At 35.7% G+C, this 65,485-nt stretch overlaps 2 protein-coding genes and 1 long non-coding RNA gene across 5 annotated transcripts; 1 reads left to right on the top strand and 2 right to left on the bottom strand.

Moving 5' to 3' along the window:
- The first annotated feature begins 29,126 nt into the window (after positions 1-29,126).
- On the top strand, positions 29,127-30,033 carry LOC131151598 (uncharacterized mitochondrial protein AtMg00810-like). The gene has a single exon (XM_058102855.1). It carries the CDS (start codon positions 29,127-29,129, stop codon positions 29,622-29,624), a length of 498 nt encoding a protein of 165 aa, XP_057958838.1. The 3' UTR covers positions 29,625-30,033.
- Positions 30,034-30,398: 365 nt separating this feature from the next.
- Positions 30,399-41,528, bottom strand: LOC131151597 (putative E3 ubiquitin-protein ligase LIN-2). Of its 2 annotated transcripts, XM_058102854.1 has the most exons (17): positions 40,382-41,528; positions 39,182-39,269; positions 38,412-38,666; positions 38,160-38,239; positions 36,909-38,057; positions 36,209-36,350; positions 35,117-35,362; positions 34,715-35,009; positions 34,066-34,187; positions 33,589-33,708; positions 32,264-32,395; positions 32,034-32,156; positions 31,557-31,667; positions 31,338-31,484; positions 31,145-31,270; positions 30,745-30,861; positions 30,399-30,668 (listed from the first exon to the last, which is right to left on the bottom strand). In XM_058102854.1, exons 1-17 carry the CDS (start codon positions 41,149-41,151, stop codon positions 30,651-30,653), a joined length of 4,041 nt encoding a protein of 1,346 aa, XP_057958837.1. In that variant the 5' UTR covers positions 41,152-41,528; the 3' UTR covers positions 30,399-30,650. The 2 variants fall into 2 exon arrangements, with proteins under 2 accessions (XP_057958837.1, XP_057958836.1); XM_058102853.1 differs by having other exon boundaries at positions 30,399-30,861.
- Positions 41,529-51,711: 10,183 nt separating this feature from the next.
- On the bottom strand, positions 51,712-62,525 carry LOC131150312 (uncharacterized). Of its 2 annotated transcripts, none has more exons than XR_009135519.1 (2): positions 62,315-62,525; positions 51,712-52,104 (listed from the first exon to the last, which is right to left on the bottom strand). It is a non-coding gene; the product is annotated as an uncharacterized LOC131150312 (long non-coding RNA). The 2 variants fall into 2 exon arrangements; XR_009135518.1 differs by lacking the exon at positions 51,712-52,104 and adding an exon at positions 56,294-56,713.
- Between the last annotated feature and the right edge of the window lie 2,960 nt (positions 62,526-65,485).

Here is a 65,485-nt window from a genome sequence, read left to right as displayed (position 1 = left end):
GGAGTGCCTTCACCTGCGAGAGAGGACCTGCAACCCGAAAGAGAGTCGTCGCCAGCCGAGAGAGATCCTTCAGCCGCAGTGTACAAGAGAGGGAGACGATAGGAGGAGGGTGGTTCGGCGTTGGGGATCTCTAGCCTCCAGCAGAGGTTCACGCACGGGTCGGGGGAAGGTAAGCACAGATCTAGGTCTTAGGAGGGTTTCTTTCAAGGAAATCAGGGAAGAAGATAGGAAGAAGCTTAGGGTTCTTCGCAGGTGCGAAAAGGGATTTTCTTGTATTGTTCTTGAATTGATTTTCAGAGGAGATCGGTAAGCCAAGAGAAGTAAATCTTTGTATTTGTATTTATTTCCACCATCTTTAATATAGCATCTTCGAAGGTGAGTTCCTACAGTGGATGTAGGCCAATTTTTTGGCCGAACCACGTAAATGTGTTCTTGTGGTTTGTGATCGTGCATGTTTATGTTTTGCTGAATTTATTGTAGTTTTGCTGAATATTGTTTGGTAAATAAATATTTCTCTTGATCAGGCTTGGCACACATGCACACGTTGAAATAAATAGGTTTTAGTTTATGCGTGGTTGTGGTTGCTGCTTAAATAAAATCATATTCTTATTATGGTTTGTTTATAATTGATTCAAATCTGAAAATTAGAATAAGCAATTAGGTTGTTCATACAACAAGTGGTATCAGAGCCTAGCTATGTGATGGGGACCGCTAAGTTTGAAATAGAAAAATTCACCAGAAAAAATGACTTTGGTTTATGGAGGATTAAGATGCGTGACATCTTGGTATAGTAGGGGCTTTAGGAGGCTCTTCTTGGAGAAAAGAAGGGAGCTTCCACATCACATTAGGGGAAACCAAGTTTATCCTCCACCGAAAAAGTGAAGCACGAAATCCTCCAAAAGGCACATAGTGCCATTATCTTGTCCCAAGGAGACAAAGTGCTTAGGGAAGTTGCCAATAAGGATACGGCAGCTGGAGTTTGGTCAAAACTAGAAAGTTTGTACATGACAAAATCCCTAGCAAATAGACTCCATAAGAAGACTAGACTTTGTACCTTTAGAATGACCGCTGGAACATCTATTGATGAACATTTAGATGAATTTAATAAAATTCTTTGGGATCTTGCTAATATTGATATCAATATAGATGAAGAAGACCAAACAATTCTTTTATTGAGTTCTCTTGATTCCACATATGAAAATCTTAAAGAAACTATGATGCATGGGAGAGAGAGAGGCTGACTTTAGAAGATGTACAAGCAGTTTTGCACTCTAGGGAATTGTACACTGAGTTTGAGTCTAAATTAGGGTTAGGGGAAGGGTTAAATGTGAGAGGTAGGTCTGAAAAAAAGGGACAAGAAAGGAAAAGGCAAGCAGTCTAGATCAAAGTCTAAGAGCAAAACAAGTGCTTTGCTCGTCACAAGGAAGGGTATTTTAAGAGGGACTGCACTGAAAGGAAAAAGGTTATCAATGCCACCATCTCTGAATCAAAGGGTAAGGCAGCTGTAGTTTTAGATGGGTATGATAGTGCAGAAGTGTTAAACGTCTCTGAGAAAGATTCGAGAAAAGAATGGATATTAGATTTAGGATGTTACTTCCACATGTGTCCATTGAAAATCTGGTTTGAGTCTTTTACATGCTTAGAAGGAGGTCATGTTGTCCTAAGAAACAATAAGTCATGTAAAATACAGGGTATTGGGACAGTGAGGTTTTTAATGCATGATGGGATTGAAAGAGTGCTAAAAGATGTAAGGTACATACCTGAGTTGAAGAGAAACTTGATTTCTCTTGTAGCTTAGATAAGACAGGGTACACATTTAAGTCTGAAGGAGGTAGTCTAAGAGTATGTAAGGGTTCACTGATAGTGATGAAATGGGTGCTAAAGAATGGGTTGTACACCTTGGTAGGAAAGACAGTGATTGGTGAGGCTTCACCTATCAATCACAGGGTAGAAAATCAGGTTTCCTTGTGGCATAAGAGGCTAGGATATGTTAGCCAACGCCCCTAAAGGAGTTAGATAAACAGGGGCTGCTTGGGGTTAGGAAACTTGAGGAATTGTCTTTCTATGAGGAGTGTGTCTTGGGTAAGTCTAGTAGGGTTAGTTTTAAGAAGTCCACTTATACCGCAAAACAAACTCTTGATTACATACATTCAGACTTGTAGGGGCTTATTACGGTTAGTTCTCATGGTAGTTCTAGGTATTTTCTGTCAATTATAGATGAATTTTCTAGGAAAATATGGGTTTATATTCTAAAACATAAATTTGATACTTTTAAAAAGTTTAAAGAATAGAAAACCTTAGTTGAAACTCAAGTTGGCTCAAAAGTTAAAACATTGAGAACAAACAATGGATTAGAATACTTATCAAATAAATTTTCTGAATTTTATAAAGCTGAGGGCATTGCTAGACATGGGATTGTTAAGGATACTCCCCAACAAAATGGACTAGTTGAAATGATGAATAGGACTATTTTGGAAAGGGTAAGATGCGTGTTAGCCACTTTAGGTCTGCCCAAGATCTTTTGGGCAGAGGCGGTGACCACTGCTGTATACCTTATTAATAGGTGTCCTTCCTCATCTCTAAATTTTAAAACCCCTCAAGAAATCTAGTCAGGTAAGCCTGCTAATTATCAAGGTTTAAAAGTTTTTAGGTGCGTATCCTATGCCCACATTAGAACTAATAAAATTAGAGCCTAGGGCTATTAAAAGCATTTTTGTGGGATACCCATAGGGGGTTAAAGGCTATAAGCTTTGGGTTACAAAACCTGGAAAACAAAAATATATTATTAACAGGGATGTAGTTTTTAATGAAACTAAAATGGGGGGAAAACTAGAAAATTCAAATGAAAGTGTTAGGCACTCTAATACTAGTGACCTACAACTTGAGGTGGAGCAACCCTCCACTTCTCATAACCATTTAGAAACAGATGCTGCAGATTTTGAGGAGCAAAACTCAGAAATAGAAATCTCTAAATTAAGTAAAACCTACCTTCTAGCACGGGATAGGGTGAGGAGGGTTATAAGACCTCCTCAAAGGTATGGGGAAGCTGATATGACAGCTTTTGCTCTTTCTGTTGCTGAAACATAAATTGAGGTGGAGCCTAGGACTTTTAGAGAGGCCATGGATAGAAAAGAGGCTGAAAAATGGATTCTTACAATGTAAGAAAAAATGGAGTCTCTAAACAAGAATAAGACATGGGTGATGGTACCTAGATCGGAAAAACAGAAACTCATAGGATCCAAGTGGATCTTTAAGAGGAAAGAGGGAATCCCTGGAGTTGAACCACCTAGGTATAAAGCTAGGTTAGTGGCTAGGGGATTTACACAAAGGGAAGGGGTAGATTATAATGAAATATTTTCCTCTGTTGTGAGGCATAGTTCAATTAGAATTCTATTATCTTTTGTTGCTATACATGACTTGTATTTGGAACAACTTGATGTTAAAACTACTTTCTTGCATGGTACTTTAGAAGAAACAGTTTATATGCAACCTCCTAAGGGTTTTGATACAGAAATGAATAAAAATTATATATGTTTATTAAATAAATCTTTATATGAGCTGAAACAATCACCTAGACAATGGTATAAACAATTTGATTCTTACATGATTCAAAATGATTTCTGTAGAAGCAATTATGAAGGTTGTGTTTATTATAAATCATGTGATAAATGTCATGTATATTTGCTATTATATGTTGATGACATGTTGGTTGCTTGTGGAGACTTGGATATGTTAAATCAAGTTAAGTGCATGCTTAAATCTGAATTTAAAATGAAAGACTTAGGACCTGTTAAAAGAATACTTGGTATGGAAATAATTAGAGAAAGGAATAAAAAGCTTCTCTACCTGTCTCAAAAGTCTTATATTTCAAGGGTGTTAAAAAGATTTGGAATGAGTTATGTTCAATCTACTTCTGTTCCTGTTGCACAGCATGTTAAATTGTCTAGAAAACAATATCCTGAAACTGAAAATGAGTCATTGTTTATGAAATAGAATACCTTATGCTAGTATGGTTGACACAGTGTAATGTATGTTATGGTATGTTCTATACCTGATCTATTTTATGCTGTAAGTCAAGTGAGTAAATTTATGAGCAAACCTAGAAAACTACATTTGAATGTTTTGAAACAAAATTTTCAATACTTGTTTGGAACAAAACAGCAAGGATTAATATTTGGAAAAATGGATATGCATTATGAAATAGGGTTAAAAGGATATGTAGATTCTGATTACGCTAGAAATCTAGATACCAGGAAGTCTTTGTCTGGTATGGTCTTTTCTTTTTTTGGTAGTGTTATTAGTTGGAAATCACACATGCAGTCGGTGGTAGCCTTGTCTACCACGTAAGTTGAATATATTGCCATGACTGAAGCCTTTAAGGAGGCTATATGGATAAAATGATTGTGTCTAGAGTTAGGAATGTGTAGTGGAATAGTTATAATTTATTGTGACAATCAAAGTACTATTCATTTGGTTAGGAATCATGTTTATCATGATAGGTCCAATCTTATAGATGTTAGACTGCACTTTGTGAGGGATATTATTTCTAGTGGTGAAATAGAAGTAAGGAAAATTCCAACAGAGGATAATCCTTTTGATATGATGACTATAGTAGTACCTAAATCCAAGTTTGAACATTGTTCAAACTTGGTTAACCTTGGAAGTTGATAGTGTTTGTTTTGCAGGAACCACTATAGGAGATACTAAGGAGGTGCAAGGGTCACAAACTTGCCAAGGTGGAGAATTGTTTGAGTGTCAAGCTTGAAGAAAAAAGAATCCAGGCCGTCCATTTCGAGAGAGATCCAGCGGCTGTTTTTTACACTTTTGTTATTGGGGGTATTGATGTAATTTACTTGTAATTAATTGTAAATGAAAAAAAAAAAAAACAGCAGGGGCAGGGGAGTTTTAATTTGTGTTTTGGCAACTTCAGAACAGATTCACTGCAGTCGAGACTTCCTTCCATTTTAGAACCAAGAGGAGTGCCTTCACCTGCGAGAGAGGACTTGCAACCCGAGAGAGAGCCATCGCCAGTCAAGAGAGATCCTTCAGCCGCAGTGCACGAGAGAGGGAGATGGCAGGAGGAGGGTGGTTCGGCGTTAGGGATCTCTAGCCTCCAGCAGAGGTTCATGCATGGGTAAGGGGAAGGTAAGCACAGATCTAGGTCTTAGGAGGGTTTCTTTCAGGGAAATCAGGAAGGAAGATAGGAAAAAGCCTAGGGTTCTTCGCAGGTGCGAAGAGGGGTTTTCTTGGGTTGTTCTTGAATTGATTTTCAGAGGAGATCAGTAAGCCAAGAGATGTAAATCTGTGTACTTGTATTTATTTCCATCATCTTTAATATAGCGTCTCCAAAGGTGAGTTCCTACCGTGGATGTATGCCAATTTTTGGGCCGAACCACGTAAATGTGTTCTCGTGGCTTGTGATTGTGCATGTTTATGTTTTGTTGAATTTATTGTGGCTTTGCTGAATATTGTTTGGTAAATAAATATTTTTCTTGATCAGGTTTGGCACACACGCACATGTTGAAATAAACAGGTTTTAGTTTAGGTGTTGTAAATACCCAAAATTTAAAATGATTAAAATAATTAGAAAAAAATAGATAAAATAATAAATAAAGTTAATTAATTAATTAAAATTATTAATCAATTAATTAATTAAATATTATTAAATTGATGTATTAAATAAATAAATAAAAAGAAATAGTATTAAAGAATTAAAAAATAATAATTGAAAGTTAACTTCCTAAAGCTTTTGCTTCAGGAAGAGTCTGGTTTGTTTTTTTTTACAGAGTAAGGTTCACACCCCCCCTGGAATCCCTCCTGCACCGCGGTGCGTCCGTCTCCGTGTCTCTCTCTCTCTCTCTCTCTCTCTCTCTCTCTCTCTCTCTCTCTCTCTCTCTCTCTCAATTTATTGGTGAGTTTGCGGCAGATTGGGAAACGGAAGGTGTCGTTTGATTCCTAGTTCCGCTGCCGACAATTCTATTGGAGCATATTTTTCATGGGAATGGCTTAGGTACTATTCCTGGGGAAAGGTAACTTTTCTCCATATTTTCAATTTCTCTTTAAATATGTTGTTAAATCGACGATCAGACACCACCACGTAGTCCTAATTGCGATTGTTGTCATTTTAATATAGGTAAATTTTCAATTGGCGGTACTGATTCTTTCTTTAATTAGTCGAACTTTATCATACGCCTGTTGTACCATATTCGGACCCAAAACTCGCCTCTCGCCTACATCATCCCAAAAAAGAGGAGAACGACACCTCCTACCATACAGTGCCTTGTAAGGTGCCATGACGATGCCGGCCCGATAGCTGTTATTGTAAGCAAACTCAACCAAATATATAAACTAGGTCTAGCTGCCCCCAAAATCTAGCACACACGCACGAAGCATATCCTCTAACATCTAGATCATCCTTTTAGTCTGACCATCCATTTGAGGATGAAAAGTAGTGTTGAATGCTAACTGTGTGCCCATAGCCTCCTGAAAGCTTTTCCAAAATCATGAGGTAAATCGAGGATCTTGGTCTAAGACTATGGATACCGGTACACCATGAATGCGAACTATTTCCTGAACATATATTTCTGCCAGTCTTTCCATGGAATAACTAACTTTAATAAGGATGAAGTGAGCGGTCTTCGTCAGATGATTAATAATCACCTAAATAGCATTCAACCTCTGTCGCACTGGTGGTAGACCAGTAACAAAATCTATAGAGATGTGATCCCATTTCCACTCTTGAATAAAAAGTGGCTGCAACTGCCCCATGGGTCTCTGGTGCTCAGCCTTTATCTGTTGGCATGTCAAGCATTGCTTTACAAATTCATTGATATCCTTCTTCATGTCACTCCACCAAAAGGATTTCCATAAATCCCGATACATTTTAGTACTACTATGATGTACGGTGTATAGAGATCGGTGAGCCTCCTCCAATATAGTTCTTCTGATCTCGGCATCTGCAAGAACACATAGTCTAGTACGGAACCGTAGGGCTCCATCATATGATATGCTGAAATCCTCCTCTTGTCCATCTTGTACTTTCTCTATCAACTCCGCTAACTTTGGGTCAAAATTTTGGCCAGCTTTAATCCTTTCTTGCAATGTAGGCTGAATCACCAAGTTAGCAATGAATGACTGATATCATCCTCTATCAGCTCCACGTCTAATCTCTCCAAATCCATCAGAATAGGGTGCTGGATCTCCATTGCTGATAATATTGTTCCCACTGACTTTCGGTTCAACGCATTAACATCACGTTTGATTTCCCTGGATGGTTGTCAATAGTGCAATCATAATCTTTAATAAGTTTCAGTCATCTTCTTTACCTCATATTTAGCTCTTTCTGAGTGAAAAAATATTTTAAACTTTTGTGGTCTGTAAAAATTTCATATTTCCCCTCATACATATAATGCCTCCAAATCTTGAGAGTGTACGCCACTGTAGCTAACTCCAAATCATGCACATGATAGTTTTTCTCATATTCCTTAAGCTGCCTAGAAGCATATGCGATAACACTGCCGTGTTGCATCAATACGCACCCAAGTCCCCTCAGGGATGCATCACTATATATCACGAACCCATCCTCTCCTAATGGAATAGCTAGTACTGGGGCAGTGACCAACCTCTGTTTCAATTCCTGAAAACTCTGTTCACAGTCATCGGTCCATTCAAACCTCAAATTTTTCCTTATGAGTCGCATCAGCGGACCCGATAATTTGGAGAAATCAAAAATAAAGTGTCGGTAGTAGCCTACCAAACCCAGAAAATTCCTAACCTCCTAGATATTCTTTGGTCTCTCCCAACTCACCACTGCCTCTATCTTACTCGGGTCAACTGATATGCCGTCCACGGAGATCACATGACTGAGAAACATAACTTGCCTTAACCAAAATTCACATTTCTTGAATTTTGCTCACAACTTTCTTTCTCTCAATGTCTACAACACCAACCTCAAATGATGCTTGTGGTCCTCAAAACTCTTCGAGTAGACCAGTATATTGTGTATAAAAACTACAATGAACTGATCTAAAAACTGATGAAACACCTCATTCATTAAATTTTCTTAGGCCCCACTCCAAAGCGAGAGTGAGATTTGGAAAATTTGGCAAATTGGTTAAATTTTCGGGTATAACTTAAATTTAGAAACTATGGCCCTAGAAAATATTTAAATAGTATTTTATTTATGAATAATTTAAATGGAACTAGGGTTTTTGAATCAGGGTCCGGGTGAGCGTCGCAGGCATCTGTGTGGGATTCCTGTCGATGTAGTTTGAGAATTCAAGTAAGGGAAAAAATATATATTAAACCAGAATTTTTATGAATTTAATGTAAAATAAATTATGTTATATATACGTGTATATGTTTCGGTTTGGTTTAAAATACCAATCCTTTAAATTATGCTTTCTGAGCCTAGGATTGTTTTATTAGATACTTATATGCGAAATTGAACTGATGAAAGTGGAAAATATTTTTCAGAATAATTATGTAAGAAATTAAAGGTATTTTCTAGTTTATGAATGTTAAATATGAGTTGGCCTATTTTATATGAATTTTACTGTTAAATTGTGTGGCATGACATTTTGTGCATATATATATGTTAAATGTGTCAGATGCAGATTAAATAAGTAAAATACTATGAATAAAATATGATATGGATTACGTTGCCTGAGTATGTTAAATGCAACCATGTAAAGGTAAGACAGTTGAAAGACAGTCATGTTAACAGATTCTAGCGCATTTCTATGTAGACTAACTGTAGCAGATTTTATCGCATTTTTATGTGGACTAACTGATGATGGCTAAAGACTAGCTGTAGTACGAAGGAATGAAATGAAAATATTATGCAATGAAATGACAATGGAATGACAATGCAATGAAATGAATGATACAAATGGGAAATAGTCATTTAAAGTGAAATGCAATGCAATGTTAAGCTATGAATATGAATATATGTGTATGATTGAATAATGATAGAAAGAATGATGTATTATGATATTAGAAGTATGTATGTACGTAGAACATGTTACGATTGGGTGAGGCGTACCTTTCGCCTAAGGGCTTGCTGAGTAAGGCAAGTGTACTAGCAGCTACAGATGTGGTAGTAGCCACATAACGTACTAGGGCAGAGGGAACCTTCTTGTATGGGCGGGTAGATTTCCCTATCCTTAGGGCCTTTGCCAGTAAACTATTGTTGAACTGTGGGAGTACGAGATTAATCTAACACTTGAGGGCTTATTAAGTAAGGTGAGTGCTCTGGTATGTTTTAATTATGACCTTAGGGTTACCTAAGTATCAGAGCAGAGGGATGCTACTTGTATAGGCAATTAATCACTCCTATCCTTGGGTAGTCTCGTGGGTAAATCTCTGTATGTGATTGTTTAGGTTTAGAAAATGGTTTTAAAATGTTATGATAATGATTTGCAAATGTATTTAAAATGATATCTATATACCTCATGTTAGCTACACGCTGTTTTAATATGTATATTTCTTCCCTTACTGAGATGTGTCTCACCCGAATACGAATTTATCTTTTTCAGAACCTCCACGAGATCGAGCTTAGAGAGCTCGAACTGTTATAGCACTTTTGAGAAAAAAAGGTATAATTTTTTATAATATTTTGGGATGTAAATATTTTATGTTTTAAGTCTTCTGAGAAGCAGATGGTTGTGAAATATACTAGTGTTTGTGAATACTGGAAGTGTAGGTTATGTTTTGGAGATATGTATATATGGAAATGCAGATGATGGATGATTTATTATGGATTATAGTTAGAATTAGTAAATTCTGGTATTATATTATATGGAGATTATGTTTATGTTTTTCGCTGCGTATATCATACATTATGATTTATCAGGTATAACGCACCGAACCCGGGTTTAAGGGTTTGGGGCGTTACAAGTGTGGTTGTGGTTGCTGCTTAATAAAATTAGATTCTTATTGTGGTTTATTTATAATTGATTAAAATCTGAAAATTAGAATAATCAATCAGGTTATTCACACAACAATATTCCAGTCGAACTAAATCAAATGTTTTAAATGCCAAATTCATACTTGAAGGTGTGTTCAATTTATCTCGAATTCTAATTCACTAAGGCCCTACTTGGAATTTCGAAAATATTAATTAAGGAAAAGAAAATATCAAGAAATCCATATTTCTCATGGTTGGTTACCAAAGAAAGCGAGAAATAAAATAAAAAATATATCAAAACTATAAACAAATTTTTTATCTTTTATATAATTAATATTTAATTTTTCTTAATTGTTAATCAAATTAAAATAAACTTTCATTTTTTATAACAATTAGGGTCTGTTTGGAACTCGAAAAAATATTAAGGAATTCACAACTTTATGTTTGGTTACCAAGGAAAATGAAAAAGAAAATAAGAGTTGCGCTAAATCTATGAACAATATTTTGATTATATACATTGTACCGCCCCGTGTTACTTTCTATAATTAATTCACAGTGGAAGTAGATAAACCTCAAATATCTTTATAACTAGAGTACTAAATTACTTTATTACAAACATATCTCAAATATTAAAATTAACATGCTTAAAATTCTAAAACATAAAAACATAACCAATTGAAAATACATTAATTTTTATCTAATTAATTCTTTCTATTCCCGCTCACACGCTTTCTATTCTCGTCGATGTTCAATACGTAAAAAATATTATTATTAGTGTGTGACCAACATGAGCTTTCATAGTATTATAATCTCGTAAAATACATGTAATACTTGTAATTTCAAAAAATGCATTTAAAATAAAAGTAAATTTAAAAATTACTCCATAAAACTTTTACCATCAACTATAGTAGTAAAATTGAACTTATCATTTTTAAAATTGTAATTCTAATATTTAATCATACATATACACTTTCCTTTATATTTTTCCTTTAAATCCTCATTTAGGCCCACTAATAATGGTTCTGTTCACATAAGTATATGATTTTCCTTCAAATCAACATTTAGGCATAAAATAATCTTATTCACATAATTATATATATACATATATTGTAGAAAATTCCCTTATGTCTATTAACTGTAAGTCATGTTTGCCCCCATGATAGGATTGTGCTAAAGATTACCCAAGTGGATTAGAACATTTTTTTTTTAACCTAAAAATAAATGCAAGAATATTAAAATAAAATTGGTATAATTAAATATACATAAAAATAAACTTGGATAAAATTTAACAAAATATAACATAATCAAATTTACTTATTCTTACTTAACATTATGAGACGGTCACAACGAATATCTCTGAAAATGAGATCAGAAAGAGTAGGTGAGTGAAAATTTTAAGTATAATAAAAATTTTCCATCCACCATTAATTCTTTTACTCACTAATCATTCTCTTTCTTTGAAATTTTTTTGTAAAAAATGAAAGTTGAAAACTTCATATTTATAGGAAATTTTGGGAAGAAAATTGAATTTATAAAAGTGTGGAGAGGGGTGAAATTATAATTTTTTTTGAAAATAAATGAATGAGCATGGGATAGGGGGTATGGGATGGGGATACATGTGGGGGAAATACACGAGAGTGTTTGCCGACACTCCCATTTAATTAATTACTTTATTTATTTATTTATTTATTTTATTTTTTAAATTTTTTGAAATCATTACATCCTCTGCGTCTATTCTGTTTATCCTATGTAATTTCATTTTAATCAAGCTGACCTCTAGAGAGCAACTAAGCCGCAATGGGCTCTGAGTACTCATTGAGATAAAGTCTTTATTAGGTATCAAACATTGAATCAAGGAACTTAACAAAAAAATACTTTTATGTTGATGCTAACTTAATGACTATTTTTATTTATTTATTTATTTATTATTATTATTATTATTATTATTATTATTATTATTATTATTATTATTATTATTATTATGCTCTATTCGTATATACATTTTTGGGTTTATCACATTCTCCCATCATTGTAAAAATTTTGTTCTCGAAATTTGTTAAACATAAAAATTTCAATTAAAATGAGTACCTTGTATAATGTTGTGTTTTTATCCTATTCTGCTATCGTCGAAAAGATGTGGGTATTTCTGACGTATTTATGCTTCTAGTTTCCATGAGGCTTCCTTAATAGTATGGTTGTACCAGAAAACTTTTACCAATGGAATCTTCTTTGTACGCAACTCATGATCCTTGCTGTCTAAAATTTGGATTGGTACTTATTCATATGATAGAGTATCGTTGACTTCCAACGACTCATAACTTAACACATGAGAAGGATCCGAAATGTATTTCTTTAGCATGGAAGTGTGAAACACATCATGAATCTTTGATAGCGTAGGAGGCAGGGCTATTTTGTGAACGACTATACCAATAATCTCCAATATCTTGAATGGTTCAATATACTTGAGACTTAACTTACCCTTATTTCCAAACCTCATAATTCCTTTCATAAGAGCAATTTTTAGAAATATATTGTCCCACACTTCGAACTCCAACTCTCGTCAATGAGTGTCCACATAGCTCTTTTGTCGACTCTAAGCGGTTTTTATTTTGTCCTGAATGAACTCAATATTCTCAGAGGTCCTTTGTATAATCTCGGAACCTAAAAGTTGTCGTTCACCAACCTCATCCCAATATAATGGGAATCGGCACTTTCGACCATATAATGTTTCATACGGTGCCATCTCTATGCTGGACTGATAGTTATTGTTATAAGCGAACTCGACCAACGACAGATACTGAATCCAATTTCCTTTGAAATCTAGTACACACGCCTACAACATATCTTCCAATATATGAATGGTTCTCTCCGATTGTCTATCCGTTTAAGGATCATGAAATGTCGTGCTGAATGTAAGTTGGTGTAGAGACCCAAAAAATAGTAATTAATGAAATAATAAAGAAAAGAGGAATATTGGTTTGACACAAGCCAATCAAAAAATCGTCGACGATTTTGAGTTACCGCGGCCAAATAAGGGTAAAACAGAAAAAAAAGGTTTGGTTAAAACTGTCTACGGTTTTGCTGCGGGTGAGAAACCTATAAAAGGGGATCAAGCTCATTTTGTTTTAGAAAAAATAAAACTCTTCTCTCTCTATCTCTCTCCTCTCTCGCTCTCTTTCTTTCTGCTCTCTTTCTCTCTCTATCTCTCTCTCTCTCTCTCTCTCTCTCTCTCTCTCTCTCTCTCTCTCTCTGATTTCGGCCTTGTTTCAGCCCAAATTGAAGGAGGAACGTCGTTTCGGGAACTTGGCGACATTCTCTGCAGTTTAATTGGGGTGGATTAGGTGGTAGAAGATTTCAAGCACCGCTCCAAAACAAGAGTAAGGATGATGTTTTTAAAAGTTTAATCAGTTTTTTGGAATTGGTGAGTCTATGAATGTTAAAATGACTGTTATTCTAGGGCTGAGTTGATTAAATTATGACATATGGATATAGTGTAGAGACTCGAACCCTTAAATAAGGGAAATAAATAAGGATAAAAAGGGAATTTTAGTAGGGTTCGTTGACGAAGCCTAAAATAGGGTTCGTCGATTCAGGTGATGAACGACGATAAATCATAGAGAGAAGGGGTGGGGGCAAAGTTTTAGAGAGAGATTAGGTTTCTAATGAAGAATAAATTTTAAAACCTTTTTATAGGCTGTTGACTCGGCCAACTTTGTCGACAAAATGGAGTCTTCGTCCACAAGTTGTAGAAGGACGTTTGTCGACAAAATAAGGGGTTCGTCGATGATTCTTAAGCTTGAAATTTCTTGTCATTTGGGATTTCTTCGTTGATGACGCCTGAACTTCGTCGACGAGACACAAAAGGCCACTCGTCGACGAAAACAGGGGATTCGTCAATGAGTCCTACTACTTTGCCCTTTTAAAATTTTCCTTCCTTCGTTTCTTATTTATTTCCTTTATTTTCTGGGTTCGAGTTTCTACACACCAGATCACCAAGGTTACACCATCGAGCAGTTCACTCGAATGAATCCCCTGTCATTTTCAAGAGGAACCAACCTATTCGTGGTAGAGAACTGATTCTAGGAGATTGAGGAGAAGTTGTCAGATCTCCCTTGCATTAAGGAGTAGAGAGTATCATTCCCTACTTTTAAGTTGAAAGGGGAGGCTAAACGCTGGTGGAGGTCAGTGAAGTTGCTGGAGGAGTAGAGGTCGGTGCCTATAGCTTTGACTTGGAGCCGCTTTAAGGAGATATTCTTCGAGCGATATTTCCCCACTACTACTAAAAATGCTAAAGCAGCCAACTTTCTGAATTTGACTCGGGGGCACCTGAAGGTCCAGTAGTACGCAGCCAGATTCATCGAGTTGTCTCGTCTTGGCCCATACATAGTGTTAGATGAGGAGAAGAAGGCGAAGAGATTTGAGGAATGCCCATGAAAGAGTATTTATGAGCAGGTGGTGGCATTTCAGGTCCATACTTTTTTAGAGTTAGTGGATAAAGCCACGGTGATGGAGACTAGCCTGTAGAGAGGTGTCGGAGTACAGAGCCAGAGGAAGAGGCCTATGCCTACTAATTTCCAAGCAAGCACTAGTCAGGGTCAGTGGAGGAGATATGATGGGAGCCAGCGACAGGTAATGGGACGCTGAGCCCCTTCGGGCGATCTAGCACCCCCTAATTGTACTAGGTGTGGTTGGAGGCATATGGGGGAATGTCGGGTTAGAGAGAATGTCTATTATCGGTGTAGTAGAATTAGACACATTGCACGGGCATGTCATGGGCCGTTGAACAATGCACCCATTCCTAATTGTTACCGGGGAAACAACCAAGCACCTTAAGGCAAGCAGCAGAGGAACACCGCCCCGACATGGGTTTATGCATTAACACCAGGGGATATAGAGGCAGCCAACGATTTAGTGACAGATATTATTTTTATATCTTCAAATAAAACTATTGTTTTGTTTGATTCAGGTGCCACCCACTCTTTTATATATTTGGAATACATCAAGTTATGTGGGATAGAAACTCAAATGTTAGACACCAAACTATTAGTAGCCACACCGACACGATCAATAGTGATATGTAGAAGGGTGCTCAAAGACTGTCTAGTGGATATTTAGGGAAAAATGCTACCAGCCAATCTTATAGTATTTGACATGCATGGATTTGATAAGATTTTGGGAATGGACTGGCTAGCCGCCAACTATGCCAGCATCGACTGTTATAAGAAAGAAGTGGTATTCAAATCTCCTAGGGAGCAGGAGTACAGATTTGTGGGGTCGTGTGTGAGCTCCTCACCACAGTTATTGTAGGCTATACAAGCGAGGAGGGTATTACTGGATGGGTGCCAGGGATACTTAACTTGTATAAAGGAAGTGCCGGGAGGGGAATTGAAACTAGCAGATATTCCAGTAGTAAGGGGATTTTCAGATGTCTTTCTAGAGGAGTTACCTAGATTACCTGCTGATCGGGAAATTAAATTTGTCGTTGATGTACTTCCAGGGACGACTCCAATATCTAAAGTTCTATATAGAATGGCTCCAGTAGAGTTGAGAGAGTTAAAAGAACAGTTGCAAAAACTACTAGATAAGGGGTTTGTCAGACCTAGTGTATCGCCTTGGGAAGCACCAATTCCAAGACAAATGATGTTCCAAAGATAGCGTTTCGAACTTGGTATGACCATTATGAATTTTTTGTCATGCCATTTGGATTGATGAATGATCCTACTGCATTCATGGATCTAATGAATAAGGTTTTCCATGAATACTTGGTCCAGTTTGTAGTGGTTTTCATAGAAGATATTCTAGTCTATTTGAAGAGTTTTGAGGAGCACGAAGATCATTTTAGGATAGTACTACAAGTGTTGAGAGAAAGAAAGTTGTATGCTAAATTCAAGAAATGTGAATTATGGCTTAAGGAAGTTGCATTCCATAGACATGTGATATATGGGGATGGTATTTCTTAGATCCAAGCAAGATAGAGGCGGCAGTGAATTGGGCGAGACCGAGAAATGTTCAATAAATCAGGAGTTTCTTGGGTCTGGTAGGATACTACCAACGATTTGTGGAGGGTTTTTCCAGATTATCGGGTCCGCTTACATGGTTAACGAGAAAAAATGTGAAGTTCGAGTGGACTGATGATTATAAGTAGAGTTACCAATAATTGAAGTAGCGACTCGTCACTACACCGATTTTGTCTATTCCATCAGGAGATGATGAATTTGTGATATACAATGACTCGTCTCAGAAGGGACTCGGGTGTGTCTTGATGCAACAGGGGAAAGTCATTGCATACGCTTATCGGCAACTTAAAGAATATGAAAAAAAACTACCCAATGCATGATTTGGAGTTGGCTGCAGTGATGTATGCATTGAAAATCAAGAGGCGTTATCTTTATGGTGGGAAGTGTGAAATATTTATAGATCATAAGAGTTTGAAGTAATTCTTCACGCAAAAGGAGTTAAATATGGGGCAGAGAAGATAACTATAATTGATTAAGGATTACGACTGTACCATTGGTTACCACTCAGGAAAAGCTAATATGGTAGTTGATGCTTTGAGCTGGAAGTGCCTTAGTATCAGTAGTGGTGACACAACATCATATCAGAATGGATTTGGAAAGACTTGGTGTGATACGAGTAGAGGGTAGCCATCAGACGTTCATCGTTAATCTGGTGCTTCAGTTGACTTTCCTGCAGAAAATTAAAACTGCTCAGATATAAGATGCAGAATTAGTAAAGATTAGAGACAGAGTGCAGAGTGGATAGGGAACCAATTTTAATATTTCAGATGACGGAGCTCTGAGATTCCATAGTAGGTTATGCGTACCCAATGATGCTGAAATTAAAAAGACTATTTTGGAAGAGGGACATCGTTCCCTGTATACGGTACATCCAGGAAGCACAAAAATGTACAAAAATTTGCGGGGATTCTTCTGGTGGAGCAATATGAAAAGAGAAATTTTTCGATATGTAGAGCAGTTGTAATGACCTACTTAATTTACTACATAATCATCCACATTAAATGCCATGATACCAATAACTAATGACATAGCAAAGTCGATCCGAACCCGTGGGTAACGGGGACACACCTATCACACACAGCGGACACCTAAGCAGCAGTAAATATAAATTTCGTTCACCCAACCATAGAATACAATATACCAGAGTTACTTACATTCGACCATATACTGTATATATATACAATCCTAAAAAATACTAAAAGATAAATCTAGGATCTTACATCAAAACCCTGCTGACCCTAATTCAAAAAGACTCACCCTCCTAGCGGGGTAGTACTACTGCCTCAATAGTGCGGGGCTCGATCCACCTGTGTTTCTGGGTTCCCTGAAATGATTTAAGCTGGGGTGAGACACCTCTTAGTAAGGGAAATAAACTAAATACAGTTGTATGGGAACATGAATATTTGCATGCTATAATAGATATACAATACATATCACATGTTTGAAACATTGGTAATATCATAACTAAATAAATATACCATTTCATAAATATACTAAATCATATTGTATTTCACTGTTCATAAAATCATCTGATATAACTAGTAATTCTAAAATTTACCTACGATGAATAGCTAGCTGATGTCATGTATTACCCCCTATGATGGGTTGTGCAGCCTGAAGGCGGGACCTGACAGTGGTTGGCCGACCACTGCTGAGTAAAAAATGTTTGTAAGTACGATGGGCCTGTCACACCCTGATCCAAATTGCCAGGTGGACGTCTACAACTCTATATTGAAAACCACATCAACTATCCATCTCCCACCCGATCTACTAGCAGGGGCGGTTAGTACAAGTCTAAATTGAACTGGATTGTATAGCTACGGTACTGTGCTCCTGATAACTGATTTGAACTATCATCCGGGTTCTAATAACATATAGTACATGATAATATACTGCTTAAACATAAATAGATTGATAACATTTTTTGAATTCTGTAATAACATAAGTAATTACAGCCTTACGCCGAATACACTTATAACTGCAGCCTTGCGCCGAATAACATGCATAACTGCAGCCTTGCGCTAGTTATCAATCACGACCTTGCGCCAAACATATCATAAATACTGAACTGAACATATGTATTGTTTTTCATATATTCTGAAATCATAATTTCCTGTATTATCATGTTATTCCTGAAAATAACTGAAACATGCTTTTTCTATAAAATTGACTTAACATAACACAATATGCGTAAAATAATATTCATGCCACACAAATTGAATAAAATCATGAATTTTGTTCTGAAATCACATTTCTTGACATTTCATACTAAAAATATATTTGTGTAACAGTAGCATTTTCCCAAACATACATTTTCTTAAATATACTCATGTATAATACATGCTTTCTAAACATAAACCTGCTATTAAATAATAATAATTTTCATGGAAAATTACTGCCTTAGTTTACTCCCTTACTTAACTACTGGGAAACCCCAAAACCACTAGTCCTACACTCGCAGTGTTCCCTGTTCAACACCCTGAAAACAACATCACCCCAAACAAAACTTCAGTATTTCTTCGAGTACTACATTTTCTACAACTGTAGGAATGTCAAATACTCAATAAAAAGTCTTACCCTAAATTTGGGATGGAGTCCAAGTTATCCCCGCCAACAATCCACTCTAGCAGACTTGAAGAGAAACTTCCCACGAGTGTTGTGGCGGCTTTAGATTGTCGATCCGGTGAAGAATGGACCCAGAATTTTAGAAAGAAGGGAGAAAACCGAAGAGGAGTGAGAAAGAGAGAGAAGTTGTTTGTGTGATTTCTGCTACAAAAACCGAGTTTAGGCTATTTATACACCTGCACTTGTCAACGAGACACGTCACCTCGTCAATGAGGCCACAAAGAGAATTCGTCAACAAACGCTTATTTCTCGTCGATGATATTCAGAACTGAAAATAGCCTCTCGGTAACTTCTCATCAACGAGACACGTGTCCTTGTCAACGATCCCATTAAGCATGTTTGTCGATAAACGTGTTGCGTTCATTGACGAGACCCCTGTTGAATTCCTAAATTAAATTTCCTTTCCTCTCCTCCTCCTGTTATTTAATTAATATAATTCACCGGGTCTCTACAGCTGTGTTTGACATGTCAACAGGTAAAGGATAAGCATCAAAGACCGGTGGGATCGTTGCAACCACTTCACATCCCCGAATGGAAGTGGGAGCACATTTCTATGGATTTCGTCACAGGGTTACCACCGACACTCCATGGGCAAGACGCCATCTGTGTAGTCGTTGACCAACTGACGAAGACTGCCCATTTTCTTCCCTTTAGAGTTAACTACTCTATGGGTAGATTGACAGAGCTGTATATACAAGAGATAGTCAAACTGCATGGCGTGCAAGTGTCCATCGTTTCTGACCGGGACCCACGACTCACATCTTGTTGGCCTTACAAGACTTAAAATTTTGTTTTAATGATAACAAATTATAGGAACTTAACATATTTGGCTAAGTGATGATGTGACAGAACTTAAGAAAGAGGATACAAGATCAAGAGCTCACAAAGATCATTCAAAGCTTATATTCCAAAGAAAGATGATCAAATGAAGCTTGAAGATCATGAGAACATGAATGATAATTTGCTAAAGTCTAATAAAACTTGAAGATCATGAGAGCATGAATGTTAAAAAGGATTTGCTAAAAGCTTAAAGTATGTTGAAGCTTCAAGACAAGATGGAGCTAAAGAAAGACAAGCATGAAGACTTAAGTGCTTAGAGTGTCAAAAGTTTTATGAAGTCTTTATGCAAGTACTTCGTATTTAAATATCTTGTGAAATATGTTGAAAGCTCTTCTAGGGGTTAGTCATTGACTTAGAGACCTTATTTAAAATTCTGAAAAATGTTTTATAAGAAATCAAAGCAAGAGAGCAAAAAGGATTTTTAAAATTAAAATAAAAATTCTGGATTTGGTTTGCCCAAACAACTGAGGAGTACCCTCAGAAGACTGAAGAAATACTTCAGAAGACTGAAAAATTAGTTTAGTCAACTGAAATTTTTTTTGGAGAAATCCTAAAGAGGCAATACACCCTCTAAAGACTGAACGCTCAGTTCAGTCGTCTGAGCTAGGACTTCAAACGTCATAACTTACAGTTTAGTAGTTTGACCCTGTGTTAAGACTATAATTTTCAGTGTTTTAAGGAACATCAGAAGACTGAACCTGATACTTCAGTCGTCTGAACAATGTTAACGATTAGAAATTTTAAATATTTTAAATTTTAAATAAAGGTTTCTTGTGCCCCAAAATTAATGAAAACTTGGGAGATACTCCAATTAATCTTGGGCAACATGAAATAACTTTTCTAAGCCTATAAATACATGGTTTTGCAAATCAAATTATAGTCAAGAACAAAAGAATTGAAAAATCTATTTGTAAGCTGAAAGCTATCTTGCTGCTCTCTCTTTCTTTAATCTTTGCGCAACTGGAGTGCTGAATTTCTAAAGTGTTGAACATCCTACTATTGAGTTCTGAGTTGCTAATTCTCATCTAGAAAGAACTTGGTGAAATTCTTACTTGAGCTTCATTGTATTTTGCTTTGATATTTAATATTGAAGTACATAGTGTTTGAAACTGTACTAATATGCTCTCTGTGAGAGTATTATTGTATGCAGATACTGTTTATTGTTTTTTGACGATTCTAGGTTGTTGGATCGTTGACTGAGTGTGAGGTATCACTTGGAGAGGCATTGATCTAGCCTATTGAAGGAGTGACCGAGTGTGGGGTATCACTTGGAGAGGAGTTGCTCTAGCCTACTTATGGAGTGTTTGAGTGTGGGGTATCGCTTGTAAAAGGCTTGTTTCACCCCGAAAAGGAACGGTATAGTAGAATCCTTAGGTAGTATTGGCCTAAGGCGATGACGTAGGCTGGGGATAAACTGAACCTCGTAAAAAATGTGGTGTCATGCTCTTTCCTTATTCTCTTTAATTTCCTACAAATATTAACTGCGTAATAACCTGAAAAAAAAATTATTATTAAAAAAAAATTATTAATTAATTAAAATTATTAATCAATCAATTAATTAAACATTATTCAATTAATGTATTAAATAAACAAGCAAAAAGAAATAGTATGAAAAAAAAAGTAATTAATAATTAATTAATAAATTAATTAAATATTATTTAAATAAATAAATAAATAAAAAGTAATAGTAAAAAAAAAATGGAATAAAGATATATATATAAGTTTAATGTATGTATATATAAAAGTTAAAGTATAATATATATATATATATATATATATATATATATATTTATATATAAAGGTTATCCAAAAGTAAGTTAAAAGAAAAAAAAAAAGAAAAAAAAAAGAAAAAGAAGAAGAATATGAAAGTTGGAAGCGACGTCTCTCTCTCAATTTCTCTCTGCGACTCTCTCAGTCTCCATCCACTCCTCCGTCTCCGCCTCTCTCTCTCCCCTTATTTCTCAATAAATGCTTAACTGATCGGGAAACGAAATGTGCCATTGGATTCCTAACTTCACCACCGACATTTCTACTAGAACGGATTTGTCGTGGGAACAGCTTAGGTACTGCTCATAGGGAAAGGTAATTTTTCCTCAATTTCTCAATATCTGATTAAATCTACTGTTGAATCAACGATCAGGCACCACCACGGGGTCCTAATCGTCGTTGTCATCATTTTGACGTAAGTAATTTTTCAATTGGGGTTTTCTAAGCCCTACTCCAAAGCGAGAGTGGGATTTGATAAATTTGGCAATTTTGCTAAATTTAAGGGTATATTTATTTATTTAGGAATTATAGGCCTAGGAAATATTTAAATAATATTTTATTCAGGAATAATTTATTGGAGTTATGAATTTTTGATTCAGGGTCCGGGTGAGCGCCGCAGGTATTTTTTGGAGTCTCTGTTGGCGTAGTTCAAGAAACCAGGTAAGGGAAAAAATATATATTAAATCAGAATTTTTATGAATTTAATGGAAAAATAAATTGTGTTATACGTACGTGTATATGTTTCAATATGGGTAAAATGCCAACTGTTTAAATTATATTTTTTTGAGTTTATGACTGTTTATTAGATATGTATATGCAAAAATGAACTAATGAAAGTGGGAATACTTTCAGGATAATTAAGTAAGAAATGAAAGGTATTTTCAGTATATAAACATTAAATGTTGGTTGGCTTATTTTGCAGGCAATGTATGAATTTTACTGTTAAATTGTGTGGCATGAGAATTTGTGTAAATATATGTTAAATGTATGAGATGCAGGCTAAGTAAGTAAAACAGTGAGAATAAAATATGATATGAACAATGTTGCCTGTGTATGTTAAATGTAACCATGTAAATGTAAGACAGCTGAAAGACAATCATGTTAGCAGATCTAGCACACTTCTGTGTAGACTAACTGATGACAACTAAAAGGAGCTGTGTTAGCAGATCTAGCATGTTTCTACGTAGACTAACTGATGATGACTAAAGACCAGCTGTAGTACGAAGTAATGAAATGAAATGTTATGCAATGAAATGACAAAAGTAAATGATGTAAATGGGAAAGAGTCACTTAAAGTAAAACGAAATGCAAAGTTAAGTTATATACAAGAATGAATGTGCATTAAGTTATAAACAAGAATGAATGTGCATGAATGTATAATGACAGAACAGAATAATGTATTATGATATTAGAAGTATGTATGTACGTAGAACATGTTACGATTGGGCAAGGCGTACCTTTCGACTGAGGGCTTGCTGAGTAAGGCGAGTGCACTAGTAGCTTCAGATGTGGCAGTAGCTACATAACGCACTAGGGCAGAGGGAACCTACTTGTATGGGCGGGTAGAATTCCCAATCCTTAGGGCCTTTGGCGTTAAACTATTGTTGAACGCGTGAGTACGAGATCAATTTAACACTTAAGGGCTTACTGAGTAAGGTGAGTGCTCTGGTATGCTTAAATCGTGACCTTCGGGTTACTAAATGTATCAGAGCAGATGGGTGCTACTTGTATGGGCGAGTAATCACCCCTATCCTCAGGTAATCTCGTGGGTTAAATATTTGCATGTGATTGTTTAGGTTCAGAAAACAATTTCAATATTATATGATGATTTGCAAATGAAATAAAAATGATATCTATCTATTTCATGTTGGCCACACACTGTTTTAATATATGGTTTCTTCCCTTACTGAGATGTGTTTCACCCGAATATGAATTCATTTTTTCAGGATTTCTCAGGATCGAGCTTTGAGAGCTCGAGATTTTATAACATTTTTGGAAGATATAAAAAAAAAAGGTATATTTTTATGTTAATTTTGATATGTATATTTTATGTTTTAAGTTTTATAAGATATGGATGGTTGTGAAACATACTGGTATTAGTGGATAATGTTTTGGAGACATGTATATATTTGAATACTGGTGGATGATTAATTTATTATGGTTGGTAGTTATAATTAGTAAACTCTGGTATTATGTTATATGGAGACTATGGTTATGTTTTCCGCTGTGTATATTATGGATTATGGATTATTAGGGATTTTATTAGGTATAACGCGTCGGACCTGGGTTTAACGGTTCGGGGCGTTACAAACTGCGTGGTTGTGTATTAATTTCTGATCATTTACACTACATGGATTAGATATTAAATAAACTAAAGCTTGATTTGTTTTTGGGAATTTGCGGAAACCGAAAGGAAGTAAGTTAGTTGATCAATACAAATTGCAGAAATTGTAAGGGAGTACGTTGACTGGCTCAACACTCAAGACTTATTAACTGGAAGTTTATTTAAGGTCTAAGTTTTTGGAAAGAGTATTGGATTACATATTAAGCATCATATTGAGAAATTAAGTCCATCAATACAGGGCTTAAATCAATCATATACACAAGGCTACGAACAAAGTTGAAAAGTACTACATATTGTATTTTGTGATTGATTACTTTGAGTTATTAAAGTGCTGAATCTTAAAAGCATTGCAGGAATCAATCTAACTTGTGTATCTTGTTTTGATCATTTTGGTTGAATTGAATTGTTGGAAGAATACATGAAAATTTACAAAGTATTCAAGTTACCATACTTACACTTATTTATAAAGGTTTGTAACTTAATTAATTTTCCACTGAACTTGTGATTATAAACCAATTTTGTTTGTGTTGTGTTGAAGTATTGGTTTATATTGTCCAAATAAAGTTTGATTGTGTGATTGCTAGATTAACAAGAGGTTAAGAATTTATTGAAAGAAATTAAAAGAAATTTTAATAATCCAATTCACTCCCCCTCTTTGGACAACTCCTTAACTTTCACATCTCAATTCTGAAAGAGTTTACAAGGAGCCTTGGGGTCTCGGTTGACATTAAGTACAGGGTTTCATCCTCAGACAGATGGACAGGCAGAGATGACCATACAGATACTGGAAGATATACTACGGGCTTGTGTGTTAGATTTTGGAGGCAGCTGGATTCAGTATCTGCTACTGGTGGAGTTTGCTTATAATAATAGCTATCAAACTAGTATTGAAATGACACCATATGAAGCATTATATGGTTGGAGGTGCTGAACTCCACTATATTGGGATGAAGTGGGTGAAAGACAGATTTTGGGGTCAGAGATTATACAACAAGCTTATGAGAAAATCAAGTTTATCTAGGAAAGAATCAAAACAGTTCAGATAAATGTATAAAATTTGATAACTTGATGATAAATGTTAATTTATAAAATTATTTATATAGGTTTATGTATTACAAAATGTGAATTACCGAATAGAATTTACGATAAGATAGTTTATTTTATCATTCTCATTTGTGTTTTTGTGAAGATGACGATTACATTCCCTTTGCAGGGCCTTTGGTGTTAGACTAGTTACAATATCGTATTTGGTTGTTTACGAGCATTTTTTGTTTAGTGAATGGAATAGTTGGTACAAGGTTATGAGCCGATACAAGGCTGGTGCAAGAGTGTATCTTTAAAAATAAAAAAAAAAATGCAAAGACAAAAAAAAAAAAAATGAAAAAGATAATATTAATGTATAGAAAATATTTTTTAAGGGTGACGTAGGCTTTCTTATTTAAATGATTAAGTTTGAGTTTTTGGGGTTACGGATTTTCCTTTGAAATAATACTTTGTTAGAAAAGGGTAAAGCGGTGACCTATTATTTCGATAAATTAGTCGAGTGTTTAAAATACCTCAGACATCATAGTTTAAAAAAAAAAAAGAATTTACATAAAACAGGACATTGCTCAGTGTTTAGAATGAAAAACTAGACCAATTTAATTCATTCTTGCTTACTAAACAAAACTATTTGCTGTGACCTCGTTGGGTAATTTCTCAAGGTACATTCATGACTCCCCAAATGGCTGTGGTCTAATCAATTAGAATCGATTCTAGCTTTGTTTGGTTGAAGTTTTCGTTCGGTTGTCGATTTCATGTCATTAATTTTCGTATTCTCCAACTGGGTGTCTACTGTTTGGCCGTTTCCCGTAGTTTCTTTGTCATACGTTTGGTTGTTGAGAAACCTGTGGAAAACAAAACCCTAGCCCTCTCCCCCCACCTAAAAAAAGAAGAAGAAGAGCAAATTCAGGTTCATGCGCTCTATTACTCAGTTTTAAATTGAGAAATCCCTTAAAAGAAGCCAAATTTTCGTTTCAAGTACGGTTTCTTTGAGATTCTTGTATTTGAATGACGAATATTTATTTCCTTGAAATTTCATTAATTTTCCATCTTTATCCGGTCAAAGCGAATCACTGGTGCTATGCTTGGATCAATAATTTTGTTTGTGAAATTTATTATATTTTATAAATATCAAATATCATTCAAAATAAACATTTGTTGTAATACAATTAAAAATTAAGAAAAGTAAAATGATAATAACAATGTGTAAAATCAATTTTTTGTTGTTGATTCATTATATATTTATTTTGTTCTTTAATGTGTTTGATAACTAAACATGAAGAATCATATTTTTCTTTCCATTCTCTAATATTTGCCGACTCAACTGAGAAAGCTCGAGTCTATTTGACAAATCCCTGGAGCCTAATGCCATTCAACTTTGTCCCAACCCATTTCCCACTTCAGCAGTATAATTGGACTAGTCATGTTAGAAATAAAGTAGGCGTTCGTTTGTAAATAATTAAAAAGTGAGGGATATAATTGAAATGTATTTCTTCATTATATGTACAAAGTATGAATACTGTTTTACTGTACATTCACTTTGCTTTTCCATCATTCTGGAATATACAATTCTTTGTTTCTTTACATGGTATCAGAGCGCTCCCCCTCCAGCTCCCGCCATTCCCTCGCTCTGTCTATGCCGTGTCTGGTTGCTCGTGAGCTTCTCTCGACTTCCGCCAGTTCTTCTCAGCATGAAAACCTAGCCTTCGCGTGATTCTCACTGTGTAATTCCACTTTTACGAGTTCTCTGCTGTGTCGAGTTCGTGAAGATTGGGTTTCTCACGTTCTCTGAGCTCTGATTTTCTCGGAAAATCGGTTCTCCCTGCTGCCGAGTGCTCCGGTCTCCGGAACCAGCTGCCGCCAGCTCATACGCTCCGAACTCGTTACGATAAAGCGCCGGCCGAGCTGAGAATTTACTGCTTAGGCGAAGTTCCTTCGTGAGATAGGTTCAGGCGATGAACGGCTTCTGGACGGTTCTATCGCCATTATTTCTAGCGATTAGCGGTTGTTCTCTCAGCGATTCCGTCGAAGAACTCTAAAAATTTAAGTTGTTTCATTTTCGAGTATTTGCTTCATTTTCATAGGCCTTTTCAGAAGCTCTTTGGCTAAGTTCTTAAGGGGCTTACAGAGGTCGCCATTGGAGGATCTTCCGGTGATATTTTCATCTGCTCCGCGGTGTTTATCGCCGAAATGAGGAGAAGTTGAGCGATAACTCGGCGTCTTCTCGGGATATTTTGGAGTTTCTGCACCACCAGGGACGGTAATAGTCTCTGCATATCGCACCGATCCTCACCAATGTTCTTTGCATTCCATCATTTACTTTTAATCTCATTTCTATCAGTAAACTAACTTCCTCACTCCATTGTCGTGTTCTTTTCTTGGCTCAACACTGTTTTGTTCAGGTTCTGCAGACTTGGTTGACGATCGGATGGGGTAAACTGCAGAATGGCCTATATTACATGGCATCCAAGTCAGAGTGTACTGCTTCACCTTCTCTTGCTTCCTCTGTTTCATCTACTACAAATTGTTCTTCTTTTGATGTATGGCATTATCGTTTAGGACATGTACCAGCTTCCAAGCAGCTTCTTTTACTTCATTCTTGTCCTACCATTTCTATTTTATCCCATCCTCATTGTGATATCTGTCATTTTGCTAAACAGCAACGTTTACCATTTTCACTCAGTGAGTCTTCTAGTTCCTCTATTTTTGAGATAGTTCATTGTGATATTTGGGGACCCTTCTCCGTTGCTACTATGGAAGGTTTTCGGTTTTTTCTTACCATTTTAGATGATTTCAATCGTCGTACTTGGGTTTATCCCATGAAAATTAAAACAGATACTCGTTTGCTTCTTAAATTTTTTTTTTTTGCTCTTGTTCATACTCAATTCAATGCCACTATAAAAATCTTACGATCTGATTATGGTCAAGAATTTAACATGCCTGATTTTTATAGTTCTCTTGGCGTCATTCATCAACGTAGTTGCACTTCTACACCGCAACAAAATGGCATTGTTGAGCGTAAACACAAGCACTTGTTACAAGTTGCTAGAGCCCTTCGTTTTCAGGCTAATTTACCATTAACAATTTGGGGGGATTGTGTTCTAACTGCCACATATGTAATAAATAGAACCCCCCCTCCCCTTCTTTCTAATAGAAGTCCTTATCAAGTTTTGTTTTCCACATTACCTTCATAAAATCATTTGCGTGTCTTTGGTTGTCTTTGCTATGCTACCATGACTTCCCCAAAACACAAGTTTGACTCACGAGCTCGTGAGTGTCTTTTTCTTGGTTATTCCTATGGTGTCAAAGGTTATAAGCTACTTGATCTTCAATATCATACGTTTTTTATTTCTCGTGATGTTATTTTTTATGAGTCCATTTTTCCATATAAAGCTACTTCCCCTTCTTCTTCTCCTCCTCCTACCAATGATAATGGTCTAGTTCTCCATCTTTCTTTTTCAGATTCTCTTTCCACTTCTCTTTCCCCTTCTCCTTCTTCGTCTCCTATAATTCCTACCTCTTCATCTCCCATTTCTCCTTCTTCTCCATCCCCTTCTCCTGCACCTATTTTGCCTATTGTTCGCAGATCAACTTGGGTTAGACATCCTCCATCTTATCTACAGCAGTATCATTGTGACTTACCGCTTCATTCTCATCGCCATTCGGTCTCTTTCATGTCTGCAACCTCTACACATTCAGGCACCCCTTTTTCTTTATCTCATGTTCTTTCCTATGATCATTTATCTCTACCTCATCGTGCTTTTACTATTTTTGTTTCATCATCTTTTGAACCCAAATTTTACCACCAAGCTGTCCAATATCCTCATTGGAGGGAAGTCATGTCTGCTGAGTTATCCGCTCTTGAGGCAAATAGTACTTGGGTTCTCACTGATTTACCTCCTAACAAACACCCTATTGGTCGCAAATGGGTGTTTAGAATTAAATATCAGGCAGATGGCACGATTGACAGGTATAAAGCCCGACTTGTGGCTAAAGGCTACACTCAAATTGAAGGTTTGGACTATTTGGATACCTTTTCTCCTGTTGCTAAACTCACTACCATTCAATGTCTTCTTGCCCTTGCCTCTATTCATCATTGGCATTTACATCAACTTGATGTAAATAAAGCTTTTTTGCATGGCGATTTTTTGAGGAGGTTTACATGGTGCTGCCTCCTGGTTATGGCAGCAAGGGGGAGACACGTGTTTGCAAATTACAAAAATCCATTTATGGTTTGAAGCAAGCTTCAAGACAATGGTTCAATAAACTGTCCAATTTTCTTCTTGAAAGTGGTTTTGTTCAGTCCAAGAATGATTATTCTCTCTTCACTAGAAGAACTGGTGGTACCTTTCTAGCACTATTAGTGTATGTTGATGATGTAATAGTGGCTAGCAATGATTTCAGCAAGTGACAGAAATAAAAGAGTTGCTGCACAATAAATTCAGAATTAAAGACCTTGGTTTATTGAAATATTTTCTGGGTTTTGAAGTGGCTAGATCAGCCAAGGGCTATTTGCCAAAGACATTATGCTTTAGATACTCTAAATGATATTGGTTATCTTGGTGCAAAGCCAGTCAAACTTCCAATGATTTCCAATCTAAAGCTTAAACAATCGGATTCAGCTTTTCTTGATGATTCAACAAGCTACAGGAGATTGATAGGGCGGCTCCTGTCTCTTACTATGACAAGACCAGATTTATCCTACTCAATTCAAGTCTTGAGTCAGTTGACTCAGTTTATGGACAAACCGACACAAAGCCATATGGATGCAGCTTATCAGGTTCTAAAGTACATCAAAGGGACACCAGGTCAAGGGATCTTCTTTCCTTCTTCTTCATCATTACATTTGAAGGCATATAGTGATTCAGATTGGGCATCTTGTCCTGACACAAGACGTTCAGTCACTGGATATTGTGTTTTTCTTGGTGATTCTTTGATTTCATGGAAATCAAAGAAACAAACAACTATTTCCAGGTCATCGGCGGAGGCTGAGTATAGGGCACTTGCATCTACAAGTTGTGAACTTGTATGGTTGATATCCTTGTTGAAATATTTTGGTATTGATCATAAACAAGCAGCTTAATTATTCTGTGATAGTCAGGCAGCCTTGCATATAGCAGCAAATCCAGTATTTCATGAGAGAACAAAACATATAGAAATTGATTCACTTGGTGAGAGAAAAAATTCAGTTGGGGATCCTTAGAACACTACACGTCTCATCAAAGCATCAAGTGGCAGACATTTTGACAAAGGCTCTTGGAGTTGATCAGTTTACTTATCTTCTTTCCAAGATGGGAGTGCATAATATATACTCTCCATCTTGGGGGAGTGTCAGAAATAAAGTAGGCTTTGTTTGTAAATAGTTAGAAAGTGAGGGATATAATTGGAATGTATTTTTTTCATTACATGTACTAGTATAAATACTGATGTACTGTACATTCACTTTACTTTTCGATCATTTTGGAATATACAATTTCTTTGTTTCTTTACAAGTCATGAGCCACATAAGTTGTAAATTTAAAACATCAGAGCTTCATGGGCATATGACTTTCTATGAGTGACAAGTATACAATTCTTTATCATCTTCATTACTGTCTTAATTAGAAAGTATCTCCCAATTTGTCCTGGTGCATCAAGTTAGACTTTCATATGTCCATCCTGGAGTTAAGAAATGATACAAAGAAATCCTATCCTTGCAATCTGTCTCTGAATCAACTAGGCAAGACAACCACTTTGGCTCCAATTCAGGTAATCACAAGTTACAATATATCTTTGAATTTATATTTGCTTTTTTATTTTTTTGGCATGCCCAATAATGCTGGGTGGTATAGAACATGAGTGAACGAATCCGAAAGGGTTCATGAACATGTTTATACTAAACTCTAATTACCGTATAAAGTATTTGTACAAATATCATTCTTTCAAGTGTACTACTACTAGCTATTGCAAGCAAAATCATAAGGTAGTTTTCTTCCTTTTCCAAAATTATATTGTACACTCACACTTTTAGTTGGCGATTCAATGAATGAAACACTGCTTTGGGTTCCTGCTTCTTTGCCCGTTGATAGAGATTCAATGACAAATCTTTTAACTTTAATCTTCTCTATTTCTAGAGGGGGATCCAGCCCTGCCATTTAAACAATTGATGAATTAATGAAACTAGAATGAATGATGTTAGAATGAGAAGGGTTCTGTTCACACACCTTGATTATCCCTGCCTCGGTACCGCATAGTATAATGTCATTGGCAGCCAGGAGGCTTGTTATCCTGCTGCCTGCTGATAATCTTCCTACTTTCTGCCATGTCCCTCTCAACCATATCTGGTTGTATGAACACAGTATAGGATAAAATAGGTCAGCTACAAATTTTAACAGGAACGAGACTAGAATCTGATATATGTCCACCTGCTGAAAACATTTCTAACCACTACAGCCTGTCGTATTCTTGAAACAATCAGAACCATATTCCAATGATGATGGGTCCATTCAATGCACACGACTCTTGTGATTGGGACACATGACATATCACTTGAATAAAAAAAAAGAAAAGAAACATTTGGTACTTTCTCATTCTAATTTTCCACAAAAAATATGCATTAATTACCTGAAGGATGCTCGTTGATAAGCTACAGTTTAAGTATATGAAGTCTTCCACTACTTCCATTGCAAGAACATTTGTACGTTTCCCAGTCACTATTGACATTTGGGGCTGGTGGTGTCTTCTCCATTCCTGCATTGCTCCTCCAGTCATTCTAAGATTCTTCTGTAATATATAGATGTACATGAATTGATCTTACCTGGAGATTTGAACCTTCAACTGTTGTGCTTGCACTATAAAGCCAATCCTTATAAACGACTATTGAATTTATTGGCCTGCTTTGTAGTCTCCAACTCTTTGATGGTCGTTTGATCTCTTGCTCAAGGTTGCTTGTTATAGCTAACTCCTGGATAGAATGTTATATTACTTATAGTTTCAAATGCCCAAGTTCTGTATCAGGAAATACCCTCTAACCAACCTGTATGCTCGAATCTGTACAGCCAATGTATATCTTTCTCTGAGCCACCCTCATGCACTTCACATGTTTACTCTTGCAAATATCTCTGCTTGTTCTTGATGCATCAATTACCTGAAAAGTAGGGTTTTTTAAAAGTTAAATTGTTGCCTCTGAAACAATTCCCAATGAAAATTAAACCCTGGAAATTTTCCATTCATAGCATCATATACTAATATTTAAGGGTTACATAAAATTCTTGCCTTCATGCATGCATGTGCATCCTGAAGGACCAGTGCAACCAAATCCTAGAAAAGCAAGGCAAGGTGCTCTTCTAAGTCAAAGTATTATGTATATGCATAAGCACTTTAAGGATGGGGATGTCTAATATCCTAGGGGAGGTGCATCTAGAAGAGGTACTATTTTCAATTTTGTTGTTGCCCGCTGCACTGCTTTTAGTATCACTGCTACAGCTATTACTATCTTTGTTACCACTATTACCTTCAATTCATTGGTCTGGAAGATGATGAAAATCAATTGCGCATAAGTGTCTAAATTTTGAATTGGTTCCTTTGTCTCTATAACTTCTGCACACTCCAGTTTCTGTTGGACTTTTTGCCAAACCTGTGGAGGGGAAAACACAGTAGTTCAGGATGACAGTCAGTTTCATTTTTCCTTCAACTCATTCTGGTAGCCAAAAAAGGTCAGTCACTGCAATCAAAATAATATACCCTAATAGTTTTATCAGCTGATCCACTCAAAAGGCTGTCCCCTGGTTCAAAAAGTGAAAAGCATGTCACAGCCTTCTTGTGCTCCTTCATCTCCCTTACAAGGGTAGCTGAATGCCCCTTGATTTCCCATACCTGTTTAATTCATCCACATATTTTAGTTAGTTATTTCTATACACTTGAAAATTTTCCTTTCATTTTGGAATTTGGACATGCAGGGTGAAAGCCCTTGGTCCTATTGCTTATCAAGTGAGCACACCCTTATGCTACTACACTAAAATTGACCGGCATTGCATATTCTTTTCTATTATGCTAAAGCTTGTAGTGTGTAACGTACAATTAAAGAACATTGGGTAAAATGGTTTAGTGCATCTGGCATGTTATGTGGTTTGTAGTCATCTATGTTTTATGGATTAGAATCTTGAGCAACTAAGAAACAACAAAAGAAAGATGTGGACTGGAGAGTTTGTATGGAAATGAAATCTCCAAAAGTATGGTTGGAGTATTTTGCTCTGCTGCAATGGAATAAAAAAAAGGACCAAGAAGTCTAAGAGTCTTTCAATAATTTGGCTGATAGCTTATTCTTCATTTGAATGAAGCTGGACTTCAAGTTAGTTAAATGAAGGGGCTCGCTTCACCTTTCCCCCTCCCTAGGTCCACTGCACCTTCAGGAATGCAGTGCGGCAATCAGGACCTCTCCCCACAACAATGGAATTTCTTCCACCAGAAAAGCACATCCTGGAAAGACTTAAAATGGAAAAGGAAAAAAAATAAAATTACGTGGCCCCCTTTCTGTGGATGATGAATAAAATAAAAACAAATTCAACTTGTGAAGAGTGTAATCATTTCAGAGGCTACGCATTTAGGCAAAAAATTAAGTAGCTGAAGTGAGAAGGTCAAAATGGATGAGCAGTATAACTTCAGAAGATAAAGTAAGGAATAAACACATTTGTAATAAGCTAGCTTAAAAGTTAGCACTTACAGATGATAAGAGAATGGTGGGTTCATGTGGTTAAGGCTCTTGCAACATTAACCAAATAATGCTGAAGTGAGAAAGAGGGGTTTAGTTGATGATAGAGATTGTAGGAGATGGAGGAGCAGTTTGTCCTAGTAACATGAACTGAGGTAGAAAGAAAATATTTGATGGCACTCCATCTTTCTGAGGGTATTGTTCTAAATTGTTCAAAATATCAAAAAATAAATTCATATAGCCAACCTCACCTACTAGGACTATAGGCTTTTAATCTTTTTTGTTGTTGTTGTGCTTTAGTGTAAGCTGACCAGAAGTAGCGATTCTTAACCATGGAGTATGTAATGGAGTTCCTTACCTTAATTGAGCCATCTGAGTATCCACTGTATAGCTCTCCTTTGTAGTAAATAAGAGCGCTTACAGATCCACTGCATTTATGACCCGCCTCCAGAATTTGCGTGTGGACACATGAAATACGCTGTTCTTACCATTGTAGTTAAATGAGAAAAACAATCAAAATTGTTTTCATGATTAATAATGCTACTAACAGAATGAATCTCAATATTATTGATGTTATTGTCATCAAATGTGGCATCTAATGCTGAAAATGCAATAAATCAGAACACATTTAATGGTTTTGATTTGGCAGATATGGATAGGGACCAAATGTTAGGGACATGGCACTGAAAACAGTTTCACAAGGATAGGTACTTGATGCATTACATGTAAATGGTAAATTTAAAATGTGAAATAGAAGTTAAATACATGTTAAAATGGCAACTTTGTAGGTAGCTATATGCTCATTGCTGTACCTAAAGGTTTCTTACAGGCTTACCGATTTATTGGGCGTGAAATAATCAGCTACTTTCAGTAATTCCTCTGCCATCCATGTTCTGTTTGAAAGGCGTCTCAATGACTCCTTCACTCCTTCTGAACAGTGAATTAATTTTTCCATGCCTGTGCAGAAAAAAAATGTATATAAATATTGTGTGGAAAGATTGCATTTATTTCTGTTATTCTCACTTATGATTTTGCAGAGTTCACCTATGGCTGGGGGACTTCTGGACAGGTAATTATAATCAAGTCCAAAAGTAAAAGTGTAGATGATTGAATTGGCAGAAAAGGATTCATATGGCTGACCACAACTAGTGGGACTTAAGGCTTGTTGTTGTTGTATGTTCTTTTATTTGTCAGGGAACTTGCTGAACAGAAATAGGTTTGTTGCAAAAAATTGACGTCATTGTCAGAAGCTGATGGAAACAAATGTAAATGACGTCTTCTCTTGAATTATTGAATGATTCTATTCCATAATATTTGATAGACTAATGGCAGTGTCTCATAAATCTCTATTTAATAATTTCATATTTTAAAAGTGTCCTCTTTCTCTTAAAAAATAGAACTATTTGTAGAAATAATATTTTCTAAGCATTCTTGTATGGCTGACTGAGAGTTATTGCTCGGAACCTTTATAGCATGGGCATTACCTTTACCAGAAGTGTAGTTGTAAAAACATAGACATGCTAAAAGTCTTTCTTCAAACTCGAATCCTGGATGCAAGAATTGCTCAATTCCATTGAGTAAAATCTCACATGCAGAATATCTCAGGTTGTCAGGACTCCTTGCAATTTCACATCCAAGCCATGCAATAGTCGCGAGACAGTCCCTAGAAACCATTTTTATCTTGCTCCTTAGTCCTTTCTCCAAAGCATGGAAGACAGGATTCCCAATTTTAATAATGCTTCTGGCAATCTTGCTGCACCATTTTTCTATGCTAGCATCCTGCAAGTCAATGCAATACACGATCATCTGGAAAATTGTTATCTATGCAATCCATCTCATACGTATTATAATAACAACATAATATTGAATCTTGCAGCAATGCTCACCTGTAGGCTTTGATCCAACCAGTCGAAATTTCTTATCATACTCCTGCAATACTTTGAGGACAAACCAGCCTTTTTTACCAACCATGCTACTGTGTATGGTTCCCCTGTCCAAGCATAAGTTCCACCAATATTTGATAAAATGAATGCTGATAATATCTGTGAAGCAGAGCCTTTTTCAGAGGCCACTGACTTAAGGAGGACTTCCATAGCCTCTTCTCTAAATGTACTCTTGCTGGATGAGTTTTCCTGAAGAATATTCATCATCTACTCGTGTCAGTTGAAGCTTATTGGAGATCTTAAACTAAGAGGCAATACTGTGTAAAATTTCATTCACAGGATTGAAACTGTAACTGTCAGGCTGGAGGAAGTTGATAAGAATACATTCATCTGGGTGTATGATATGAGGCAAGATTTTTCCACTGAAAATTTCTGTTAAGTTGAACCTAATTAATCGATCATAATGATGGGGTATGCCATATATGCTTGAATGCAAGATTAGGCCACATGAATCACCTAGAGTAGGTAGGGTTCTGGACTGGGTAGATCTGATTGCTGATTGGTTCCTATCATCACATTTCTTGTTCTTTCTCTTGAGCTTCCTTTGTCTGTCTATATCTTAAGAATGATTAGACACCCACAGCAGCCATTCCCTTGAAGCAATCTTATGCCAATGTCTGACCGTGGTATGGAGTTTAATTTTGGTCAGAGTTGTAATGGCCTAAAACAGGAAATATTTTGGAAATGCAACGTAAATTATGTAAACCTTTGGATTTTGCTATGCATGCAAAGATGGTTTCTTTGTGCCTAGCACTTCTCATCAAGATGGGAAATTCAGGCATAAAATTCTTGAGTACAAAGAGAAGCCCAAAAGGTGATGAATTGAGTTAATTTTAGACCAATCTGCTATAAATGGCATTGCAAAATTGTTGAAACATTATTGATGCATCAAATACATTTGTTTACATCCACAAGTACATTGGTGAAATTTTCTTTGAGGATTGAGCAGTGTGCTAATGTTTGTTCCATGACATAATGTTGGAAGGAAATAGTTTTAACCTATGAAAGATTACAGTTTATGAATACAAAACTTACCAGCATGTCTAATTGAAGCAATAAATTTGCTGCCAAAAGTTGGTGCTCAGATTCTAATTGTTGGACATAGGACCTCAGCATGTGCATGATGTTGCCATTTCCTTCCTTCTGCATCTGCTGCAATAAACTGATGCTTGATGATCTGAAACAAAAAAAATGAGAAATAAATACCAAAAGGCCATCGATGGGCATTATGCTGTGATTATTTGCATCCTAGAATCAAAACAACTGCACTAAGAGAATATCCTTTTTAATATATACCCAAATGAAAGAGCTGCAAAATATTGCTCTTGAATGTGGCAAGATTCATGCTAGTTCACTGATAAAATGACTATAAATTTCTTTTTAGTTTGTCAGGAATAAAATAATAGTCAATTATCTGCAAGGTTATCATTTGTTTAACCTCTGAGATGCCAATATGTTAATCCTCGATCCAGTTGATATATAGGCAGTGCAGTCTCAGAGAAGAAGTAAGGATTTCTCATTTCTTAGTTCTCAAAATGATAGGAAGTAAGTCTTTTTTTGTTTTTTTCTCCTCTGATTTTGTTTTGAAAGCACAATATCATATTATATGAACGTAATGTTTTATGTTTTGAGTTGGTCTTTGACTCAACTTTATCTTTTTTTTTTTCAGTGGTTCATAAAGAACTATATTTGTTATTAAATGAATTTTCAGGAAATGAATATTCAATTCTCATACCTTGGCATGCGAAGAATTTCATGGAAAAACTCTAGTGCAATGAACTTGGCACGCTTCTTGTTGCTCCTTAGAATACAGATAAATGGAGCCACAGGAGTAAATTGTGAGACATGTTTTCTGCATTTTCCATCAAAATGCATACACCTTACAAAAATATTGGCCAAAGAGATAAAATCCTCAAGATTGTCATTTCTTGCAGCATTCAAGAGCCCAGAAAGAACTTGGGGCGAATTGATTGCAGCCAAATGAATATTATTTGTAGCATGGTCAAATGCAGTTACTAATACTTCAATAATCATCAAAGATGCTGCAGGAGGTGTCAATTGAAGGGATGCTGATGTACTCTTGTAGCTACTTGAAGTGCTCACAATCTCCACTAATGTTGGTAGAAGTTCTAAGGTTCTAATTTCTATAGGAGATGGGTTTGCTAAATAGATAAGCATGGCTGCCTCATGAATATTTCTTTTTAAAGCACATGCTAAATGGCATAATTGTAAGCCTTTCTTCCTCATCTCTTCTATAACCAACTTGTTCCCTGAAACAATGGTTGTAACTATAGACACTGCTGTCCTTATTACTGCATCTTCTTTGGAAGTTGAAATTGCAGTTACCAGTTGATCTAAAATTACATCCTTCAACATAGCATATTTTATTCCAGGTTTATTGTTCAACATCTCATATATAGTTGTAACTTCTACAGTGTAATGTTCATCACATTTTCTTAATCCTTCTGAGAAGCATAGTTTTGAAATTGCTTTCTCAAAAATTTCCATTAGTTCACCATGCGCATCTTTAGCAGGTTGTAGACAAACTTCATTCAACTTGTTTTGGCTACTTGAACTTTGCCTTTTCCTTGAATCACTTGGCTGCTGATCCATCTGGGTGAATTTATGATTTGACAGAGATGTAGATGCTGTACAATCAACGAGTTGGAAATCATGGGGTGACAATCTCCTCTGAGTTGTCTTTCCTTCTGTATGGGAATTGGGAAGAGCTTGTGATTTATTATGTCTGACGGAGCTGTGGAATACATTTACTTCATTTGACTCCCTGTGCTGTGGATGTCCTGGAGCTGCGGGAGATATTGATGTATCCCTGTACCCTGGCTTTGAACAAGAGCAAGGAGCTTCCATCTTACTGTAAAGGTAGCTGCAATTGAGAAAGAAATTGTGACAGAGTAAGTAGAAAATTGTCTATATTAGGCCCAGTTATCAAAATAAAATGGTATATTATGGTGATTGTAGACCAAACCGATCACAGATTTCCACTTGTAGATTATCTATATTTATTCTTGCAGTTATATTTGAGCTGTCATTGTCATCTGCATTTGCCTGATTCAGAAAGAGATGAATGGAATCTTAGCTTTTGGATATAGCTTGCTTGTCTGGTTATGAAACTAAAATTTTATAGAAACCTGGAAGGACATGAAATGAGCATGCATGTTACAGTTATCCAGGCAGATGATAAGCACCAGGCAATATGCTGTAGTCACTGAAGGATTACCTCTGAATCATCTGGTGAAGAATCATCATCACATGAACTGGTTGAAATTGTTGCATCTGATTGTGATTCCTTTAGCATATCCTGGAGGCATTTGGATTCTGAACTTACTTTGATATCCCAACTGTTAACTTGGTCCATACTTGTGGTAGCTTTTCTATGATCTTTAGAGTCTGGAATGCGTACAAACGCCTCATCTTCCTCTGCCGTGTCATTGGTTGTATTTTTTTGAGGATCAAGTGGATACACCTTCTCAAACTGCATCATTTTTTAAAATCATACTAAATTATGAGAATTTGCACCTACTATTGTCCATTTAGTGTGATATAAAATTAATATTAAAATTTGACTTTTGAACTACTTGTCTGCCATTGGGCTTGCTGCTAAACACAACAGTGCATGCATGCGTGTTTTAAGTTTGCAACTTGCGTTTTAGCAGGAGAATTATTCCATTACCATTTTGAAACTTTGTAGTTTGGTATGACATGACCCAGCACTTGAAAACAAACGAGTTCAGAAAAATTACAGTGAAAAGATGTATTTTAGTTGACTGTGTGGAGTGTACTTGGGAATTCATTTGCATTTGATAAGAAAGAAAAAGCTTAGATTATTATAAGCATGCAAGCGTTTATGTTTCAATTTTTTCTCCTCAACCTAGAGATGCTTGAGAGCATTTTTAATATAATTATGTTCAGCGGAGGAACAAGAGAAAATTTGTTCATTTAAAACATGATACAGTGGCATTGGAGATGGAAACTTAAGTCAAGGCTTACACAGTAACGAGTTTGAAAGCTGTGTCTATATTCAATTGAATTTGAAGTTTCTGAGCTGATGAACTTCTTGTGCCTGTACTTCCCGTGCCTGCATAGGAGTAGTGATTAATTTAAGAGATCTTTACTGGACAACTGAAAATCTTATCTTGGCCTGCTTGAGCAAATAAATTTTGTTGGTTTTTTTCCTCCTTTTCTTGTGAATCACGAAAAATGAGAATATAGAGATACAAATGTAGGTAAAGAACTCACAAACCACATGGTTGTGTATATATTGAGAAAACATGTCAAGTAACACATTTCTGGAACTATGGAAGCTGTAATTTGCTCTCCAATGGGAAGAAAAATATCCCTGAAACTGAAATTACACTTGGGATATATGAAATGTCCCATCATTTCCATAATATGATTTGGTTTTAAGTGAGCAGTTTTAATTGTTCTTGGAAACATGCTGCTCTTGGTATCTGGTGAGTTTCAGCTGCTGTGTATTTTATCAGTTTCTATCTCTTAACTGACAGGCACCAGGGGGAGAATTTTATGTAATTTGTTGAGCTGTAGCCCGAATGAAGTCCTTGGAATTCTCAGTAGATTTCTTGTGGATTTTGTTGCATGGATCGTTTGAGAGGGTTTTGACATGATTCTTTTGTGGTATTTGGAAGATTTTGATGATTGGTAGTGTGTGGTTTTATTGAACTTCATAAAGTAACTATATCTATAAACTCTGATGACTGAGTCTGATTAAAAACGATAGTGTTAATATTTGGTTTTCTTTGCTTTTCCTCTAGTTAAGGATTTGAATTGGAATTAATATGCTTTTGTGCAGCACTCCTATACAAATGGAAGGAATTCTGCAGCACTTCTACTCAAATGAAAGATATATGGTTACAGTTAACTGCCTTTTTTACATTATTTACTGGCTGATGACAGTGATACGTCTGTGAGAAACATCTAAGTAGTTAGATATGCATGAACACAGAGAACTTGCTTAGAAATACATGAGTATGTTATGTTAACTAATTGATATATTTAGGATTATATACGCTTTAAGTTGTTTCACTATGATGGCATTGAACTAATTTTGTTGCACCTAAGAAAATTGTGCTTGTGCTAAAACTTAGTTCCAACTGTACATTTGTTCATTCTAAATTTGTGGACAATTTTGAACTCTCAAAGTTTCATGATGGCTCCTGAAAATGAACTTACACAGAAATTTGTGATTCATTGTCTGGGGAATGAAGACTAATGCGTCCACATTTCGGCCAAGATGTCTCTCCATATAACATGATCTGATAGTAGACCAACCAGTCCTTGTATCTCCTAGCCATCTGCCTTATCACCTCACCAGACTCATCCTCACTGAAATCTACTGAAGACGTGGACCCTGAGTGTCTTCTTCTCCCCACCTGCTTTCCAGACGTAAAGCCTGAAAGGAACAGTTTATCGCAAAGTCCAGGAGCAAATTCTCTTTGAACAAGCCTCGGCGAGACCAACAGAGCTTGAAGAAAGTGTAGTGCAACCTGCCATTCTTCCCTTTGAAGCCTCCATACCAGAGACAGGTAGAAGTAGGAGCAACAAACCAAGTATTTGTTTGAGATTCCGGCTGTGACTCCATGCTCATCAAGCAGTGCAGAGACTTGAAGCATACGCTCTGAATTCCTCAACCGCATGGCTTTTTCTGCGGGCCATTCAGTCTGAATTGCAGCTTCAATGCTCTCAATACCCCAGTAGAGATTTGAAAGCACCGAGTGTTCAGAAAATTCAAAGAATTCCTGCTTGTGAGTCTTGAGATAGGAGGAGCACCTCAATTTTAGAGAATTCCGGGTTGCAGCATCTTCAAGGAATTCAAGTATGCGCTGATTGATTAAGATGACAACTACCCGGATGGAATCGAGGTCTAACCTCTCCTGGTGATGGGATGAAGCCAAGGAAGAAGAAGAGGAAGAATGGATGGGGGTGCTGAAATTGTGAGACATGCTTGTGTCATGGGAAAGACGTTTACTGCACTGGGGGATAGTAGAAGCAAAGGTTCTTGCAGGATATTGTAGGATTGGAATATAATCTCGTGACCTCTGAGCCAAATCCAAGCGTCAATTCATTGGTCCCTCTATTTTCTGTTGTTGCCGGCCTGCTAAAGACAAAAACTTAATCGTTGCCTCATTTAATAGAGGAAGGAGAAGAAAGAAACAGATGTTCTTCTTTATTATTATTTTTGTTGTTTTTACAGTCAATCAGTCATGAAGATGGCCCGTAATTACAGCCCTGTCTTGCTCTGCTTAGGCATAAAAGTAAATTTTCTTTATTTATGTACACACTATATAGGCTTGAATTATAGTAATTGAAAGAATGATTTTATTTTGTGATTGCAGCAATTTAATCCTACCAACACTTCCCTCATAAGGCAAATTTACTAATTTAATTATTTATTCTTCTCTCTTTTTCTGGTTGTCAGGGTGGAGCAGGAGGCTCATAAGGCAGGCTTTGATCTGCATCAGCTCTCAAACAGTCATTGCAAATTTGCAATGCATATGCTTTCAACCAAAGCAAGCACCATTTCCTTAATAATTTTTTGTTTTTTTTTTTTCATGTGGGTCGAGTTAAAAGTGCTAATTATACATTTATGGGGTTAATAAATTGGGCCTTCCATGACATAATCATGCCCTTAAAATTATGTTAGGACATTGTAAATCAAAATGTCGTCTTTTCCAAGGGAAACACCCATTTCATTATTGTCAATTATCAATAACGATTCTTGGGAACATTCATGGATGCATGGCGTAGTGTACACTTCATGTTGTACTTAAAACAAATGTAGAGATTTGAACGTACAAATGTTAACTTGCCGGAATGAACTGCATCGACCATAATGTGTGCTGGACCATCTCTGATGAATGGGGCAGTCAAAAATTTCCTCAAGATGAAAATTCCACAACACCCCCCCCCCCCCCCGCCTCCTTTTTTTTTTTTTTTGGTGTAATCACCATTGGGTTTTCTGTAGTATCATAAGAGAACAAAAAAATCAATGGACAATTTTAATTCTCGGGTTAAGATTCTCTACCATACAACCACTTTCATTTGTTTTTTATTTAGTTTATTTATTCATTTCTGTCTGTTTTGTCTTGTTTATTGTTTGTGGCTTATCAGGATATCAGCAGAGGCCAATTTGGCTAACCATGGTGAGGCTGTCATGAAAGAGAGATGACTTGAAGCAGCGGGAAGAACCTGTGTAATTAGGTGGTCCCTCGTAGGCCCATGCCAATGACTGAATCTGAATGAATCAAACAACAATAGGAACCATCCCATGTCCGGTCTCCGCCCCTTCCGTGATGCTACATGCCCTTTCTCAATCTCACCTTGTCTATGGAACCTTCATTAACTCCCTCTCTCTCTCTCTCTCTCTTCATAGCAAAGTGAAACTCTTATAAATGAGGACGCACGAAGAAAGACAGAAGAACTGGATGGTAAGACTGAACTAGTTCTCAAACTGTACATAAGTAGCATCTTGGGGGGTTATGGATTTGGATGTTGAATTTGAATTTGGATGTATTTGGACAAATTTTAATATAACTTCATAATATGTTTAATTCAAATCTAATACAATTCTAAATTGGAGACCTCTCCAAATGCGAGGTAAGATTATGCAAGCTCTAACACATGATAAAACAAAAAGAGAAATTAAAAGAAAATAACACAATGAATTTACGCGGTTCACAACCTTAACTTAGGTTAAGATGATCACTTTTCCTACATGTTTAACTTATTGGGCTGTGAGCCAACAATGTATATCAAGTTTTAGCATGTGGAGAGCTGAACACACAATAAATTTTTAAATACCACAGAATATATGCGGATAGTGAAATTAAAACCCAGAATCTTCTGCTAACCAGTTCTTCTGATACCATGTTATATTACCATTTTAACTAAAAGCTTAAATTGTTAGGTTGTGCACCAATAATGCGTGTCAAACATTAACCACTTATTACATAAAATGAATAAATCTTTTTGAATATGAATCATAACTCCGAAAAAATTATTAGATACTATACACATTCCAACTTGTATTAGACCCTGTGAATGATATCTATTTATTTTTTCACAACTTAAAAATAAATGTCCTTTCCCAAGAATGATGCAACCCAAAGAAGGAAAGATGGGCTTGTGGGAGATCAATTTTTGTCAGTCACGGACCCAAATGTTTGGTCACGAAGGGGGAAATGTGAATGTGGGGCAGGGAAAGGGGATTTGAACTTTGAACGATGGATCAAATCTGCCAATCAATAGACCACAGCACGAGAAAAATGAAAGGGGGCCGTCTGCCCTTATTTAAGTTTGTATCTTCTGAATGTCCAAATCATGGGTCACATGCTCAAGCCAAGGCCAAGTTTGGAGAATCATCCAACCTGAATTTCTGTGCGTATGTGTTAATCATGTAGGACTAATTTTTTTTTTTCTCTCTTTTTTGCGCCGAAAGTGAGTTATTTAATTGATTGATTGGAGAAGATACCAGCAATCCTATATTTCAGCAGAGCAAGTTGGCCACTTTATGATGCCAATAATTGCACCAATCAACCAGTGACTGTTCCTCGTCGCTACAAAAGAAGCTAGGTTAACCCCAAAACTAAAAAAAATTAAAAAAAATAAAAATTTGGACAGCTTACTTTGGATTAACAAGGCAATTTTTTAACTTTAAAAGGACAATTATTGATTGGGATTAGTTCAGTTTTGATCTTAAAGTTCGTTTAAAGCTCAATGTTTACTCATTTGAACCTAAATTATTATTTTGGGCAATATCGTGTTCGTGATCCCTTGGGCAATCGATCGATCAAAGAGGATGATAGGTATTTGTCAATGCTATTGTTTGCTTAATATTGGGTGTCATTTTTCAATCAAGCCCCTAAATTCTATTTTTTAACTTATTGATTAAATGCTTTAACTAACGCTTCACTAAAGAGAATGTTGAGTGTGAATGAAAAAACAAGCTTAGTAATGCGGAAATAATCCAAGGCATAATACTTGTTTTACAGTAAGTGAACTTAAATTGCAAAGCTGAATTTGACACAAATTGTGCCAAAGTATAATAGGTGATTAAAAGAAAACTATAAAATACACGTAAATAATGTTTTGAAGCATGGATTTGAGGGTTTGAGTTTGAATTTATGTGGATTTAAAACAAATTCATGATGCAATTGAGATTATGAATTAGGAGAAATCAATGAAAGGATTCAAATCTTGGATTTTCGAATTGAGAGAGATATTGAGAGAGATCAAGAATTCTCACTATTTCTTAGATTCTGTTGAATTATGACTAATTTCTAGACTCTCACCATTGAAGTCTTCAATGGTGGGCTAGTTTTTCAATGTTAGGTGATGAGTTGTTGTAATAGTGTTATTTTCTAACCTATATAAACCCATCACTTCCATTTGTAAACCCATCCCCAAATTTGCCTACTTCTCTCTTAGGCACATTCTCTCTTCTCTCTCTCATTTTGTAATATTTCTGCAATAGAGGAATATTGATTGATAGTGTCCGAGGACGTAGGCACAAGTAGCCGAACCTTGTTAAATTTTGGTGTTCTTCTTTTCATCTATTTAGTAGTTAGTTTTTGTCGGATATAGTTGTAGTAATATATTGTGCTAATTACATGTGTAAGGAAAATTCTGTCTAGGAAAGTGAGACTTAAGCGGTTCGTTGTGAACCCCCCCACTTCCTTGGGAATTTACCTGATGTAATTTTGTACAATCATTCACTCTCTATTTACCTGGGCAATAGTAAATTGTGGTAAAGTTAGGTGGAATAATCCCAAGTTTCACAACAATTGGTATCAGAGCCAAGGTTATTCTTAGTATGCTCAGTGGTTGTAGCTTAGTCTGATCTTCCACATCAGAAAAGTTTTCCTTGGGTTATTGGCGTTCCGCATCGGCAGCTATTGAATAACATTTATGGTAGAGATGACAGATAGTGTAAAAACATCCACATCAAACTCGTATATTTTGGCAAGAACTACTGTGACAAATGCCAGATTTGCAGTGGAGATTTTTGACGGCACTGATCATTTTGGTATGAGGCAAAGTGAGGTTCTAGACGCTCTCTTTCAGCAAGGTCTAAACATTGCCATAGAAGAAGAGAAACTAGAAGATATTGAGAAGAAAGAATGAGGGACCATCAATCGATTAACATGTAGTACAATTCGATCGTGCCTTTCAAGAGAGCAGAAGTATGCATTGTATAAGGAAACTTCTGTAAATAAGTTGTGGAAGGCACTAGAAGAAAAGTTTTTGAAGAAAAGCTCTCAGAACAAACTTCATATGAAGAAGAGACTATTTCACTTCACTTATGTCCTGGGTACCACTATGAATGATCATATCACCAACTTTAATAGGTTGGTTATTGATCTAGTTAATCTGGATGAGACTTTAAAAATGAAAACCTAACTTTGATGTTGTTAGGATCCTTTCCTGAGGAGTTTGAGTTTCTTGAAACTACTCTACTCCATGGAAAGGATAAAGTGTCTCTTGGCGACATTTGTGCTGCTTTGTACAACTATGAATTGAGGAAGAAGGACAAGCTTGAGAGCACAAGTGGAGCCAACAAGGCTCTAGTAGTTTGCGGCCATTCACAAAGCCAGAATAGAAGAAAGAAAGAGAGATCCAGGTCAAGGTCCAGACCAAACAAAGATGAATGTGCATTTTGTTGGGAAAAAGGGCACTGGAAGAAAGATTGTCCAAAGTTAAAGAATAAAGGCAAACCTGATAAAGGAAAGGCCGTCTCAAATGTGGCTGAGTACGAAGATGAAAACTCAGATCTTTCACTTGCTGTTATGCCGTCAACTAGTTCTTTGAGTATATGGCTACTAGATTCTGGATGTAGCCATCATATGTGTCCCAGTCGGGATTGGTTCTTTTATTTTAAAGAACTAGAAGGTGGCGTCATCTACACAGCAAATGATATCCCTCTTACCACACATGAAATTAGTTCAGTCCGCTTGAGAAATCAAAATGGATCAATCAAAATATTGACGGACGTTAGATATGTACCAAGTTTGATAAAGAATCTTATTTCTGTGGGAACCCTAGAATCAAAGGGATTCAAAGTAACAGTAGAAAATGGAGTCATGAAGATCATCTCTGGTGCACTCATGGTAATCAAGGGAATTCAGAAGAACAATAACTTGTATCACTATCAAGGTCGTACAGTTATTGGGACGGCAACAACAGTTTCTACTGATGATAAGGAAATAGAAGCAACTAAGTTATGACATATATGTTTGGGGCATGCAGGTGAAAAATCCTTGAGACTTCTTACAAATCAAGGATTATTAAAGGGAGCAAAGACCTGCAGGCTAGATTTCTGTGAACATTGCATCAAAGGGAAGCAAACAAGAGTGAAATTTGGTACTGCAATCCATAATACCAAGGGTATTTTGGATTATGTTCACTCTGATGTGTGGGGACCTTCCAAGACAACTTCACTAGGAGGAAAACACTACTATGTGACCTTTGTTGACGATTTTTCTCAAAGAGTATGGGTGTATACTATGAAAACTAAGGATAAAGTGTTAGGAGTCTTCCTCCAATGGAAAAATATGGTGGAAACTCAAACAAGCAGAAGGATCAAGTGCCTCCGTACAGATAATGGTGGAGAATATAGAAGTGATCCATTCTTAAAGTTTGCGAAGAAGAAAGTATTATACGACACTTCAAAGTGAGAAGTACACCACAACAGAATGGAGTGACAGAACATATGAATCGAACATTATTGGAGAAAGTTCGGTGTATGTTGTCCAATGCTGGGTTGGGTAGAGAATTTTAGGCTGAGGCTGTAACATATGTCTGCCACCTCATCAACCGCCTACCATCTACTGCCATTTTTGGTAAAACACCATTGGAGAAATGGTTTGGAAAGCCTGCTACAGATTATGATTCGTTACATGTATTCGGTTCCATTGCCTACTATCATGTCAAGGAATCAAAGCTAGATCCGAGGGCTAAGAAAGCAATCTTTATGGGAATCACCTCTGGAGTAAAGGGATATCGTCTTTGGTGTCCAAAAACAAAGAAGATAATCTTCAGCAGGGATGTTACCTTTAATGAATCTCCTTTTTTAAAAAAGTTGACAACAGAAAGTGTTGAGCAAAAAGATGGTGCTCCAAAACAGGTGGAGTTTAATAGAAGAATTGTTTTCCCGGAAAATGAAGACTCTCCTATGATAGAAGAAGAGTTGCCTGAAGAAGAGGTTTCAACCCAAGAACCTCCACAGCAACATGAATCTATTGCATTGAGTAAGCCAAAGAGAAAAATTAGAAAGCTTGCTCGCTTTGTTGACATGGTGGCTTACGCATTTCCAATTGCAAACGATGATACTCCTGTCACTTACAATGAAGCAATCCAAAGTTCAGAAGAAGAAAAGTGGAGGGGAGCCATGAATGAAGAAATGCAGTCCCTTTATAAGAATCGAACATGGAAGCTTGTTAGTCTTCCAAAGGGAAAGAAGGCAATTGGGTGCAAATGGGTATATAAAAAGAAAGATGGATTTCCTGACAATAATAGTGTTCGCTACAAAGTAAGGTTGGTGGCTAAAGGCTATGCACAAACAGAGGGAATTGATTACAATGAGGTCTTTTCTCCAGTAGTAAAACATTCCTCCATTAGAATCTTATTGGCTTTGGTAGCAAAATTGGATATGGAACTAGTTCAATTGGATGTAAAAACTGCATTTTTACATGGAGACTTGGAAAAGGAAATCTACATGACTCAGCTAGGAGGTTTTAAAGTTGTTGGAAAAGAAAATATGGTGTGCAAACTCAAAAAATCATTGTATGGATTAAAGCAATCCTCAAGGCAATGGTACAAACAATTTAACAAGTTTATGATGGGGCAAAAGTACAGAAGAAGCAAATATGATCACTGTGTGTATTTTTGCAAGTTACAAGATAGATCTTACATATATCTTCTTCTTTATGTTGATGATATATTGATAGCCTCCAAGAGTCAGACAGAAATTGACAAACTGAAGGCTCGGTTGAATAGGGAGTTTGAGATGAAGGATCTAGACGAAGCAAAGAAGATTCTCGGTATGGAGATAAGTAGAGATAGGAAATTGGGGAGGCTTTGTTTGACTCAAAAACAATATTTGAGGAAAGTACTGAAGTGTTTTGGTATGAATGAGAAGTCAAAACCTGTTAGTACTCCGCTTGCTCCTCATTTCAAGATGAATGCATCTATGTCTCCAAAAACTGAAGTAGAACGAGAATACATGTCAAAAGTACCGTATTCAAGTGCGGTTAGTAGCTTGATGTATGCCATGGTGTGTACAAGGCCCGATATTTCACAAGCCGTTGGAGTTGTGAGCAGGTATATGCATGATCCTGGGAAGGAACATTGACAAGCTGTGAAATGGATTCTACGATACATTTTGTATATAGTAGATGTTGGACTGATATTTGAGCAGGATAAGCAAGATAATCATAGTATTGTTGGATATTGTGATTCCGACTACGCTAGTGATTTAGATAAGCGTCGGTCAATTACTGACTATGTATTTACTCTTGCAAAAGCGCAGGTTAGTTGGACTTTTTCCTTATAGTCAACAGTTGCTTTGTCCACTATAGAGGCAGAGTATATAGCAGTTACAGAGGCTGTGAAGGAGGCAATTTGGCTTCAAGGATTGATGAAAGATTTGAGAATTGAACAGAAGCACATCAAGGTGCATTGTGATAGCCAAAGTGCTATCCATCTAGCAAAGAACCAAGTCTACCATTCAAGGACAAAGCACATCGACGTTCGATATCACTTTGTTCGAGAAATTCTGGAAGAAGGTGGAATAGTAATCCAGAAGATTCGAACCACTAAGAATCCTGCTGATATAATGACAAAAGTAGTGACTGTGGTCAAGTTTCAACATTGCTTGAACTTGATCAACATTGTTGAAAATTGAAAGATTGACGCTACAAGTGCGTTTGAAGACATTATGGAATCCATAAGAGATGTTAAGAGATGAAATTTCGTCAAGGTAGAGATTTGTTGAATTATGGCTCATTTCTAGAAGCTCACCACTGAAGTCTTCAATGGTGGGCTAGTCTTTCAAAGGTAGGTGATGAGTTGTTGTAATAGTGTTATTTTCTAACCTATATAAACCTATCACTTCCATTTGTAATCCCATCCCCACATTTGCCTACTTCTCTCTTAGGCACATTCTCTCTTTCATTTTGTAATATTTCTGCAATAGAGGAATATTGATTGATAGTGTCTAAGGACGTAGGCACAATTAGCCGAACCTCATTAAATTCTGGTGTTCTTCCTTTCATCTATTCAGTAGTTAGCTTTTGTCAGGTATAGTTGTAGTAATATATTGTACTAATTACATGTGTAAGGAAAATTCTGTTTAGGAAAGTGGGATTTAAGTGGTCCATTGTGACCCCCCCCACTTCCCTAAGAATTTACCTGGTATAATTTAATACAATCATTCACCCTCTATTTACCTGGGCAATAGTAAACTATGGTAAAGTTTGGAAGAATAATCCCAAGTTTCACAACAGATTCATGGCCCCAATTCAATTTAGTGAGATTTTCATTAACTTTTTTTTTTTTTTTTCCACCAAGAACATTTTATAAACTCTTTGACCCTTGAATTTGGAGTATCCTACATTCATGCAAGTCACAGGGTTCAACAAGCAATCGATATTTCACGATCACGGGTGTAGTACTTTTTATAGTAGTGGTCCTTATATATTGTATTAACAATTGAAATACGGTCGAAAGAAAAAATCTCTATTTGATAGGGCTTCTTCGGACCTTAGATTTGAATTTGGATTGATTTGGACGAATTTCAATACAATTTTGTATTACATTTTATCTAAATCTAATATAAATCCAAATGTAAAACCTCTCTAAACATGGGATCAATATAATTATGTATTATAATTATTCAAATCCATACAAATCTTATCCAAAATCTCAATTACATGCTCCCAAATATTGAAGAAATGTAAAATGCTAATCGACACTAATGTATTGTTTGATTGGGGAAAATTGAAATACAATATCAAATAGTAACTTTTTAGAGGTATAGTAATTAATATATTAAGACTGTTTTTAATGGCGAAGTTTATATTATTTCATTCTACGAAATGGATTAAACATAATTATTTTTGAATTTCACTATATTCCAATGTTATTTCATGTTGGTTGAATTAATATCAACTTATAGATAGATAAATAGAATAGGGTTGAGATATAAATACAAATTATACAGGAATATAGTAAATTTAAAAATTTTACTCATGCAAATGCATGTATTATTCCATTAATATGAAATAATACACTAATACACATTCTTGTGATCAAATTTGAGAATGGTTATTTCTAATCTCTTTATAATATTAATACATTTTCTTTTGCAAGTGATTATATAAGTATAATAAGATCATTCCTTATCTATTCTATTTCACAAATCAAACATAATCTAACACCTCTCTTGTAAAAAAATATATTTATTCACAATGACTATTTCATATATTCCGCATGTAACATGAAGGCCATCATGATTTGTCCTTTGTTTCAAAGGGCTAGGATGGCAAAGCAAATCAATACTTGATAAATGGTCCCACTTAAGTACTTGTTTAATCTATCTAGGTTTAGATTTAAGGAGTGACCTGCATATATTCGAGTTGTTCCAAACCTAACTTAATAATGGGATGGGCAAAGGGTTGGGTAGGGTGCTTCTCATACTATCTTTTGGAATATAACCATTTTAATTTTTATTTAACATTCAAATTTGAGAGGTGGAAAGTAATGAGATGGTGGTCGAGAAAATAAAAAATGCAATCGTAGCGTTGATATTGATATTATATTTGCGTGCTTGCAATAATAGCTAAGTTTTTTTTTTAAATCAAAATTTAACTCACTTGGTACATTATTATGGAGGAAAATAATGTGTTTTTTTTTTAAATAAGTGTTTTTTTAAATAAAAAATTTAACTCAATGTTGTTGAAATTTAAAAGAAAAATGATAATAGGTGTTATTTTTTTAAAACAAGTCAACTTGTTTTTATCGAAAGATTAAAGAAAAATAAAAAATAAATTTATTAGCAATATTCAATTAATAACCCATTAATTATGAGTATTCATCCATTTATAGATAAATCAATTCCAACCTAATCTATTTTAAACATGTGGAGATTGACTATCATTTTGTACGTGAAAAAGTGTAACAGAAACTCTTGGATGTTCGATTCCTCTCAAGTCGTGATCAGATTGCTGATGCTCTTACTATGCCTTTGCCCTCTCCATGTTTTCAATTTCTTCAGGACAAGCTGAATGTTACTTTTGCCCTGTTACCTCTGCACGTTTTCAATTTCTTCAAGACAAGCAGAACGTTACTTCTGCTTCGTTCAAATTCATATTAAAGACTCACTAGAGTAGGAGAGGATGAAGGAACTGTGGAATTAGACATGGCAGTATCGGATGAGGTAATGGACATAAGGGAAGAATTTTGTCGTGCGACTCTGATACCATAAAAAATTAAAATACTCTGCTGAATTTGTATGATCCTCTCTCACTTTTGAGAGATCGGGCTGTGCTTGTATTTATAGGTAAACAATATTCAGTTACACGAAAATTCAAAATACAAAATTCAAACTTTCAAAATAAAAATTCAAAATACAAAATTCAAAAATGAAACAAACATAACCAATCAAGAGTTTGTTTGAGGTGTGAGATTTGGTTGCTGCAGGTTTGTTGAATGTGGACTTGCTGTGACCAACTTTGAATTTAAACATCCATTATTACTCTCCCGCAAGTTGAACGGGGCAGAAGTAATGTTCAGCTTGTCCCAAAGAAATTGAAAATGTGCAGAGGGCAGAGGCTTAGTAAGAGCATCAACAATCTAATCGCGGCTTGAGAGGAACCGAACATCTAAGAGTTTCTGTTGCACTTTTTCATGCACAAAGTGATAGTCAATCTCCACAAGTTTCATCCGGGCATGAAACATAGGATCAGCAGAAACATAAGTGGCACCCGCATTATCACACCACAAAGTGAGAGAGGATTATACAAATTCAGCAAAGTATTTTAATTCTTTTTGGTATCAGAGCCACACGACAAAAATCTTCCCTTATGTCCATTACCTCATTCGATATTGCCATGTTTAATTTCCCAGTTCCTTCATCCTCTCCTAATCCAGTGAGTCTTTATCATGTGGTGACTATTTGACTCACCAAGGCTAATTATCTTCTCTGGAAGACCCAAATTGTTCCATATTTCAGAGGTCAAAAAATGTTTGGTTATTTGGATGGTAGTCGTCCCTGTCCTCCTCAATTTCTTGCTTCTGCCAGCACATCTACTCAGCCCGCTACCCAAACACCTAATCATGAGTTTGTACTTTGGGTTGACCAAGATCAACTCATACTCAGTGCTCTAATGTCTTCTCTCTTTGAAGAGGTTTTAGCTCAAATTGTGGGTATTGAGACCTCATTTCAGGTATGAAACACACTCGAGAGAATGTTCTCTTCTCATGCCAAGCTACTACAAATTCGTATGCAAATTTCTACCCTCAAGAAAGGAGGCTCCTCTATCTCTGCCTACTTCCAGAAGGTGAAGTCAGCCACTGACACTCTTGCTGCTATTGGACAACCACTGCAGGAGGTTGAAATTATTTCCTACTTGCTTGTTGGCCTTGACAATTCATATGATGCTCTAGTCACGTCCATCTCTACTTGGGCTAAACTATGTCCATTGATGAAATCTTTGGCCATCTCTTAACCCACGATCTACGGTTGGAGCAGCATAACTCATCTGTTGAAGTCTCAGTTGGCTCTACAAATGTTGTGACTCAAAAAGATGGTGCTCATAACAAGAATTCTTGTGGTGGTTCCCAGCAACGCTTTCCTCAGCAGTAGTTTAACCGGGGTCGTGGCCGTGGTCGAGGTCGTGGCTCATTCCCTGGCAGCCTCCTCGTCCAGTCTGTTAGCTTTGTGGTCGCACTGGACATGCTGCTCCCACTTGCTACCATCACTATGATCAGAATTATCAAGGCAATCCTCCTTCCCCTGCTACGACATTGGTTGCTTCTTCCTCTGCTCAGCCGGATGTTGCTTGGTACACAGACTTAGGTTGTACCAACCATGTCACTAATGATCTCCAGAATTTGACTCTCCATGTTGATTAGTACCTTGACTCCAATCAGATCCAAGTAGGGAATGGTAAAAGCTTGCTAATCACTCATATTGGCTCCTCTCATCTCAAAGTTCCTGCTACTAATTTTAAGCTTCAAAATATTTTACATGTGCCTTATATTTCCAAGAATTTAGTTTTTGTCTCTCAATTTACTAGAGAAAATAATGTCTTTATTGAGTTTCATTTTGATTTCTTTTGTGTCAAGGAAGAGCTCACACGAAGAATGTTGCACCACAGCAAGACTAGAGGAGGTCTTTATCCACTCACTCCGTCCATTTCATCCTCGCCTTCTATCCATGCCTTGTCATCCGTCTGTGTTCCGCTTGAAGTTTGGCATTCTCAGCTTGGGCATGCATCCTATCCCACTGTGAAGCGCCTTGTGTCTCAGTTGCATTTACTAGTTTCACCCAATAAGCTGCCAGTAGTCTGTTCAGCATGTCAACAAGGCAAAAGCCATAGGCTTCCCTTTGTTACGTCATCTTCGGTGTCTAGGAGTCCTTTAAAGTTATTGTTTGTTGATGTTCGGGGTCATGCCCTGACTTTGTTAGCTGATGGCTACATATATTATCTTTCAATTGTTGATCATTTTAGTATATTCTTATGGGTTTTTCCTATTGCAAGAAAATATGATGTTCCTGCTATTTTTCGTGTCTTTCAAATTCACATTGAGCGCCAACTAAATAGAAAAATCAAAGCTGTCCAAACCGATGGTAGAGGTGAATTTCGATCTCTTCATAAATATTTTATGGAAACTGATATTCATCATAGACTCACATGTCCTCATACTTCTACTCAAAATGGTACTGTTGAACGCTGCCACCGCCAAGTGGTTGAGACTAGCTTATCTCTCTTTTCTCACTCGGCTGTACCTCACTTATATTGGGCTGATGCTTTTTCTATCGCTTGCTATTTAATCAATTGTTGTCCTAGCACATCTATTTGTATGCAAAGTCCTTTTCAGAAATTATTTAATCACACTCCGGATTATACACTTCCCCACACTTTTGGATGTGCTTGTTGGCCTTTTCTTCTACCTTTCAACAAACATAAAATGGATTACAGGTCTAGGTTGTGTATCTTTCTTGACTATAGTCCTTCTCATCGGGGCTTCAAGTGTTTGGATTTCCATTCAAAAAAAATTTTCATCTCCTGACATGTCTTATTTGATGAAAAATATTTTCCTTTTTCTAAGCACCTTTCTTCCTCTATTTCCTCAAGTCCCAATCCTTCTGTCTATATTTCTCTCCCTTCAAATTTAAATGTCTTGCCAACCTCCCCTTTTTCCTCCAATTTGGTTCAGCCCTCTTCTTCAATTCCCTCACCAGTCTCTCTGCATTTATCTCCTATCCAACAAGTGTCTTCTCCTACTTTGCCTACCAATGATGTGTCAAACTCTCATGCTTCCACTCCTACGGTTGAGTCTTCCTACGATACTCCACCATCATTTCCCATCAATAACAATACCTCATCTCCTCCTTTAGCTACCTCTCCACATGTCAGACGACCAGCGTCCTCTTCAAGTTTGGCCATGCAACATGCTACTGTGTCTCGAGCTCATACGATGGTCACAAGGTCTTAGAATGTTATTTTCAAGCCCAAGACATTCACGGATGGCACAATTAATATCCTCTTCCTAAGACGCTTCTAGTTCTTCACTCTGATATTCCAGATGCTCCTACGTGCTTCACTAAGGCTGCCAAATACCCTGAATAGCGTGTTGTCATGGATCTTGGATTTACAGCTCTAATGAAAAACGAGACTTGGTCTTTAGTCCTTCGCCGACCTGAGATAAATATTGTTGGTAACAAATGGTTCTCTGTAGCAAGTTTAATTTTGATGGCTCTCTTAAACGTAGGAAGGCACGCCTTGTAGCTAAGGGCTTTCATCAAGTTTCGGGCATCGACTTTTCAGAGACTTTTAGTCCTGTGGTTAAGCCTTGCACCATATGGCTTGTACTCGCCCATGCAATTTCCAAAAATTGGTCAATTCGCCAATTGGATATTAATAACGCATTTCTTCACGGGTGCTTATCTAAGGCGGTCTATATTGTGCAACCCCCGGGTTATGTTCATCTGAGTCTTCCGAATCATGTTTGTCACCCTCACAAGGCCATCTATGGTTTGAATTAGGCTCCACGGGCTTGGTATGCTTAGCTTCATGACTATCTTGTACATTATAGTTTTACTAACTCAAAATCCGATACCTCCCTTTTTATTTATAATCATCATGGGGTTCGGATGTTTGTTTTAGTATATGTCGATATTATTGTTACAAGATCTCATGTGGCCTCCATTGCAGGCTTTATTACTTCCCTCAATCAAGAATTTGCTCTTAAGGATTTGGGTCCTCTTAATTATTTTTTAGGTGTTGAAGCTACCCGATCCACTTTTGGCTTGTTCTTATGCCAATGCCAGTACATCCATAACCTCCTTCAGAGGACTAAAATGGCTGAAGCTAAGCCTATTTCTTCTCCTATGTCATCCATGGCTAAACTCTCAAATCTTGATAGCACGACCTTCTTTGACTTCACTTTATACAGAAGTACTGTTGGGGCCTTACAATATTTGTCTTTAACCCATCCTGATATCTCATTTGCTGTCAATAAGGTGTGTTAGTATATGCATCATCCTATGGTTAATCATTGGTTGACTGTTAAGCAAATTCTTCGCTACCTCAAAAGCACCATTGCTCATGTTAAGTGAGGTACAACTGAGTGAGAAAGGAGAGATAAGCTAGTCTCAACCACTTGGTGGCAGCGGCGGTCAATAATACCATTTTGAGTAGAAGTATGAGGACATGTGAGTCTATGATGAATATCAGTTTCCATAAAATATTTATGAAGAGATCGAAATTCACCTCTACCATCGGTTTGGACAGCTTTGATTTTGCTATTTAGTTGGCGTTCAATATGAATTTGAAAGACACGAAAAATAGCAGGAACATCATATTTTCTTGCAATAGGAAAGACCCATAAGAATTTACTAAAATGATCAACAATTGAAAGATAATATCTGTAGCCATTAGCTGACAAAGTCGGGGCAGGACCCCGAACATCAACAAACAATAACTCTAAAGGACTCCTAGACATTGAAGATGACGCAACAAAGGGAAGTCTATGGCTTTTGCCTTGTTGACATGCAGAACAGACTACTAGCAGCTTATTGGATGAAACTGGTAAATGCAACTGAGACACGAGGCGCTTCACAATGGGATAGGATCCATGACCAAGCTGAGAATGCCAAACTTGAAGCAGAACACGGACGAATGACAAGGCATGGATAGAAGGCGAGGATGAAATGGATGGAGTGAGTGGATAAAGTCCTCCTTTAGTCTTGCCGTGGTGCAACGTTCTCCGCGTGAGCTCATCCTTGACATAAAAGAAATCAGAATGAAACTCAATATAGACATTATTTTCTCTAGTAAATTGAGAGATCAGAACTAAATTCTTGGAAATATGAGGCACATGCAAAATATTTTGAAGCTTAAAATTAGCAACGGGAACTTTGAGATAAGAGGAGCCAATATGAGTGATTGGCCAGCTTTTACCATTCCCCACTTGGATTTGATCGGAGCCAAGGTACTGATATGCATGGAGAGTTAAATTTTGTTGATCATTAATGACATGGTTGGTACAACCCAAGTCTGTGTACCAAACAACATCCGGCTGAGTAGAGGAAGAAGCAACCAATGCCGTAGCAGGGGAAGGAGGATTGCCTTGATAATTCTGATCATAGCGATGGTAGCAAGTGGGAGCAGCATGTCCAGTGCAACCACAAAGCTGATAGACTAGACGGGGAGAGCTGCTGGGGAATGAGCCACCACCTCGACCACGACCATGACCCTAGTTGAACTGTTGTTGAGGAGAGCGTTGTTGAGAACCACCATGAGAATTCTTGTTGTGAGCACCATCTTGGCGAGTGGCAACATTTGTGGAGCCAACTGAGACTTCAAAAAATGAGTCTGCTCCAATCGTAGCTCATGGGTCAGGAGATGGCCAAAGATTTCATCAATGGACATAGGATCAACCCAAGTAGAGATGAACGTGACTAGAGCATCATATGAACTATCAAGGCCAGCAAGCAGGTAGGAAATAATCTCAACCTCCTGCAGTGGTTGTCCAATAACAGCAAGAGTGTTAGTGGTTGACTTCACCTTTTTGAAGTAGTTGGAGAAAGAGGAGCCTTCTTTCTTGAGGGTAGAAAACTGCATACGAATTTGTAGTAGCTTGGCATGAGAATAAGAAGAGAACATTCTCTCGAGGGTGTTCCATACTTGAAATGAGGTCTTAATACCCACAACTTGAGCTAAAACCTCTTCAAAGATAGAATACATGAGAACATTGAGTATGAGTTGATCTTGGTCAACCCAGAGTGCAAACTCAGGATTAGGTGTTTGGGTAGCGAGATGAGTAGATGTGCTAGCAGAAGCAAGAAATTGAGGGGGACAGGGATGACTACCATCAAGATAACCAAACACTTTTTGACCTCTGAAATATGGAACAATTTAGGTCTTTCAGAGAAGATACTTAGCCTTGGTGAGTCGAATAGTCTTTTTTTTTTTTAGAAAAAGAGGGCGACACCTCCTAAACTTTATTAGAAAACCACTCACTTATGGCGAAAGAAAACCACATGATGAAGACTCATTGGAGTAGGAGAGGACGAAGGACTGTGGAATTAGACATGGCAGTATCAGATGAGGTTATGGACATAAGGGAAGACTTTTGTCATTTGGCTCTGATACCATAAAGAATTAAAATACTTTACTGAATTTGTATGATCCTGTCTCACTTATAAAGAGATTAGACTGTGCTTGTATTTATAGGAAAACAATATTCAGTTACACGAAAATTCAAAATACAAAATTCAAACTTCAAAATACAAAATTCAAAAATGTAACAAACATAACCAATCAAGAGTTTGCTTGAGGTGTGAGATTCGGTTGCTACAAGTTTGTTGAATGTGGACTTGCTGCGACTGACTTTGAATTTAAAAATCTGTTATTATATTTAAATTTCATCTATTAACCATTCAATTTAAACCCAACTCATTTGCAAAGGACTAGGGCTTGAACAACTAAGCTCTAGTTTGCTTGGGCCCTAGAGCCCTTCGAAACATTTTTAGAAGAGAACAAATATATGCCCACTAGACACTAGCAAAATATTCTTTCTTGGGCTTGGGCCGGTCTTCAATAGATATATCTACATATATCTTCTGGCAAACCATTCAATTACTTTTGGGCACAATCTTAGTAAAGTTTCAAATTACCCAATCAAAAATTTCAATAATCTAATTACCATTATTATATAATTCCCACATTTGATTCATTAGTAATAGTAATACCAAATTCATAAGAATGTAATATATCTATGTTTCGTTGGTGACAAAGTTTAGATAACAAATTTTGTTTTAATTTTCAAAACTATCCAAATTATTGATTTAACTTGCATAAACATTTAGATACTCCAATATTTTAAACCAATGCCCAAACAAAATTCAAACTTCAAAATGCACCTATAGCAATATTCAAAACTAACGAAAATTATAGGAAGAGAAAAATATGACTCATAGTAGTTCAAATTTTTATTAGAAAGAAAATTAAAAATAATAATATTTACACAATGTAACACGGCAATGATATAAAGGGATAAAACCTAAAAATGTTTTAAAGTAATAACAAAATCCATCTTAATATAAAATGAACAATTGCTAAAAGCTCCTAAAATCACCTATGAAACCGAGCATAATAAGCTTTATTTTAAAATAAATTCATCACATACTTCTTCCTAAATCGATCATTCAATGCAAAAATCATTCAATGTAAAAAACATAATTTATCTAATGAGTGTCGTCCGCAATGATCATGTCTCTCTCTCCTCCACAATGTCATCATCAGTCAAGTTTTCTATCTGTAGAAGCTCATCATGCACCTTTATCATTCTTTTTGCTCTTTCTGCTTTACGCTTAAAACTAACAGAAAAAATTTTCATAGTTTCATTAGCTCCTTCATAAAGATTACCTAGCCTACCTATCTGATCCACCAGGTTAATCAAGACATCATTGACGCTTGCTCTTTTTCTTGACTTGTTTGAGATTTGGTGGTAGTTGTAGTAGAATTATGAGTAGCACTTGTAGGGGCATCTATATCATTTGCCCCTATATCATTCAAGGCACCTTCACCTTCCCCACTTGTTTCCTCCTCACCCTCTGCCTCCTCCCTTTCCATATTTTTCTACATGATTGATAAGGGCCTTTTGCATCAAGTCCATTCGCTCTATCTTTTCCAAAGACGAGGTAGTGAAGAAAATACTTATTCCTTAATCCAGAACTGAAACAACATACAAGAATCATACAAGGCAACACTAAGCTAAGAAAACTAAATCTAAGCGACTGACGCCCAGAAAGTTAAAGAAATCTCATGATTCTCATCCTGTTTTTGAAAATTTATTTTTCAACTAACAATAATGTTAAAAGATCTCCAATAACAATGTAAGTTCCGCAGATCAATCTCTCTGCCCTTTTACTGTAAGCCCACAAAGACAGAGAAGGACTTCCACGACAGAGGGGTTAACGATTAACCCATGCTATGCCTTATTATTAAAATGGTCCATGGGTTCAACAAGATATAACACACTCTGAATGCGAAAGAGGGTGAATAACCTAAAGGCAATTATCTTTTTTAAGGTCATCTAGAAATGAACTTTTACTTTGTCTCACTCTTTAATTGTTTTAAATATCAAGGCTTTCTGCTAATTTCTGCTCTTAATGCTCTCATAGGCATCCATTTGGACTTTCAATATGTTCCTGTAAATGCACAAAAAATCCACATTGGTGGCAGGTTTGTTCATATAACCAGACATATTTTGATCTAACAAATACTGTGTGCCGAGGCCAGATTTGGAATCCATTCGTGAGACTATTATAAATTAACCATAACCAAAGAACTCCCATCCCCTATATATTCTTGTTCAATTTAAAACCTCAATTTTAAGAGGAGTTGAATCAGTCATGGTGGCAAGGGGAACTGCACCACAGTGCACTTGAGAGGCAACTAAGGGGAAAATATGAGAAAATTGCAGTATCATGAATCTCATTGCATTGACAAACAACAGCATTTAATACAATAAATAAAAAAGGATGAAGAGGATCAAAATTCAAAATTGAGAAGTTAAAATTATTCAAAATTAACAAAGCAAGCATTTATCATATGACCAAATAAGAACTAGAATACATACAAACACACACACACACACACACACGCACAATAAATGCCCAATTTGCCAACTTCTAATTTTCATACACTAGCTTTGTCTTACACATCGATCACTTACTCATATTAAGTTATAAACTCTTCAAGATAGCTATAGCCTCTTCCTTAGAAGCAGTTTTTGGAGCATGAAAATCAGTGCCGGCAGTAGCTATTACCAAGAAAATGTAAATCACCACTGATTGTTTTGAAGACAAAGGTATCATAATATATGAAAACAGAGCTGTTATCATAAAAGCAGCCGATTTTCAATTTACATATTAGAATTCAAACTCAGTGACTGTCAATCCGAAGACTAACCTTTATATTTGGACAGTGTCCTCTAGGCTCACATCCATAGGAATGTAGTTGATGCCCAAACTTCTATTGACTCCAAGGAAAGGATTTTCCTTTTGACACAATAATATCATACCTTTTTTGCCTGTTTGGAATTTGCAAAGAAGGTGGGAGTGGAAAATCCAGAAACAAAATAAACAGCAAGTGCAAGAGTTCTGCTCTGAGGTGGGTTTGAAGAGACTAGCCATGAGGAGTAAGCACAACAAAAGACTAGCCATGAGGAGTAAGCACTTGTAAGATTACAACTTATACATCTAACATGAAAATTAGTGGAAAAAGAATATAAATTGGGATCCTTAATTATCATTGTTATTGCCTTACTGACATATATATATATATCAGAGTTGAAATTCCAACCAAACTAACCAGCTAAGTTCGAGAAATATACAACTGAACTCAACTAATAAGCATATCGGTTTAGAGGATTGGGTTGATGTGATTATTGAGTTTGCGTTCTGTAGCTAAATCGGTGATTAATTTAATATCTTACATTTTTCATGTTTCCTCCTTCCAAGTTCCAAATGAATATTTCTTAAATCATCTCAAGTACATTATAAGGGTATGTACGTCAGTAGGTGGCATTAGGATGTCCTTGTTTCCCTTCAATTCTATTTTTAGTATGCTTTCCATGTGAGGTAAATCATTGCTTCAATGGCTGAATGAGACCACCACCATGCTCATGAGAATCTGAGATATTCCAAAAACCTTATAAATGGAGGAGGAAGGGGAGGATGACAGGATCAGGAGCAGCAAAACAAAGAGGAGAGAGTGTGAGGTGATGGGGTTCACATGGTTGCTGTATAAGACCCACACTGATTCAGTGTAATCTTCGATTTATAAGCATAGGCAGATAGAAATGTCTAAGTATGGTCTGTTAAATAGTAACACAGACATTCTCCTATATAATAACACAATCAAAGCACAGCAGAAGCATCAGATACCAATTGCCTCGGCAGTTGAATGTATGTATTCTTGTTTTCTTTATCTTCTTCCAATTTTTTCATTCCAATATAGGATATTTCGATTCAATTTAAAGAAAAACTAGAAATCTATAATAAGTCGAGGAAACGCATCAGATCAATCTACACTTTCATTGTTCGGATTCTCGATTCAATGAATTGATAAATTCAAATGGTATTTTTTTTTTTTCAACAAAAAACCCATTCTCCTGCAATAGAAACCACTTAGTCTCAGCCAAAAAAACAAAAAACAAAAACGAAAAATCGGATTCACCTACAGGAGAAGCTGCATAATTTATCGATTCCATAAACTAAAGTACCAATTTAGTCTCACAAGCACATAGATATTCTCGGAGAGAGAGAGAGTCGGAGGTAGAGAGAGAAATAAGAATTTACACATCAGAACTCACTTGCAACAGAAATTAGCATGAGAAGCCTGGTCCAATATTCTTCCTGTTTTGAAACCCTCAGCCAAACAAGGATTTACAAATCAAAACCCTAGAATTTGGAGAAACCTATAGGCTAGAGAGATATATGAGAGAAAGGTAGCAACTCTCACCTCACCGACTTCATGAAACTCTCCGTCTCCGGGGTGACTCGGGGATTTGCAAGGATATAACTTGAAAATTTGAAGAAAGTTTGAGGGTATTTTGGTCCTTTCGATTTCTTTGACGCATTACCTGTCCTCGCATCACGAACAACACATGAAGATAGTTTTGGAGAGAATACATTTGGAGTTTTGGATTTAAATTTGAATAGTTTTTTGTAAATTTTAAATTAATATAATAAATTTTGGATTTATTATATTCTTCATTTAAATTTTCGCTCCTTTATTTTTTAATCCAATTTTCATTTCCCGAACCACATTTTATGTGATGCTTTTAAAAATTGTTGTTGGGATTTTTAATTGTTTAGAAATGTAGAAATGAAAAATAATTTCTTTATGTGTAACTAAACATTTTTTTTTTTTACATTTTCAATGAAAAATTTTAAAGTTTAAAAATTATATAATACTTTCATAATTCTTAAAAACCAAAAATAAAAAATAACTTATTTCCCATAATTAAAAGGGCATGAACGTAATAAATTTAACCCAAGAAAGTGCTCAACTCAATGTTTTCATTTCAAGTTATTCCTTATTTCAACTAAATAATTTAAATTTAAATTTTAGTTTTGAAGAGATTTTAGATTTAGATCTATACTTAATTTAGATAAAATATAATACAAAATTATATTAAAATTAGTTGAAATTCATCCAAATTCAAGTATAAAGTTGGAAATCTATACTCCTAAACATAATATAAAATTATAATTAAATTCTAAGCATCTTGAAATTTAAATTTAGATGGACATATACAGTTTCTTTTTAGGGTAAAAAACACTCATTTCACCTAAAGTTTGATAAAAAAAAATATATAAAAATTTCTCTTGAAATTTCAAAATTTTCATTAACCTTTCTGAGATTTCAAAAACATTATAAACCTCACCTTAGATTGTCAAAAAGACAAAAATATCCGAGTCTTTCCCCGTTTTATTATTAAAAGGAAATAAAATGTAAAATAATACTTTTATTGGGAAAAAATTTTCCAAACTGATGCTTACGTAATCTCACAGTTTGATGTTGCGAGATTTAAAAGTCCAGCTAATGAGAAGCTGACACGTGGCACAATTGCAGAGAAAATCTTGCAGCATGAAGCTGCGAGATTTATAGCCTCAGACCAATAGGGTGGTGACACGTGGTACTGAGTAAATCTCGCAAGTTAATCATGCGAGATGTACGACTATAATTATAATTTTCCCTTTTTACAAATTTAAATTTAAATAATAAACATTCCCTTTTAATAAATTTAATCATAACTTTCCCTTATAAATATAATTTAGAGTTAAATTTAAATTTAACTTAAATTTAAAATATATAATTTTAACAACTTCCCTTATAAAATTTCCCTTATAAATTTAACAATTAAATACATTGTTAATTTTTTAAAAATATAATTGGAAAAAATAAATTTCTCAATAAGTTATAAAAATGCCTAGTAATTATAATGCTGCAAAATGTTTATTGGATGTAATATTTAAAATTAATAATGTGTTTTATCTAAATTTAATTATAATTTAAAATATAAAATTTAAGTTTATAAATTTTATAAACTTAAATTTAAAATATAACAATTGTTTAATTGTTAAAAACTTTCCCTTATAAATTTAAAATTTAATTAAATTTAAATTTTTTAAAGTTATAATTTAAATTTAATTATAACTTTCCCTTTTTACAAATTTAAATTTAAATTTAAATAATAAATTTAAATTTGTCTTGCAAAATATTTAATTGTTAATTTTAAATATTTTATCTAATAAATATTTTGCAACATTATAATTACTAGGCATTTTTATAATTTATTGAGAAATTTATTTTTTCCAATTATATTTTTAGAAAATTTTGAAATAATACAAATTATTTTGTCATACTTATATAATTAATTGGCCCAAAGCATCAAAGCAGTCAATTCGAAATTTTTGTTTTGTCTCTAATCTACTTATTTAACTTTAATCATTATATTAATCATATATATTTTTTTATTTACTAAATTAATGTCATTTTAAAATATCATTTTATTAAGGACAAATTTTGTTATTCCACATGCACCTAATAGTTAACTAACAAAATATTCATTCCGTCAATAAAATTAAATTATAAGAAATTTTTTAGTATTTTTTTTAAAATTCAGGGGTTAGAATCAATTTTATTAAGGACAAATTTTGTTATTCCACATGCACCTAATAGTTAACTAACAAAATATTCATTCCGTCAATAAAATTAAATTATAAGAAATTTTTTAGTATTTTTTTTAAAATTCAGGGGTTAGAATCATATTTTGAAATTTTTTTTTGGATTTTATCCAAATTTTTATGACAAAATACTTATTTATAATCAATAATTTCTTTTATGTAAGGATTTTTTTAAAATTATATATTTTAAATTTAAAAATTTAAATTTAAGTTTAAATTTAAAAATTTAAATTTAAGTTTAAATTTAAATTATATTTATAAGGGAAAGTTATGATTAAATTTATTAAAAGGGAATGTTTATTATTTAAATTTAAATTTGTAAAAAAGGAAAGTTATAATTTATAAAGGAATATTTATTATAACCGTAAATCTCGCAGGACTAACATGCGAGCTTTGCTCAGTGTCACGTGTCACCGCCCTGTTGGTCTGAGGTTTTAAATCTCGCAATTTCATGCTGCGAGATTTTCTCTGCAACCGTATCACGCGTCAGCTTTTCATTGGCCGGGTTTTTAAATCTCGCAGCATCAAATTGCGAGATTACGTGAGCATCAGTTTGAGAAATTTATTCTCAATAAGAGTATTATTTTATATTTTATTTCTTTTTAATAACAAAACGGGAAAAAACTCACAAATATCCCCTCAATTTTTTATTTTATTTATTTATTTTATAAAATGTAAGGAAAAATTTGTGTTTTTTGACAAATTTCATGAGAAGTCCTTAGAATTCTTGAAATTTTAGAAAAGTTTGCTAAAATTTTTAAAACTTCAAAACAGATTTATATCTTTTGACA

Source organism: Malania oleifera, chromosome 3 (genome assembly GCF_029873635.1).
Source record: "Malania oleifera isolate guangnan ecotype guangnan chromosome 3, ASM2987363v1, whole genome shotgun sequence".
In the NCBI taxonomy this organism is placed as follows: Eukaryota; Viridiplantae; Streptophyta; class Magnoliopsida; order Santalales; family Ximeniaceae; genus Malania; species Malania oleifera.
The sequence above is the reverse complement of the archived record's forward strand: the minus strand, read 5'-3'. Positions and strand labels throughout refer to the sequence as shown.

Bases quoted from the DNA above. Each gene is read 5' to 3' on its own strand.
- LOC131151598 (XM_058102855.1), top strand. From the start codon at position 29,127: ATGATTTCCAATCTAAAGCTTAAACAATCGGATTCAGCTTTTCTTGAT.
- LOC131151597 (XM_058102853.1), bottom strand. From the start codon at position 41,151: ATGTCTCACAATTTCAGCACCCCCATCCATTCTTCCTCTTCTTCTTCC. The intron at 35,363-36,208 runs GTAAGTTTTGTA...AATATTCTTCAG, and splicing joins TGCTTCAATTAGACATGCTG to GAAAACTCATCCAGCAAGAG. The intron at 35,010-35,116 runs GTGAGCATTGCT...ATTGACTTGCAG, and splicing joins GGTTGGATCAAAGCCTACAG to GATGCTAGCATAGAAAAATG.